Source organism: Medicago truncatula, chromosome 5, assembly GCF_003473485.1.
Source record: "Medicago truncatula cultivar Jemalong A17 chromosome 5, MtrunA17r5.0-ANR, whole genome shotgun sequence".
Classification (NCBI taxonomy): domain Eukaryota; kingdom Viridiplantae; phylum Streptophyta; class Magnoliopsida; order Fabales; family Fabaceae; genus Medicago; species Medicago truncatula.
The window spans coordinates 5,654,767-5,716,915 of record NC_053046.1 but is presented as its reverse complement, the minus strand read 5'-3'; the positions used below and the strand labels follow the sequence as shown (position 1 = coordinate 5,716,915).

Genomic DNA, 62,149 nt, shown 5'->3' with positions numbered 1-62,149 from the left:
GGAATAGATTTTCATAAAAAAATCTGACCTTATGATCGGTTTACATGTGTGCCCATAGTATACTCCCAAATTGGCTTATTTCATATCACCTTGTTTTTTTTAGCATGACAAAATCAGTAGAAATTCACATAAATGTAAGAGCTGAAGTTTGAACTCCAGTCACGACATCTGACCTCACAATTTTGGCTTTCTAGGGCTTGTGGACATATCCTTATTTTCGTAAGACAAATGCTAACCAATGCCCGAAACACTGATTAAGAATGCAAATATAGTATTATTGCATTGAAATTTATGTAATCAATTCCTCAAAAGTGTAAAAAAGTGTTATTTTCTACTTAAAACTTGTTTTTAATCGACTTATGGATACTGATTAGCATGACTCTTTTCGTAATGGTAAAAAATTAAACCAAACCAATCCTAGCTTCTTAACCCCACGCCTCCACTTGTTAATAAAATAAACCCACCGCCTCACACACACTCTCTCTGTATATACTAGTCTTTTCACCGAATAGTTGAGAACACTATTACTTGAAGAAATAAATAATCATCCGCTATTTGAAGTGGTATAGAGATCATCATAAATAAAAATAAGTTGTTTTGCATAAATAAGCTGTTTTGAATAAGCTGTTTTTGAAAATGAGATCATAATAAGCTGTTTTGCATAAATAAGTTGTTTTGAATAAGCTGTTTTTGAAAATGAGATCATAATAAGCTGTTTTGCATAATTAAGTTGTTTTGAATAAGCTGTTTTTGAAAATGAGATATTAATAAGTTGTTTTGCATAAATAAGCTGTTTTTGAAAATGAGATCGTAATAAGTTGTTTTGCATAAATAAGTTGTTTTGAATAAGCTGTTTTTGAAAATGAGATTGTAATAAGCTGTTTTGCATAAATAAGTTGTTTTGCATGAATAAGCTGTTTTTGAAAATGAGATCATAATAAGCTGTATTGCATAATTAAGTTGTTTTGAATAAGCTGTTTTTGAAAATGAGATCATAATAAGCTATTTTGTATAAATAAGCTGTTTTTGAAAATGAGATCGTAATAAGCTGTTTTGCATAATTAAGTTGTTTTGAATAAGTTATTTTTGAAAATGTGATCGTAATAAGTTATCTTGCATAAATAAGTTGTTTTGCATGAATAAGCTGTTTTTGAAATTAAAAAAAGTGGGAGAGAGATGATTTAATTATTAAAAAAAATAGTTTAGTTAAAAAAAAAGGTGATGATCAAAAATATAATTTTTTTAAATAAAAAAGAGTAATGTTTTTTGAAGATATCCACTGGACTTTTTTTTAATTTAAAGAGGTGATCCATTGGATTTTTAAAATAAGGTGGATGGATCAAATCCATCCATAGTTTTTAATGGATGGATCAAATCCAATCCATTAACAAATTTTTTTGTTTGATGGATGGATTGGATGGATTTTGTAGTGGATAGATTGGATGGATATGGATCTCATGGATCATATTGCCACCCCTAGTTGGTACCTTTAAAAAAGAGCGGGTAATCAGGTAGATTTAGAAACAACCATAGAGAAACTACTACGATCAACAATTGATTTGACAATAGTAGTTATTTCTTCTTGTAAGTCTTCAAATTTGCAAGTCGATTCTTATGAATAACATTTACATTAAAATTTGACATGTTGGAGTTCACACCATTTAGAAGTGCCAAAAGCCTCTTAAACTAAAGCTGATTTGACATGCTGCAAGTCACAAACAACCACATTAGGAATATCATTAAAAATCTGGTTGTTATTTAGTAAATAAACAACCTCAACATCTTTCAAATGAAGTGAATCTACTACTACTTTTTGATAACGCTTGTCATGGAAGAAAGTGTCAATTAGGTCAAAATCAAATGTTTCCTTGCGATTCTTATAAGTTTTTATATCTCTTGTATTTTTCTATGCTAAACCACACACGATAACATGACTCTCTCCCTCTCTCCCTCTCTCCCTCTCTCCCTCCCCCCTCTCTCTCCCTCCCCCATTTCTCTATTTGCAAGTTCTCTTCTACCAAACACACCATTATGACTCTCTCTCTCTCTCTCTCTCTCCCTCTCTCCCTCCCCCATTTCTCTATTTGCAAGTTCTCTTCTACCAAACACACCATTATGTATGAATATAATTGTCACGAGATAAGTCAAGCCAATAAAAACATTACAACTGTCTTATGTGTGGGAATATTTCGTTAAGTTTAACATTTTCCTTTGTTTAATCAATACTAATAATCTCTCATTTTTTGTTTCCCATCTAATTCCTAAAATATATAAAAACAATAAATAATTTTAAATATGCCGTTTTTATCTTTAAAACATATGCAAAAAATATATCTTTAATTCCTAACATTTTAATAGAAATAACTGTCTTCACGAGCATTGCTCAATTACCATAGACGATGCATTGTTATATGTAAGAGTCAAAGTTTAAGACCCAGATTCTAAAAGAGAATTTTAATCACTAGGCTCTCCGATAAAAAATATCCTTAAAAAAATAGAAAAAAAACTAAAATATAATTTATTATATATTTTAGAAATTATTTGTTATTGTCTAAAAAAAATTACTTTTTCGTGGAAAAAAAAGAAACTTTGTTATTTTACTTTTGTTTTTAAAAATATTTGTTTATTTATTTGAAGTATCTAAATTAATAGAATTGTTCTCTCAAAAAAAAAAAAAAAATTAATAGAATTGTTATTAAAAAAAATAAAATAATAGCATTGTTATTAAAAATAAATATGAATAGCATTGTCTTTTCTGCTTTTCTCTTTTGACTGAAATTAATAGCCGTGTCTGAACAAAAAACATTGTACGTGCAAAAGTTCAAATCAGCGCGAGCGTGCGTGCAACAAAAAATTTAAGCGGGCACACACAGCGCGAACCAACAAAAATCCGTTACAAAGAGAATCGCCATAATCATCAACTTCTTAAGCTTCATTCAGAGCGCATTTGATTGAAGAAAGAAAAAACCGAAAATCTCTCGGTAGCACAATCCAGATGAAAGCGAAAACGGTTAAAGCAAATTGGAGCTTGAGAACGAAAAAATTCAGTTTACCTTCTGTTTTCCTCTTATGCATCTTCTTCTTTCTCGCTGGTTTCTTCGGTTTCAGTTTCTTCCATCACTCTCAGGTTTTTTCTTCTTCTCAATTTTAATCATATTCTTCTAAATTTTAAGCTTGTTTATCTTTTGATTTTTTGTTTTTGTTTTTGTTTTACTGGAAATTGTTCTAACGGATCGGTGAGTTTTTCAGGAAGATGAATACGGCGTGAGAGTGAGATTGCTGGAAAAGTCGGTGAAGGATGAGACGGAGCATCGTTTGTTGCATGCTGGAAAGTCCGGTGATAATTTCATTACTTCGATTCCCTTTCAGGTTTGTGAATTCTTTCGTCAAGCGTTCATGATTTTTCTGTTTACATGTTGTTCGGTTAGGTTAGTTAAAATCAGCAATTCATCGGTTGAGATGATTGTGGCACTTTAAGCTGTTTGAAGTTGTGAAATGTTAGTGTAATTAATTGGTTGAATCATTTGATTTTGGTGAATTTGACTCTATATTTTGATCAACGTGGCACCGACACTTCTGATTGAAGACGTTCCCGGTGTCCAACACTGGCATACATGATTACATTCAATTATGTCATTTGTTTTCAAATAATCATCGGTGTTGACGAGCCAGTGTTGTGTCCGGTGTCCGCGTGTTGGTGCTTCATAAATATTGATTAGGATTGGTAAATAGCGCCTATAGTGGCGCTACATTGGTATAGCGTAGCAAAATTTGAATAAATTGTTATTATTTTGGGATACACTATTTAGTAACTCTATAGCATTACCACATAGCGGAATTTAGTCAAACCTCTTTTATTTATGCGATCCGCGATTAACATCACAGATTTTGATTTCGTAGATTTTTTATGCAAATGATTATAAATCTCAAATTTATTATTTTCAGTGTTACTTGAATAGGATCGATATTGAGCTCATGATTCTACTTCATGATTGATTTGAGCTTTGAGACTCAAATGTAACTTTGATTTGTGTTCCTCAGGTTTTGAGCTGGAACCCTCGCGCTTTATACTTTCCTAATTTTGCAAGTGCAGAACAATGTGATAGAATAATTGAGATGGCAAAGGCAGAGCTTTCACCATCAAGGTTGATGTTACGCGAGGGAGAAACAGAGGAAGGTACAAAGGGAATCAGAACAAGGTAGTGTGTATGTTATTTGTGAGAAGAATAATTAACTACATGGTTTTGTAACAAATTTAAATGGTTAACTGTGTGATTTAATCACAAATTGGAGAAACAGTCAATAAGACTCGCAGAAATAGAAAATCAGAAGAAATAAGCTATTGTTTGGAATGACTAAGATAATCAACTTATAAATGTATTGTAGCTGGGTTGGATTATGGTGAGTCTGACACAGATTTTCTGTTTATGAGAATTGAGAAATTGAAATGCCATCTACTTTATTCCTTTATGTTTGCTCTTCTATTTCTTGCATCTAACTTGATCAATGAACTTTTTGATGAGAATATCAACACGTCTTGTTTTGATTGACTTCTCCAGTCCTGACTTCTTCTCTACTAGTGAGTGGATGACTTCATGCAGTTCTTGGATCACAGGCTTTGTAAACTTGTTAAGTTTTGAACTGAATTTCGTCAACATAATGTCCTCAAGTGATCCTTTAATGTTTCAATACATGAGGTTTTCCAAAATATATGATTTTTTATTCGCTTTTTTGTGGTCATATACAACCCATGATTCACTTTAAATTGATGATTATGCTTATGAGGAGCGAGGACCTTCTAAAATCCAACATCATTATGTCACAGTGATAGATCCATTAAATCATATCAGGAGCTTATGTATTCATCTTTTTCAACAGCTCTGGTATGTTTATCAGCGCTTCTGAGGACAAGACAGGTCTTTTAGAAGTCATTGACGAGAAAATTGCCAGAGCAGCAAAAATTCCCAAGACTCATGGAGGGGTAACATTTTTATTATGCCCCCCTACTGCTCACTTGCTAATGTAAGAACAGAATAATCAAAAAGCTTGTCAATTTCATTCACTAAAAATATTTCTCACATCACATGCTCTGTAGCTTCACTTAGTTACTTTATGTATTAATGTTGCATGAATGTTAGTTACTTTACTTCCTTCCAACACTGCTTTTCTGTTTCACCATTTCCCCCGAAAACAGAATTAAAATGTTTACTTATTTCCAACCAAGACCAACAACCTGTGAAGGTAGTAAGGAATGTCAAGACTTAATGTGTAAAATATAACACAGACCAACAATACTGCAGTAATCCTGTTGATGCTTTTGCTTGATGCAGAACAAATATATTAACAGTGAACTTAATATTCAACATAACAATAGCATTTCTTCCCAAGTGGTCATTTTTGCAACAAACATAGAATTTCCATTACATGAAAGACATGTTTGTAGATGGAAATGTTGCATTACAATTAAAACATAATGGTATTAATGAGGACTCACCATGTTTACCAGAGAATCAATTCACAAAACTTTTACCATTTCAGACCGTAATTTTTGTTACTCGTGGTCAGAGTAAGAATAGATATCTGCACAAAATCTATATGACAAAATATGATTGGATATTACACCGTCAATGTATACTATTACTAATAATTAAATTCTTGAGTATGAGTATTAGGTTCCTTTTATCTCCAATCAAGTTCTTTTTTATTTTGTTGAAATTGAAAACCTCTTCTTTTCAGGACGATTTCTAAATTATCTGAGGAATCACCATGTTTCAGGCATATAACATCCTCCGCTATAAGGTTGGACAAAAATATAACTCTCACTATGATGCATTCAATCCCGCAGAATATGGCCCACAAGAGAGCCAAAGGGTAAGTTAGAACAAAACTAGTACATTTTCATTTCAATTGTTCCAATTCGCAATTTATGATTATTAGAAATAGACTTAATTACGCTTTTGGTCCCCCTATTTTATCAAACTCATGAAAATAGTCCTTTATTTTTTTAATTGAACTTTTTGATCCTCTATTTTTACATTTGTTGCAATTTTAGTTATAACACATGTTTTTTGCACTAAAAAAGGGTGATTTGTTGCCCCAATGGTGAATCTAAAGACAATATCATTTTTGAGGCCAAAGTTCACCTTTCTTTAGCGTCAAAGTCCCCGTTATAGGCAGACACAAAAAACACGGGTTGGGAGAATAGTTGCAGCAAATATGAAAATAGAGGGACCAAAAAGTTTGATTTTAAATTAGGGGGGCTATTTTTGAGTTTAATAAAATAGGGGGACTAAAAATGCAATTAAACCTTGTAAATAATAATGCCTTTAGAGTTCATCTTCTATAATTGGATTTTCTACCTTTCCTGTCTCTACCTTTGCGTGACTTTAGGCAAAAAAAGGAGATAGAAATTCGAAAAATATGGAGGGAAAAGATGAGAGATAGGAAGAAAGGTAGGTAGGTGTCTTTCCCTCCTTAAAAGTAGACAATCCTTACCCCTCATCGTCTACCCACTGACACAGTGATTTATCAAGTGTGCAGAATTTGATCCATTTATAAATTCCAAGAGAATATCACTAAAAACTAAAAAAAAGTTCAACCAAAAAAAAATTATAAGCGAGTCATCTTTTATAATTTGTTTTTTGAGAGAAGTCATCTTTTATAATATTGATCTAAAAAAAATTATATTGATTCATTTATAAATTCCAAGAGAAACACACTTGATAAGCGAGTCACTCACTGCTTAAATATACATGAATATCACTAAAATCAATATTATTAATCTGTCACTCATAACTTGATTGGTGGGTCACTCATCTTACTAGTTGAATAAAATTATATTGATTTATTTATAAATTCCAAGAGAAATACACTTGATAAGCGAGTCACTCACTCCTTAAATATACATGAATATCACTAAAATCAATATTACTAATCTGTCACTCATAACTTGATTGGTGGGTCACTCATCTTACTAGTTGAATTATTGTATATTAGTAAAAATAAATTATATTGATTCATTTATAAATTCCAAGAGAAACACACTTGATAAACGAGTCATTCATCATCTATTTTTTAGCCACTTGAAAACTTACACACATAGGTTGATGAGTCGGAGTTCGAATCCCGATCATGATGCATGACTTGTGAACTCAAGGCACTCATCTTACTAGATGAATTAATGTAGATTAGATATCTTAGAAAACTCGTAACTTGTAATTTGGATACTTACAAGTAAATTCTAATTGGCAAATGCTAACATGTTTTAGGCATATGGAAATATTCATTTTAAAAGTTAATATAATAATATTTGGCTTAAAAATCGTGCATTAAACTTTGTAAAATTGTTATTTTCAATACAAAATTTCCCTTAAAGCGCAAGTTAGCAAGAATCATTCTAACTATACTAGTTCATACTAAATTCATACAATATTTTGGTAGATACTCATATCTATTTTTAACTTCATGTTTTTCATATAAAATATCATTTTCATTACCAAAATTAATAATCATTAGAATATTTTTTAATACTATATATCGATTCATTTATAAAAATTTTATTGAATAAATTTAGTTGAGAATGGTTTACCAGAGGGCCTTAAAATTTTACATTTACATTCCTCTAAGGACGTTCAGTGAACGAATTTGATGGATTCGATATGATATAAACTGATTTTCACTGGTTCTCATGCATGTTCAATCCATATAGAGGCTTAGACGGATCATATGATTTGTTCCCTATATGACTGGTCTATCCAACTGTTTTTTACTCAGAATGTCGGTTTTGGTTACCATGCAGGTGGCTTCATTTTTGCTGTATTTAACAGATGTTCCAGAAGGTGGGGAGACCATGTTTCCGTTTGAGGTAAAATCTACTTTGTCTCTGCATCTCGACTCACATAATATTTCTCATTTTCTAGCTACGCACTTTACTAATTCGTGCATTATTATTGTGTAGAATGGGTCGAACATGGACAGTAGCTATAATTTTGAGGATTGCATTGGTTTAAAAATCAAGCCACTGAAGGGAGACGGACTTCTATTTTATTCGTTGTTCCCTAATGGTACAATTGATCCGGTTAGTATTTTTATTCTTGTCATGTTCGATACAATCACTTTTTTTACTCGTCTTCTAGGCAGCGCTAATGAGTAATGAAATGAAGACTTGAGAACAACGTTTCTGAGATAATTCATATCGATTTCATATTAGAGCGAGGATCAAAATGATCCATACCACTAATCAAATAATGTTAGGTAAGAGAAAGGGTGAAAAGGATTGTAATTGGCAAGTCGGTTGAACTGTATAATTTGCATATTTAAGGTTTGAATGGGGCTAACAGATTAAGTTACAAGACAACTCAGAATTTCAAGATTTTAGGTGTAAAATTACGTCAAATGATTGAAGACAAATTCTTTTATTTTTGAGTAAATTACACTCCCCTTCCTTGAGAAATACTTAAATTACACTATCCTCCCCTCTTATATTAAAATATACACTTCCCTCCCCTTTTTAGCAAAACATATTAGAAAAAATTACAATCCCCTCCCTTGAGAGAAGCTTGAATTACATTCCCCTCATCTCTAATGTTAAAATCTACATCTCACTCCTTTGATATTTTATATTTTTATTTTTAATAGTATAACAATGAAAATTTAATGCACACATGACAATGAAAAAGAGTGCGGATCCATTTTATTATAATCAAAATTCGAATCATATTTTTCTCTACGTTTGATATACAATATCATTAACATATAGTTTCAAAATTTATTATAAAATATGATACAATACAAAATTAATTAAATTTTAAAATTACCAAACAAATGAGTTATGGGTAATACAAAATGTATTTTATATTCTAAATCATTAAGTTAAGAGTTAATAGACCTTTACCCCCTGCAATATAGGTCACTTTTGATTTTCCCCCCTGTGAAATTTTTTTGTCAGATTCCGTCCTTGTAATTTTTTTTTGTTTTGGAAAACCCCCTAGACCAGCTGACTGCGCATTTTCGCTTATGTGGCACACTGAGTCACCATTTTCTGATGACGTGGCACGCTGACTGTATATATATTTTTTTATTGTGTACATGTGGCATTTGTGATTTTTTTTAAAAAAATAATTAAAATTTAAAAAAAAAACAAAAAAAAAAACAAAATTTCTAGAAAAAAATTTAAAATAAAAAAAAAAACTAGAAAAATAAAAAAAATCTCATAAAATGAAAAAATTATAAAAAAAAAATCTTAATTAAGTTCCTGAAAAATTCTAAAAAAGATCAAGTGCCTGAATTTTTTTTTTATAAAAAGTGTTATTTTTATAATAAGAAAATTTATTTAGAAATTCTAAAAATCTTATTATTTTTTATAAGAAATATTTATAAAAAGTGTTATTTTTAAATAAGAAAATTTATTTAGAAATGCTAAAAATCTTATTATTTTTTATAAGAAATTTTTATAAAAAGAAAATTTATTTAGAAATTTTTTATTTATAATTTTTCAAAAATTTCGATTCGTATTGATTTTTATTTTATGAGATTTTTTTTATTTTTTTCATTTTTATAAATTTTTCTAGATTTTTTTCAGAATTTTTTAATTTTTCCTGTATTTTTTTCGTTTTTTTTTTTTAATTTTTTAAATTATTTTAAAAAAAAATCACAAATGCCATGCGTACACAATAAAAATTATACAGTCAGCGTGCCACATCAGCAAAAATGCACAGTCAGCTGGCCTAGGGGGTTTTTCAAAACAAAAAAATTTTACAAGGACGAGATCTGACAAAAAAAATTTACAGAGGGAAAACCAAAAGTGACCTATATTGCAGGGGGGTAAAAGCCTATTAACCCTTAAGTTAATAATAAAATAATCAAACAGTTTTTAAGATTGATATTGAAATTAAAAAGAAATGAATTACTTTTTATTGAATGATAGATTAAAATTTGTAGAGATCATAAAAAATATTTATTTATGTATATATGGATTGAAATATAGTACTTAAATAATTCTTAGGAGAGTGTATTGTAATCCAAAATCTCTCAGGAGGAGAGTATATATATATATATATTTTTTTGACAAGAGGAGGAGAGTATATTGTAATCCAACATCTCTCAGGGGAGGAGAGTATATTGTAATATTATAACATAAGATGAGAGGGGAGTATAATTCAAGTTTCTCTAAAGGGAGGAGAGTGTAGTTTACTATTTATATTTTTATGAGCTTACAAGTAAATAATCTCTCAACTCCTCAATAAAAAAAAAGTAAATAATCTCTCTAATTATGTTAATATATTTATGATTTATCTACCTAACTGCAAAAGTTATAGAGAAACTGAGTTCAGCTGTCATTTAATTTAATTTCAAAAAGAAAACAATGAGTAGGGAGTAAAGACTTGCGTATAGTTTTTGCTAATTTGAAAAAATAAAGTAGAGAAAACGAGGATTGATATTGGTTTCTGTATTTTTAAATAATCAAACAATATGAGGTGTTTTCAATCTGGAGGTTCTCTAGGATTTCAAACTTGAAAGAAAAGACATAAATAGATGTCTTCAATGAAATACTTTTACTGGGTGGGTGAGAGGAAGGATCACCGCACTTGCACTTGCACCGGTTCTGAATCACAGCATTTAATACTAATTATGCCTGCTAAATTTAAAAAATACTTTTGATCTCATGCACGTTGTTTGACAATCTTTGGCAGACATCACTCCATGGGAGCTGCCCCGTGATTAAAGGGGAGAAGTGGGTAGCTACAAAGTGGATAAGGGAACAACTACATTATGATGTTTAGATGAATGGTACCTGAAATTGGGATTCAGAGTCTTACCGATACTGAGATAGTATTTATGATTTCTATCATATAGTTGATTATCGATAGTCAGATGAATAATAAGGTCTAAAATCTGATTAGACGCTGGAATTGTAAAGCAAGACTGTATATTAAATATATATGATACATGCACCATGAACTTAACTTCCTAATAGATGGTAAATCCAAAGCCCTCTAACTTTTTTGTTGTTGTTATAATTAATCTAGACTCTTGCCCTTTATTTTTGTTTACCCAATTTAGAGTTAAAGTAATCTGGAGTACAGCTAAATATGAAATCCCAAAAAGCCATATCTAGTATCATTTGCCCTTTATTTTTGTTAAAATCACTTGTAAAAGGTGTGATATGTATTGAAGAGTGGGGAGAATAACGGAAAGAGAAATCATATTTGTACAACCATTTTGTAATAACTTTTAGATAACTTTCTTTCTCATACTCACATTATATTTTTACTCTCTCTCATCATTTTTCTCTCTCCATTGTTTTTGACCAATAACAAAAGAGAAAAAGAAGGTTGTCATGAAAGTTGTACCAAATGATTGTTCTAATATCATTGCTCTACCTTAGGTCTTTAATATCTACTTTTTGTATTTGCAGATCAACAAGAAAAAGAAAAACATAAACTTTCAAAGCTAAAATTAAATTGTGATTGTTATGATGAGTTTGGATTAACTTCAAAAGAAATACTTTTTTTTTAAAGAAAAGAAAAGAAATACTTTTATAATGTACAGAAATAACTACTCTTCCTAATAGGTGAAAAAACATTAAACTAACATCTATTTATCAGGAAGTTTTTTTACATTGCTCTTTTTAGTATAATACAAGCACAAATAGAAGAATAAGCATCCTACCTACTTGCTAGATTTGAGTACCCCACATTAATAAAAATCACATTAACACGGTTGCAAGTGTTGACACCATAAAAACTTTTTTTTTTTTGTTGCTCAGAACTTGTTAGCATGCAAGGATTAGTCAGGTGTTATATTATACTAATACTGATACACTAAATTCTCTATAACTAACAATCCCAACTCACATCAGTGACGCTAGCGAAGCCTAAATGATAAGAATCAATTTTCACCTTGTGATCTTCATGTGCATTTCCAGAGAAACTTCCATGTCCCTCCGTTTGCAGATTGTGATAGCGGCTTCAGATGCTTGCTTAGTTGATTATATCCTCCATAAGCAAAGACAAGGAGAAAAGAATGGAAGTTACAATATATCGGCAGAATCATAAACCCATTATTCTTCCATAATTTGAAATGGTAGACATGAAGTAGAAGAGAACTTGGTATCACAGACTGAATTCAAAGAATGAATTAAACTGCGATGTTTCAATGTTCAGTCTCCTTAACAGAAAGTACCCCAATAACAGTCCAGTTCAGCATTCACTAAAAGATGTTGTATTCACTAATAGTTGATGTTGTGTTTCTCTGATTTCCTTTCACTCTTGCCTGCATTTTCAATTTCATCATCTAAGTTATTAATCTTTTTACACCCCGTAGTGTACAACGAGAGAGACTGACATCCACCACTACCAAATCCTGCAAAAGGGGGTGTATATATACATTCACTGTTTATGCCAGTTGTTATAAGGTTGCTTCCCACATTGCTTCAGGGCATGCATGCATCCAGCTGCTAATAACAAACCAAACACACCAAACGCCATTAGAGTTGCATTTCCAACATTTCGATAATAGCCACCCTGCAAAAGTAGAAAGGGAGTTTATATGACAGAAAATACAAATAAAATGATTGAGAAATACTTTTTTTTTCCTTCATAAAATCATTTTTAGACAGATGCATTGAGAATATTGCAAACAAATATTCAAGAGATGGATTACCCTGGTAGCCTTTTTCCAAGTGTAGCAAAAGTGAATGTCAATCAATTATTGCTTGTTGAATATGTTTAATGAAAATTTCCGAACATTTATAATAAAACTAATAATAAGTAATAAATACTAAATAACTTAGGAACATAACCTTGTTCCAGAAAAAACAACTAAGAAACAGAACCCTTGCGGTACCACAACTCCCTTAAGGCTCTGTTTGCGAGTTTGGAGGGGAGGGGAGGAAAGGGATTTGGGAAAAAGGAATGAAGAAGTAAAAGTGATGAAGGGCTTTGGGAGGGGATGACTTTGGGGGGTTTATTATTGTACCGTAGGAGGATTTTGGAGGGTTTATATAATTTCTTCGAATTCAATCTATGTTGTTATAATACTTTCAAAATTAAATATATTAATCATAAACATTAGTTTATCATTCTCTACAAAATCACTATTTCAAAAAAGATGGAAGATCTCTCTATTTTTCATTCTACTGTCTACTCCCCTCCCCCCAATCCCGCAAACAGAGCCTAAAGGTATATTACACCTAAAATATCATTCTATGGATTTAATTTAACCCTTCTTTGTGAACCTAATATGTAGGCAATATCACCCTATAAGCTAATAAACTTCAGGGAAAAGGTGGGGGCAATCAAAAAAGTTATGGCCAATTTCAAAGCAGTGGCAGCCAGCTTGATAAATTATTTCATAGATGACTCTTGATGGCACAATAAGAATTTAAACAAGGACTAGTATCTGCTGCTTTTATTAACAACGGAAGAATTTAAATAGGGCCACTCTTGAATAGCAAATTCTTATGCCATCGAGTCCACAATTATGCCATTCTAACTTCAAAACCTCAAAAAGTTATCTTTACTCATACGATATGGCTCATGTCAACTCATGTTAATAATGCCAAAATGGATAATTAAACATTTCCTACAATTCAGAAGAAGAAAAAAAATTATGCATAAATACACACCTGCACCACAGATAGCAGAATTGCAGCATTTGCAGGGGCAAGAGAGAGCCCCATCATCCCTCCACGCAATTCATTAGGTACATACCTGCAAACAAGGAAATTAAAAATATAAATCCATTATTGAGCAAACAAAGAAGTACAACTCTTTGTAATGAGATTACATGGTCCTCAATCTAGCAAGTGATGGTAAAACGAAGCCAACACAAGCATGAAACAAGCTAAAAAGTGTCACAAGAACTCCAATTTCCTGCACATGAAAAATTGATGAGTCAAATGTAGACTTCAAGATTGAAAATCTGACCAAAAGTATATTTGAGACTTTTTAAAGACAATAACAACTGCACCTGATAGTCATAGGCCACAATAGACAAGAGAACAGCCAATATGATGTATGCAAATACTAGGCAGTCCTCAATTCTAAGTGATGATGGTCCACTAGTGAGACACGGAAAAACAGTGCTTCCTAGCATCCTTGAGCCCAAAAAGCATGTAAAAATCAATCCTAATTGCACTTCTCGCCCGTCAGCCTAAAATCACATGCATTAAGAGTACATAAATATATACTGAAACTGAAAATATAACAGGTTCAATAACATGAAGCGTTTTATTCAAAAAGATTCAATCATGGACACATCTTCCTAAAATAATGAACTGAACAACAAAATCCCTTATTAATTTCTGAATTAAGTTCATTTCTAGGTTCGCCAATACAAAGATCCTGAACAAAAGTAAGCCAGTAAAACATTCATACAATGCAATATGCTCATGTTCAAACTGTTTCAAATATTCTCCAAATAAATTGAAGACACTGTATATCACAAGCTATACTCTAAAATTTTGATATCATACCACCACAGTAGGTGCCCAAAGAATCCAAAAAAGTCCAATGGAGAAGTGAAGGCTAGTCTGTGCCCATGTCAACAGCCATATCCTTTTATCTGTGGATTATAAATCATAATCAGTATGTCACTTAAATTTTACATTGATGGAATGTGTTTCTCTAGTGCCAACTCTTTTCCACATCTAACCTAATAAATTATTATTATTTATTATTATTATTATACCATGTCAGTTTGAACATAGAGATAGACTTTATCATGCACAATTCAGGTCTAATACAGCTTGAAAATGAAACTAAACTAAAAACAAGATCGAACTGTTGACAAGGAAAATTGCATATAAAAAGATCACAAGCAAATGGTTGATCATCAGAAACTTAACAATTGCAAAAGAGCAAAACAAATTCCGAGATACATTTTCATGCTGTCAAAAAGGTTAAATTTCAGCCATTAGATCCAAATTTAATACAGTTGAACTACTACGGGTATATTTCCTGTCTTATGGTATTTCCATTTTCCAGTAGATTCTTGTAGCCGGTTTCTTGCAACACAAGAAAGGAATTAATGGTGAACCATATATTTATGAAACAATATAAAAACGATGCAAAGCAAAAACTGTCAAGGGGAAGTAATTGAGAACCAAATATATCAGGGATAGCAAGGGAAGAGAACAATTAGGAAAAGGAAAGCTTGGGTAAATAGGTAGAAAATAATGAAGGAAAGAAATAGGCTTTTATAACATTGACTCATGGTAAAAGACTATACATGACCTGAAGACAAGGCATCAAAATTCATCTACTAGCGACATAAATCAAATGGACCAGCTTCTTTGTAATTCTAGAATGTTTATGGTTACTAATTGACAAGTTATCTGATTTCCAAAGAAATGTTGGGTACTGAAAATAGTGTAACTTTTTAAAAATAAATAAAATAATGAACCGTTTATTATTATAAAAGAATAAAGAGTAAAGAAGCCTGAGAAAAGCATGCGAGCTCACCACCAAAAATATATGTATAGAAGGACATACTATACTCCTTAAAAGATGTTGTTCCTGGGGTTTCTGTCCATCCTCTGGTGAGCAAAATGAAGCATATGATTGCTAAGAAGATGACAGCAGAGGAAGGAGCAGTGTTTTTCTCCATATTATTATCAATCAGCCAATTTGCAAACATTTGGCTGGCAATAAAACATGCAGACTCAAAGAAAGTCATTAACCAATATGTGTCATTAAGTGAGTCAAGCCTGTGTCCTTGCTGCACACAAAATACAAAAAAATAAGATTGACATTTAGGTGAAAAGAAATAAAATCTGAATCAAGTTATTTAATAAGGAAGAACTGAGCTCTTACTGAAGATAACAGAAGAAAATTACTGATTACCTTCTCATGTTGAATGACCATCCAAGTCTCAAAACTGAATGAGAATATTGTATTGGCCATAGAGAGACATATGCTAGTCATGAAAATGCTTGGTTGCTGCGTAATCTTCTTCCATACACCAACAAATAAGTGTAGGATGCAAAAGATCAAACAAACTTTCTTCTGACCTCTATACATATAGAAAGTGGTAAGTTAGTTTAACATTAACTTCAAAATTTCTTTTGGAAAATGCTTGTCTTGATTGTGCATTGTTTAGGTAGTACTTCTGGAATAACAAAGATGTTTATATCAGTAATAGCAAATCCTGCTTCAAGTTCAAATCACATAGAATCATCCTTAAAATTTGGAAATGTACAGTTCTTGGAAGGTTGCATTTTCAAAATAAAAAGTACTCCATAATAATCATCTCAAATATCCACCAAAATCAACATAAAATACATCAGCGAATTGAGAAATATCAACAATCAGTGTTAGTAATTCTTCCACAAGGAAGGAACTTCATACTATAATTTGGCTGATAAATATCACTACAACATAAAATAATTAAACAAATCTTATTTACTGCAACAAAATTTTCTTATATTTACAAATACTGAATTACAAAAACATAATTAGGGTTTCTAATTGATCTAGTAATGACAGCGCGTAAAACTAGAGACTCACATCAAATCTGAAAGCATGCCAAGGAAAGGAGCGGCAAAGAGAGCAGTTGTATAACCATAACAGAGAGACATGATCATCTTCTCCCTGTCAAATCCATGTGAAGCTAACTCAAACTCCCCAAACACTGACCATAGACCTTCCACAACTGAGAAAACAGAAATTTGCAACAAATGAAATGATCATTCATAATTTCAGACCTCCAATCTATAAAACTTAACTGAGTAACTATCATTACAAACAAAATTGAATTCACTATTCAGTTTCCAAAACATAACCGCTTTAGAAAAACAATATACAAATAAAATTTCTTAACAAAAATTAAGAAAACAATGAATATTATTCAGCTTAGTTACGCGGAGATTCTACAAGCAAACAATGAATATTCATTATTCATAATTTCACACCTCCGATCTAAAACTCAATTGAGAATCATTACAAACAAAATCAAATTCAACATTCAGTTTCCAAATCATAACAGATTTAGAAATAATAATATACAAATAAAATTTCATTACAAAAATTAAGAAAACAATGAATATTCATCTGCAGAGATTCAAATTCCACCTCCAAGAACAAAAGAAATTCAAAATATCAAAATCAGATTTATCACATTTTCTACGAAACCTATCAGTATTAAATTGAAGAAGAAAATGAACAAAATCGAACTCAATATTCAATTTCCAAAACATAACAGATTTAAAAATAAAAATATACAAATAAAACTTCATAACAAAAACTAAGAATATAATGAATGTTCTACCTAAGTTACACAGATTCTAATTTCAACCTCTATAAACTATTAAACTCAAAATTTCCTCTCACATTTTCGATTAAACCTAACAGTGCTGTTAAATTGAAGAAGAAAATGAACCTAAAATGATTAAAAGATTCCGATCTATCACATTTTCTAGAAAACCTAACAATTTCAAATTGAGAAAGAAAACAAACCTGAAGCGAGAGAATAAATGACGAGGAAGTTGCGTTGGAAACGAAGAAATGATGAAGAGATTCCATGATCGAAGATTGTGGAAGTTCGGTTAGAAGCATGAGGATAAAGAAAGATCGAGAAGATGCAACAAACGAAGATGAAGATGAAAATTGATGGATTCAGTTCCCAAATGGAGCTTTCAATAACCACTCCCATTGGCGTTTTATATAGTATTGATTTGAAAACGCGCGAAGAGAGAATGTAATAATGTATTATTTATATTCAGTTCGGATCCGAGATAGATTTGATTGATGAGAAAAGGTTCAGAGAGTACAGTAACTTCTCGTTGCAATGGAGATGCAAAACTGTTTTAAAATGATGAATATGATGACGACGTTTTTACCTCAAATCTCTTTGGTTCTCTTTGTGAAAAATGATTTTCAAATAAATGATTTGGTAAAATTAATTTTGGTTTTTTGACAATTAAATTAATTTTGGTTATAATAGTTTAAACGGATTTGTAAAATTGAGTTCCACGGTAATTAATTTTAAATCTGAACTATTTTCTCACTCTCCTTGTTAACAAGTTGGTTTTAATTTTGTCCATCTAAATCTTCTCTTATTTTCTTTATTGAAGGGGTGATTAAAATAAAAAAAATATCCGAATCATTCCTCTTTTTCTTTTTCTCTATGTTTTTATTTAGATGAGTGATTTTCACATAAATTTAAGTTTTTTTTTCGTGATTCATCGTTTAAGTATTGTTCTATGTTGTCTGTGGTTTTGAGATATGCTTAATTTTAGAAATTGTTATTGTTCTGTTCTCAAAACTAATGAAATTTCAAATTTATCTCTAAATTGGAAAATTACTAACCACGTGAGCTACTTGCAGACAATTTAAGCAGAAAATGTCTTACCGGTTCAAACTCACTTTTTGGTCAAAAAAGAAAAGTTCAAACTCGCTCTAAATTTTTGATAATATAGGCTAAATATTTTATGTTAGGAGCCTTAATTAAGAAATGCATTCATTGTAATTGTGTTTACTGGGATTATAGTACTCCTTTGCTGAAGAGATAACATAGAAAATTGTAAAGGCACTGCAAAACTAAAATCTATGTTTGTTTAGTAAAGGCTATTCGATTCAGTTGGACTGGGAAGTATAGACCCTTTTACAATTTCATTGGCGATTTAAGAATTATACATGATCTTACATTAGCATAATCAAAAGGTATTGTTGAAGTAGACATCATCACATTGTTGAAGAATGAGAGGTTACATGTGGATTATAGTTTGAGGTATGTTAAATAAAGTGGGCAATCTTGTGGGTGGGTGGTTGTGTTGTTGAGATTGAAAGAAACTCCTGGTAAATGAGGTGATTGTGTTGGTGTTATTTTTGGCGAATTGAGTGGTGGCTTGGGTGTGTATGAGAATGAGAACAAAGGGGTGAAGTGATGGTGGTTCTAGGCCTAGCAAGAAAGTTCACAGACAGGTACAGAGATTATAGGCTTCAAATATTGCTCTCACGAGTTAATCATCTTATGGTGAATACACATGTGTTCCTCATGTATGTAGTCTCAAGTTCAAATATTATTTCCTAAATGAGTATTGTTAATGAATGCTCTAAGGACTCTCTTTAAAGATTCATTGTTAATAAAATGTTAAATAGTTTAATTTCCCTTCGTAAATAGCTTCAAATAAAGTTCTATAGTAGCGAAAATACAATTTAGTTCGATTTCTAATACATTGAGTTCATCGGTTTCTATAAAAACTTATTATTTAAGACTGTTAAAAAATGCTTGTAATTCAACCTTAAATTCGCTTAAAATGCTTGAAGGAGTTACTCTATACAGTTATCCCTGAAGAATAAAAATAAAGAAATAAAATCACAAACAGAATGATGATAAAAGCTCTGTTTAATCATCAAGTAGTCTCTCTCTAACACCTATCTCTCCTCTTTTTCACCTCTGTTTTAATTTGAATGGATGATAGATGCTTGTAATTCAACCTTAAATTCGCTTAAAATGCTTGAAGGAATTACTCTATACAGTTATCCTCTTTTTCACAAGGGCACGCTTTAAATCAGCACATTAATTGAAGCAATCTGATTCAATGAAAATCTTTTTTGCCAATGGACATCGCAATAAACACAACCTTTTCAACCAAAACATGTAGAATTGCTTGTCAGCCAAAAATGGTAGACATTTCTGTTTCTTAAACACTACTTCAAAATGATACAAGTTAAGGCTACACTTAGTTTTCTCATTTATTCATTAAAAATCCCAAATTGAATTTTCAAATAATCATACAGCACATTTTTGTAATCATGTTTTTGCTCCATGATATGAGCCATGGAGAGTAGAACAAGCAGTCACATATGTATCCTCATCTCTGTTCCGGTTATCTAAGGCGCCCAGTTCTAACAAGTAGAGTACAATGAATATATACAAGAGCAACTTTCAAAGAAGAATTTGTAAATAACCTAATAACTAAGTGGATCAAATCATGGTATGGAAAAGCAAGGGGATGGAAAAATAAAATGTGAAAAAGAAAACCGAGAGTACTCTATTGCCATGTCATTCTTGTCTCATATTTAGACCTCTTTAGGCTGAATCTGCTCAAAGTCAAAATACTCAAACATCAGACGTCTCACATCGCGTTTCCCATAAACAAGATACGAGAGTCCATGAATAGCTTGATTAACAGCTGTTGTGGCTGGGTTTCTCCGTCTCCGGTTGCGCTCATAAGCGTTTTGAACATTATCATCATATATAATAAAACGGTGAAGCTGTTTGGCCCTCAAGTATCTTCCACAAAATTTGTTCAGAAGAATGCGGCGATGTTTCTCTTGCAGCCACAACCCAGGAGCATCTAAATGCTTCATCAACAATCTTTCAGCCATCACCAAATCCTTAAGAAAATAAAAACGTTGTAATTCATGAAGTATTCAATGAAGGAGAAAACTATATATAAAATATAGAAGTAGATAGTAAATATTAACAAAATTGTCTGTCCCCTTTTCCTGTCTCGTTAGTAATAATGTGACACATCAATTAAATATTTAAAAAATTTGTGCTTCCACCGGCTCACATAAGGTTTCTCCTTCCACAAGCTCGGGAGACACTCAGTTCACCATTTCTGTTTCAAACTCTCTCCCCCTCAGCATCTGTCCCAACACCTTGTTAGGATCATCTTTTTTGTTCGTCTTTCAAAATCACACACACATATTAGGCTCCTGTGTCTCACTCTGCATCAAGCCTCAAAAACATGGTCACCCACCTCTCTTGTTTCTATTTCAGAATCTCATGCTTTGTAACTCTAAACATATGCCACTGCTCAAAGTCTCAAACCAATACCTCAAGCCTCGTCTTCAGTAACTTTCAAACAATTATATTGAATCATAAACACAAACCAAACATCCCTTCCTGTAATTGTACTGCAGCTATTCTTCTGAGCTAAAAACATCTCAGTTTTTTCATGCCCACATCTGAGTGGAAATTCCGCATAATTCCTCCCCCATCTTTCTCTTAGGGTGTGTTTGGATTGAGGGTTTAGGAGGGGAAGGGAAGGGAGGAGAGGGCTCATTTTTCTTTTTTAGAAAATTGAATTAACAACATGATTGATGATGATATAATACTTCAAAAACACTTAATCTATTTTAAAAAAACATTTTACATTGTTCGTAATTTAAAAAATAAAAGTGAACCCTCCCCTCCTCAATCCAAACACACCCTTAGGTATTTCATGGATTATTTTTTTTTACTGATTTTTCATGAAAACTTTTCACATCTAAGATCAGGGTCAGGAAATAAAGGAAACTTAGTTAACTTGTAATGCTTGCAACATAACATGGTTTTCATGTTACAGGTAATACATGTTGCAATCTATTTTTCAGAATAATGAAATAAATTACCATGAGTCCCAGACCCCGTCTCCGCACCTCACTTTTTTCTATTCAAGATTCGTGTAAAGTTTAGCAGAGCTATTTATCGTATTTCTGATAATAGAACAAATGAAATCTAAATTATATAAATCTTGATGGAGGCAGGAGACGGTAAAGCTGTTAAGAAATGATAGAGAGTAGTTTGTCAACTGGTGAGCAGTGTTGCATCAATAAAGACTGCATTGGAAATATCAAGAGTAAACTCAAATTTTCGAGAGGGGGTGATGATTTGTGAGTCAACTGTTTTTTGTTGTATGTCACAGTGTAGTTAGTATCCCACGTATGCCCGCGATACAATACGAAAACAGCCATGGGGGATACGTATCAGGGTCTGTATCCCAAATGATGTTGTATTGCAGGCGTATCCCATGTATCCCGATTCAATATGGTATCCTATGATACTATGACATTTACGTTTCAGTTGCAGAAACCAGGTCGAGTTGCACGACCCGGAAAAAATTCAAAAAAAAAATCCCGTTTATTTTATGGATCAGTTCTGGAGCTGGGTCAGGTTTTACATGACCCGCCAGAAAGCTCAAAATTACCCGCTTTTCTGGGGTTGGGTTTATGTGACCCAACAGATATTGCAGGTGAACCCTTTTGTATTCAAGAGTTTTGTTTTGTAAACTACCAATTAATTTGGAGCTATTCCCAAAAGCCACTCACCTTCTCTTTCTTTACGGCTTCCAACACATACAAGCGCTGTTTCTCAACACTATACACTATATGTTTGATTTTGATTGAATTAAGGATGTTTTATGTTATTCACTTTTGTTTATGACATGAGTTTTGAAGTATCTTGAAGTTTATATATGATATTTGAAGTATTTTGGAGTTTATATATGATATTTGAAGTCTTTTTTTTTGTTTATGTATCTTACCATACAAAATATGATACATGATTCAAAAAAGTGGTCGAACAATACACGATACGTATCTCGATTTCACTACTATGTCGTATTGAAAAGGAAAAACTATATTGGGGAAATAGGGAAAGGGGACAGAAGATGATATATTTCATTAATGAAATTAGAGTCTTCCAGAAGACTTTCCACAAATGATGTGGAATTGTCCTATAGACAGTAGAAAGAACAATACCTGTATTGTTTTTCCAACATATTCTAATCTCTCAAAGCAAAATCGAGGATGCTCAAATTTGTACTTTGATGGATGCAGAAAACAAAGCTGCAAGTGGACAAGACATTCAACATCAGCAAAGGGAGCAAACTTTTAAACTTATAACTAGATAGAGCAGCCCTACTCTAGCAAGAGAGGCCAGATTTGTGCTTTAAATAGCAAGAAAGGGAAAATGGGAAAGTAGAATGAGAGGGCAATAGTAGAGCTACCTGCAATCCAAGTCCAAGCTCTATATTCCTGGCTTCAGTAATTTCTGGAATTCTGTCTGTCATTTCTAATGGATATCCAAGTGCTCTCATAACTTGGGGTCTGCTATCATAATCCCATATATTTCCTCTGAATCGATGCATGCCAGGGGGAACACATGCTCTAAACAGCCTTGGATGAGTAAACAGAGCATCTGCAGGAGGCTGAATGAAGAACAGTGAACATCATTTATGCCTCAATATAAGAACATTCGATTGTAGGAAAGTAATATTGCATCAGAATTTAGTAATCGTGCAGAAAGCGCAGTTGAATTAGCTACGTAATCAGATTAAACAAGTCTGAGCTATGTGCAGTTGCTCATAATAAATGGATCTTGATGTGCTAACATTTTAAAAATAAATAACACTCTTAACAGAAGATATGTATAGCTTGCCTTATAAGCAACAATATCTTGCCAGTTTAGCTTGTTTTCAAACTCAGCAGATACATAATCCACATCTTCAAGTTGTCTGCGCTCCCTAGGCTGGCAATCCTCATCATCTGGATCCATTCCGAAGACTTCAAAAAGAACACGGTAGACTTCTGGAAGACCAAAACAAAGATAGATTGCCCCAAACAAAGCCCAAAATACCGACCTACAATAGAATAACAAATGTGAAAATGCAGCAAACAATTCAATTAAGAAATATATTATGTGCAAAGACCAACTCAATCATATAAGATGGTTCTGCTACAAATTGATTACCCTAAATAACAACATATGGGAAGTTAAGAATTCAACATTTTTGTCTTTCTTTCCTATGTCCTGTTTAGACAGTAAGCTAGCTATGCAGCTTATTTTGAATTCATTATCAGCAAATAATTTCAGCCTGAAAATGAGATAGCAACAAATATTTTTTACTAAAAAAAAAAGAATACAACAGATATAAAGGTCATCGCTCATATAAGTATTTATTTAAACCTATAGTTTATAACACTATAACTCATGATTTACATTATGTGGGACAATCAGACACAGTACGAAACATAAACTTAAAAGTGCACAAGGATTTATGTCCAAATATCATTCATTATGTCCGAATATCACTCATGATATACATTCTGTGGGACAATCAGACACAGTACGAAACATAAACTTAAAAGTGCACAAGGACTTATGTCCAAATATCATTCATTATGTGAAGCCAATACAAATATTAACATAATTTCAAATCTGAACTCTCCAATCTTCAACTTCCTGAGCACATATCACACATTATATTTTTAATATCATTCCAAATACCAAGAGACATAGACATAAAACTATATTATGCAAATGAATAATGAGATATCGATGCAAGCTTAATTCATGAGAATAAATGCTTATATTTAATCCTTATCCTAACAAATCAATTCAGTTTGGCTAGTGACATCAAATGATCATAGACCGGTCACATGATATCTAACTAACCCCGTCAAATAAATTACGCAATGTGAGAAGAATATAGCTAACTCGGTAAAGTGATATCGTTTATTAAAATATCTCAACAAATACCTACATAGTAAAATTTGATTGAACGGCGGTGTAAGTGCATAGTTATCAAAATCTATTGTAATTTGTAAGTACATGAAATTTTACATTACATGCAATAAGAACTTACACCAACATAATATCAAAATTATAACCTACGCGAACATTGAAGTAAAATTATAACTTACTTGACAGGTCCTTCTCTATCCCTCCTCACAATCTTATCCATATTATCATAAGGAAATATCAAATTCTGTAAACTGGCAGCTTTAATCCATTTAGGCAAATTCTCCTTCCCAATCAACCCATAAACTCTCTCCCTCATCGGACCAGGCAATTCCCTCGGATACCTCTGCAAAAAGAATTCAGCCAATGCCAATTCCAGCACATATTGCCCTAAGAAAAACAACCTGGAATGCCCAGACCTAACATGCTTCTGCTTCGTTCTCTCACACGAAGGATGCTGAAAAGCCAAATACAACAAAGTATCAAACTGTTTAGCAGGATTATCATCCTCTAATGTCTCTGATGGTTCAAGTGAGTATCCAAGGGCTTGTTTCGCTTCGAGTAAATACTCATCGATCCATAATTTATCGGCATTGTTAAGGCGCAATGAAGGTAGACAAGAACTTAACAATGGGAATGATTTTAGTGAAAGTTGTGGACTGTTGAGAAATCTTTCTGCGAGTTTTTTATCGTCTAGTGGGGGTTTTAAAATGTAACGTCTTGGTGGTGATTTTGATTTTGGGTTAGTGATTTTTTTGCGTTCTGCTAGTTCTTTTAGAAGTCGTTGAGGATTGTTATTTCTAGGGAAGTCTTTTGTTGGGTCTATTGCAACTGCGAGAACGTGAAGAGGGTAGTTTCGGGATTTGGTGTTTTTGATTAGGATTTGGATGGGGAAAGGAGAGAATGAGGATGAGAATGAGAAGTTAGTTGGTTTTGGGGAGAGTGAAAAAGAGGATGAGAGTTCCATTGTTGTTGTTTGAAGGGGATTGAATTGTGATGGGAAATGTAGATAGTGGAAAATTGGAGGGTTTGTGAAGATTAATGGGATTGATTTGTGGATTTTTGTATTGGTTTTGACATTGTAGATGAAGGGGGTTTGTGTTGCTGGGTTTTGGACAGGGTTGGATAAGGTGTGCAGATTCTCTGCTGTTAATAAAATGCCGCCGCAGTCACATATTCAAAGAAAACCTCAGCCATCCGATCAATCCTGCGGTTCAGATCTAACTTTTCAATTTTCCCGCGAACACTTTCAAGATAGTAGAAATTGAAGTTTCAATCTTCCCTTATCTCCCTTTGTCGATACCTCAGGCGTGATTCAGGCGATAATTTCGCCGTATTTGAGAGAGTATCGTGATGTATCCAAATACGTAGATTAGTGCAAAACAAACAAATCCTGCACTCAAAATATCAAAAAATTTAAATCCTGAGAGGGAATAAAATCTTAGATTCACAAACAAACATAAAAAAAAAAAATTGTTATGTTCAACTACTGACATCTACTCTAGCAAAAAATGAATGAAAATGATAAGATTACCCAGAAGCTAAAAAGTGAAGAGTAGAGTAAAGGTGAGAGCTTTATACCAATGGAGAGAAGACGGGATGAAGAGGGAGAAGAGTGAATGGTGGAAGAAGGAGAAGAATAGCCATGAGTGTGATCCCTTCTCCTTAAACAATGAGTCAGTAATAATAATCTATAGGTTTTGTTGCTTTGTTGTGCAATGATTCCTTCTCAAAGCTTTTCACTCTCAAAAGTCATTTTCGCAATTTGTGTTAATAGTAGTATTTAATTTAGAGAAATGCTAATTTGTGTCTTTAAAACACGTTAATGAGTCAAATGTATAATTTTTGTGTTGGAATTCGTGTATTGAGTTTAATATTTTAATATTTTAACTTTTAATTAATTAAATGCATAAATATTAAGAGAATATTTCTATCTTTAGATTGCTTAATATGTACCCTTAAGACATAAGTTAAAATCACCTTTTAATTTATACTAGTACTTTACTTTAATCAAATTAATTATTATTTTAGACAAATCGTAGGTATCATTTATCAAATGACTCTTTTTTGAGACTTGTCTTAGGTATCAATTTGAGAGTTAAATTGTTCATCCCTATTCTTTCTTCTTCAAAATAATGTTGACCTTTTGGGCTTAGTAAGTAGTAAATAAATAGATGTTGAACAACAAACAAGTGAAAAACTCGTATATTTAAAGCTTAAAATTTTGGATGAAAATGTGATATATTTTTGCTCTTTCTCCAACAAATGTATGATATCATATCCGATTCAACATTGTGAGGGGAGTGGGAGTAGGAATGCTTTTTTGGCAGTGGATCGTGAATACGGAGAGACTAACACTTAGAGAGACATTAATGTACCAAATGTGAGTTAAAATTTCTTACTGTATTAAAGAGTAGATGTTGAGCAACATATAATTGAGATAACACATATACCTAATGCCTTAATATGCTCAAGTGAGATGACAAAATACATGTTTATTATGTGTAAAAAAAAATAAAAAAATACATGCTCGTTAGACATTTTAAATTGACAAGACTTTTTTTAATGAGTCTAGTATTTTGATGGCATAATTCCTACTAATATCTGACTCCTTCAACAAATCCATAAAATTACTTGCAACTCACTCTATTTTTTAACGATCCAACCAATTGCAGACTCCCTAGAATTAGGAACATTATGATTAACTTTTTTTTTTTTTGGATGTGGTTTGCTTTTTTGCAAATTTTTTAATCTAACCTCAATTATTTTAAATTCCTTCACTTTTGATATTTGGTGGAATCTAACAACAAAATACACACAAAAAAAAAAAATTCACATTATTTTTTTAAGGGATATTATTACAATTTATATTAGTATAATTAAAGAGAAACGCTAAAAAGTGTCCTTGAAACACTTGTTTAAAAATTCAAAAAAGAAACTTTTTATTGAGAATTGTATAGTCAACACATTGAAACTTAAAAATAGAACTTTTTCCACATAAAATTTATAAATAATTTACTCTTTTGAATCTTTAACAAGTGTCGTAAGCCCTTAGAGCACTTGTTAGCATAACCCATGATTAAATTATATGATAATTTTTCTTTGATAGAATTATATGATTAGCGAATAATACATACTGCATACATAAATTCACCTTGAGGGGATTGAACTTGCCCACTACTATTTAAACGACTCTTGATTTGAATCAGAAAGTGTCATTTGCATATTAGTCTGTTGTGAACAAAAAACCCATTGACAAGCCAACCCTAAGAATCTAAGCATCTAAACCCTTCAAGTCTCAAACTTGCTCCTTCTAGCAACAATTCTAATGAATTTAAAAGTTTTAACACGTGACCGACTTTCATATATTCTCAAGGCTGAATTCGAATCTAGAATCTTGATTTAGTTAAAAGAGACTTGTGTTATCTAATCTAAACGTTATTAGGCGTCTTTTAACAGTCTTGCTTCTAGTTCAATAATTTTGGATATAATAAATGTTTTTATTAAACATTTTTGATACTCAATAATCTATTTTTTTAAAAACAAACTCAACAATCCGTTAATCTACGCATCTCTCATGTTGTCCAACTTAACTTTTGCATCACTTTGCCAGGACCAAAGGAAATGGAATAAATATGTTTGAACATTCAAATCGATATCACGACATTTTATCTTTTGCATTTTGTCACAATTTGCCCACATACCATGTGGCATGGGGACGGTTTCTAATACTCTCCATAACCATTTTCACATATACATATGACACATCATTTGGAGATTTTCATGCACTGTCCACGAGAGAGCACGTTAATAATAGAGCACCTCAAAAGAATTAGGATCAAAATACTTTACAAACTAATTAGCTTAACCGTGTTTTTGTTCTTGCGAATACATAGCAAGTTTTAACTAGTTTTATTTCGGTAATTATTTTTTCTTTACCTACTTCCTAAGTTTTTTAGAAATCTACATCCGAAGTTAGATTTTACCACATAAATTTTCTGTCTCCTTATTAGCAATTTAAATTGAACATAAATTTTAAAAAATAAAAACTTAAAAATGTTTTCAATAAATAATCGGAGCCTAACTTTTGTTACAAAAATTCTAACATGGCTAACCCAACTCTATGTGACACCTTTAAATTGACATTTTTATGAAACAAAATACATATAAACCAGACAAATTTGGATCCTTCTAACATAACTGGTATGTAATATGATAATCATCATGGTCATTTTTAGCCAGGCATTTTAGATCATACGAGAATAAATGATTTCATAATTGTGATTTGTTGGGAAGTGGTTGACACAACACAACGTACTAAGCGGGCATGGATGGATTAAAAACGAAGTAGCAGCAATGTTGATATGGGGTAGCCTTTTATTAATGGATTTTGACTAATTTATATGTAAGAACAATTTATACGTACCGCATAATTTGGATTTTGAAATATCCAATTTAGACAATGTAACTATCAGACAGGAAAATCCTACTTATATGAATCGATGTAAGCCATATCTATGATTAGTCTGCACTAAGGTGATTCAGATTTTGAAATATCCAATCAGAGTATTAAATGATCAGACAGAAAAATCCATGATTAGTCATTCAATAAGGGACCCTTATCATGCATGATGTGAAAACACGAACCTAAACCATGTCTCTGATGTGTACTAGAGCAAGGTTTTCATTATTATGGGAGCACCAATTATTGCAGATGGCATCTACCATTCTTACACACAGCAACTATGGAAATTAACGCATACTGTATGAAGTATATATATATAATCAGCAGAAAAATAATAGCCAACACTGTTACTTAGTATGACAAAAGAAGCATTGTTGATGCTGGGACCCAACAATCTTTCTAGTAATTTGTTACTTGATGAGTGAGACCTTAAAAGAAATTGAGTTGTATTATTTAGACATATAAAAATTGATATAATATATTGACGTCGTTGTAAATACAACTTTAATCAATGTTGGTGTCGGAACCAATGAGAAAAAAAAAAACAATAGAAAAGTTGGAACTAAAGTGTGTTTTTAAAGAACTTTCGAAACAAATTTTGAGATAAAACTTTTTATTTTGACTACTAGAGTAATTTTTTTTAGGGGACTACTAGTGTAATTTTAGCATGTTTGCCTATGTGTGTGACATTATTTTTATTTTCTTATTTTACTACTAGAGTAATTTTAGAATGTTTACCAACATTTGTGACATTATTTTTTTTTCTTCCTTATTTGATGGAATGTGTGACTTTATCTTCACCGTACGATATATTGGCAGACCTAAATCTAGTGATTTTGTGGCCTTGTTGTTGAGCCAGTCCAGATTTCTGTGTGGGTAGATTTTTTATGTCCCACCACATAAATCTTCTGTTTTATTTTGACCCAAAAAACTTCTGAAATAATTATCATGTAGTATAGCATTTAGTGGCTCTTAGCATTTAGTATCTCAATTTCTACTGTTAGTTATTACTCTTATTCATAATGTATTTTTTGCGGTAGTTTTATATGATTTAATGTAAAAAAATTAAAGACATTTATAAGAAAGAAGTGCGAATGCTATATGCAAGTTGAGTAAAATTATGGATAATTTTAACATGTGATTTAGCATTTGCAAAAATGAAATATAAAAAAAAGATTATCTAGATTATTTAAAAAAAGTATAAAATTAGAATTTCTTTTAATAAAATATGACATTTATTATTGGATCGTATAAAGTTTCATTAATGATGTCTTAGTCGTTGTTCAACACGATCTCCAAATAACTTATATTAAATGACATTGTACCAAAAAAAAACTTATATTAAATAAATGACATCATTTGAGATGTGTTGATTGAATTGGTTTTGAGCTTTGTAATAAAAAAAAAAAAAAGGTTAAGTACCAAAAAGAATGGTTTTGAGCTTTTTTCTTTTGTTTTAATACAAAGCAGCACCAAGGATGGTTTTTTTAAAGTAATTCTTTATCTTAATAGGTAAACTTGTTTTGTAAAATTAAAATTAAAAATAAAAATAAACTTGTAAAACAATACCAATTATCAACAAATATTAATACAACAATCAACTTTTTTAAATCAAATGATTTAGTAAAACAATATCAATTGTCAACATGTATTAATACTACACCCTAAAAAAAGTATTAATACAACAATCAACTTTCTTAATTCAAATGATTTACTCAATACATCTATAATTAAGGAGAGGTTAGTATAAGGGCATTATTTAGGATAAGATAAGATTATATTTGTTTTAAGAATTTTCTATTTTTAGACTAGAGAGGGAGTAGTAAGAAAGAAACTCAACTTTCCATGTGGTAAGTGGAAACAAGTGACATTAGACGCCAATCAACATCCAACAATCTCATCCTCTCCACTCAAATTCCCTAAGCACACACCACACACAACAAAGTACATCTCCATTCTTGTATATTGCCCTTCCTTTCATTTCATAATGTCTATAATACCACTCATATTCCTTCCTCTACCCTCCAGAGAATTACCTTTCTTCTAGATAAGAAGACCTTGTTTGGGAAATTCACAAGGTCAAATATTTCTTGGATTAACATTGCATACAAATTTATTTGATTTGAGGTTCAAATTCTAAGTACTCTATCCTCATTATTCCCTAAAACTTTTCAACTCAACTAGCATTTAAGACTTGATGTTCTTATTTCAAAATAAATAAAAACTTAAGAAAATGTTAAAGGAGTCTTCAAATATAAAAAGGTCCTTGAGCCTATACTATAACTGACTCATTAATCTTTTTCTGCTTCATTTATAGTGAGGTAGAAATCTTTCTGTACTTGCCATGGTGGATCGTGGTCTAGACAAAACTACAACATCTGCTAGTGACTTGTCTGTGAAGAAGCAAGAGCTTCTATCTAGTGCCATGAAAAGAACAAGTGACTGGTATATTTTTTTTTATGTTTATGTATATATATGTCAAATGTACTTGACACTTTTCTTGTGCATGTTCTTGTTTGCTAACTTTTGTTGGATTTTAGTAACTGAAACCAATGAGTTGTATTGCTTAATTATAGGATTTTTTCTCAGGAGATTCCAAGTGATGTCAATGTCCAAATTGGTGAATCTTCCTTTACTTTACATAAGGTAGTGACTCTTTGCTGCATAGATATAATATATATCAAACTTATTTGCTTTGAATCATTCAAGTGAAGAGTAATGATTTCTTAATCTTGTAAGATGTCACTTGTCAATCAATTGTTAATGTTTATTTGTTACAAAACATGTCATGTTTTTTTCTTTCTGTCTCAATATATAACTTGAATTTGAAAGCAAGATGTTACATATGTTTTTATGACTGATTAAAAGTGCAAAAAAACTTTATATGACAGTGTGTATGAATTAAATTCGTTGCAGTATCCATTAGTCTCCAAGTGTGGATACATTCGGAAACTCGTCTCAGAATCTAATGACTCGGACGTGTCCTTTGTTGAACTCTCCGATGTTCCTGGTGGAGCAGAAGCATTTGAACTAGCAGCAAAATTCTGCTACGGTATAAATTTCGAGATAAATGTGGAAAACATCGCTATGCTTCGATGTGTGGCCGAATATCTTGAGATGACAGAAGATTATTCAGTTGGGAACTTGGTGGCAAGAACTGATGCATATTTGAATGATGTAGCACTAAAAACCATTGCAGGTTCTGTTTCAATCTTACATATTTCAGAAAGCCTTCTTCCAATAGCAGAGAAAACAAAATTGGTGAGCAAATGCATAGATGCAATTGCTTATATTGCTTGCAACGAAAGTCAATTGTGTACATCTGTAAGAAGTGAAAGTGGCTCCGACGGAGTGATGTCGTCTTCTGTATCATCTCAACAGAGACCAGTTGTTGATTGGTGGGCTGAAGATCTAACTGTTCTTAGAATTGACCTTTTTCAAAGAGTTCTAATAGCAATGATGGCTAGAGGGTTTAAACAGTTTGCTATTGGTCCTATTCTAATGCTCTATGCACAGAAATCTCTACGAGGTTTGGTGAGATCCCTCTCTAAAAAAGGATAGAAAAGTTAAAAATAAATATGCTTTTATAGAGTAGAGATCTATGTAGCACCGACACAAGTTGTGTCTGTTTCCCGCACTGACACATATAATTACATTTAACGAGTGTCTATGTGTTAGTGTTGTGATGATTTTCATATTTGTGTCGGTGCTCCATAGGTAGAAATCTCCTGTTTGCAAAAGAAAAGAAGAACACAATTACTATGATTGCAGTATATAAGATACATGTTTTGAAAAATGCGAACATTAATTAGACCTTTATACACTCAAAAGCATTGTAACTTAGCTTTTCTTTTCTTGAGATTCAATCCTTAATTCTTAATAATTTTTTCTTTCTTTCGAGCAGGATATATTTGGAAAGGGAAGGAAGAAGATTGAACCAAGACAAGAGCATGAAAAGAGGGTTATTTTAGAGACAATAGTGAGCCTATTACCAAAAGAGAAGAATGCAATGTCAGTAAGCTTTCTATCTATGCTGCTACGTGCAGCGATATATCTTGATACAACAGTTGCTTGCAGGCTTGATTTGGAGAAAAGAATGGCAATGCAATTAGGACAAGCTGTTCTGGATGATCTTCTCATTCCTTCATATTCATTTACCGGGGACACGTTATTCGATGTGGACACGGTTCAAAGGATCATGAATAATTACCAAGAATCTCAAATTGGAAACCACTTTGTCTATAATGGTGATGATGAATATTTTTCTCCTCCACAAAGTGATATTGAACGGGTTGGAAAGCTAATGGAAAACTATCTTGCTGAAATAGCAACTGACAGGAATTTATCAGTTGCAAAGTTCATCAGTCTAGCTGAGTTGATTCCTGAACAATCAAAACCTACAGAAGATGGGATGTATAGAGCCTTAGACATCTATTTAAAGGTAAAATTGTAGTCATTTGATAAAGTTTTTGCCATTTAAAAAAATCTATTTAAAGGTAAAAATTGCAGTCATTTCTAGAGCTAGATTTCGCTTGTGTTGGTATCACGGTGAGTATGTTGGAACCAAGATGACCCTACCATGACTTTCCAAAAGCTACACAGATCTCAGTCGGATGAAAATTGGATGACTCATATTTTGATTTCACCAAATCCGTTTTAAAACTACTACTTAGAATATGAATTATCTCACAATCATCTAATTCTACATCCTATCTCTCTATGGAAATAGATTATCTGTGATTGCGAGTTACAACAATTGTGAATCTTGACCATTGAATGAAGATCGGACCGCTTGTGTTTTCCTATCATTAAATTGATTATGAATACAACACAAAGTACGAGCTAAAAATCTTTATCCAATGGTCGAGATTCATAAGTGCAGTGACTATGAGAGTATTCGGATACCTCACGTGGGAACAATAAAACAAGTCTTCACATTCTATTGATCAAGATAATATAATAACTACCTAAAATAATTCTCTTGAGCTTCATCTTTGTCATAGTTTATTCGTTACATCAAATAATTGTATTGTATGTTTGGATTGTAAGTGAGTTTAACAAAATCAAAAAATCATGGTGGCATTGTAATTTTGTGAAGTTTGTGTTGTTTTTGGCAAAATTATGGTGACTCATTGTGATTCTGCTTGTCTAATCCAAACATGTGTTACTATACAAACATGCGTTGCTGTCCATTCCAAACATGTATTATTGTAGTGTATGTAATCAAAATGAATTATTTAACTGTGTTACTATTTTGATTTTAATGTCGAATTTTTTACTTGCTTTCTAATAAAGTTAAAATTTGACAATTTTCAGGCTCATCCCAATTTAAGTGACATGGAGAGAAAGAAAGTTTGCAGCATAATGGACTGTCAAAGATTATCACGAGAAGCATGTGCACATGCAGCTCAAAACGACCGGTTACCAGTCCAAACTGTTGTCCAAGTTCTCTATTACGAACAGCAAAGACTTCGCGATGCAATGAATGGAAGTGAAACTGCAGAATCACCTTCTATTCACACCAAACTAAATGTATATTCAGGTGATATTCAAGTTTCAAATGAACTTACAAGCTTGCGAAGAGAAAATGAAGACCTCAAATTAGAGGTAGTGAAGTTGAAAATGAAACTAAAAGAGATCGAGATTTCCACGCTTAAATCAACTGTTAAATCAACAGTAAAATCAACGGTTAACAGTCCTATTGCAAATGCTTCACCTTCTCATTCTCATTCTGCTGATAAGCCTCCACTACCTCGTAAATCGTTTATAAGTTCGGTTTCAAAGAAACTTGGGAAGCTTTCTCCTTTTCCACGTTTGGATGGTATTGTATCTGCTAAAGGTAAAATAAAACCAAACAAGAATCGACGACACTCTATTTCCTGAGGTCATGAAAATAAATACAGGAGTACTATGTTTTCTAGTTTTGTTTTTGCTTCATTTGTGTGATTCTGTGTAAATTATGTCATCACGATGTTAAAGTGGGAACCATATTGTAAAGGGTGGTGGTGAAAAATAAAATATAATTCTTGAGTTGGATTGCATTGCAACCTTGTTGGTGTACTACTCTCATATATTGTGATAAGTACAAGTGGTAATTACACCCACAGAAAAAATAGATGAACATGATTTTCTCCTATCTAAGCATACTCTCAATAAGGTGAATAAATTTGTCGAAAAAACCATCGACGCACCAATCCATTTTAAGATTTTGTACCAAATTTGACTTGCAAATCTACACAAAATGAATGCATGTGTCTCTGTTTCTGACCAATTCAGGCACCATGGACGACGCACCCCGGCTCCCCCATTTGATAATACTCTTTTCCACACCAAATTTTCTCTAGTTGGCAACGATGGCGAAACATTTACATGAAGACAATAACTTTTGATGGCGTGAGACTTTCCCAAAGCCTTCCCAACAATTTCCTTCCTTCGGATCCCACACTAGAAAGCAGAGAAAACTTGGACGAAAGGAATTGATAAACAAAGTTTACCGAAAATCAAACTTTCAACATTTGATGTACTCTCCTACCAGTCTTCATTTTGGCCAAGAAGCGTCGGTTGAAATACCGGCAATAACTCATCAACAAGAGCCTCTTCCCATTGGAACAACGGTCTTCACCATACTATGCCAATTGCTCAAGACCAACCAAAGGCCCAATCCGCTTGATAACAATCGATTCACAAGGTAAGGCGCCAAGCCCTTATAGGGGTAACACACCACCATCAATCAAGGTGTCTTCGTCCATTCATTAAAAACCTCTCACCCGCCACCCACCCATAAATTCGAAGATAAAGCAATTTCTTCCATTGATCCACCTTCACAGCGAGATTTTTTTATCTTTCTCGAGATTTTGGTTCTCCCAAACATAAAACCGATAAATTAAAATCATTTGATTAGGTTTCTAGTTCCCACTTAAAATTCCGCTTTTAAGAAAACGATTTTGGATACTATTAATCTTTTTCATGTGACAAAAGTATTTTATCCTTAATAATTAGTTAGGTCTATGTGTTAGGCGTTTCTCATAGTGTCTCAATCAAATATTTATTTTCCACCCATTATTATTCATGAACCAACCAGCGATCAAATCAAAAGAAGTTTGAAGTTTTGGTTGCATAGTCCATCCGACAGCTGATTCTATTACAAATTTAAACATCTTTTTAAGGTCTGTCCCAAAACATGTAGAAAATTTGCTACATTTACATACCTTAAGAATATTCATGAATTGAAACCAAAACATTATCTCCTTTCTTTTCATTGATGATTAGCCTTTAGACATCAACACCGACATTGCAAGGCTGTCTTTGAGCTATTATTACATTTCCTTGAACTTTTTATCACAAAGGACTTCATAATTTATACATGGATCCCACCATTCAATATATAATGAAATTTTTTTAAAAATAATTTCAATTATAGCATTATAATTAAGGGTCTTCATTGAATAAAATGATAATTATAATTAATCAAAATATCTTTCAGGTTAATTGTCATGCAAATTTGGTTATTAGATTATCTTAATCTTCATTTTAAATTGATCATAAAGTTAACTAATTAGGTAAATAATTTGCTAAAAAATGAAGGACAAGACATAACAACTCTAGTTGTTTGATGTTTGATTTGTTCAGGTACACGATAAACTGGAGGCAAGGGACAAGTCAAAAACTCATATTTTTGTCCCTCACCAAACCACAACACAACTTTTTGTCCCACGTACGTCTAAAATATCAAAATAACATTTTGTCCCCCAAAAATCGTATAAAACAAAAAATTACTCATTGCCATAAAATATTTGTCCTTTGATGTTATGCCTTGTGTTGTGCTGTTATATCTTGTACTGTTCTGTCAAGTACTTACTGTTTTGTAAACCAAACACATTTGATGGTTTTGTTTACTAGAAGAAAAAATTGTATTGCATTCGTACAACTACTCATTCTAATTAATAATATTAAATTTCACCCAAAAAAATTTGTGTTTTTTTTTTTTGAAAAAAGTTAGTTGTTCATATATTTATTGGGCTTTTCTAAGGTTTTAGGCAAGTTGTCTCATCAGTATGAAGATTGTTATTTACACTAAAAGATTTGTTATCACATATCTGAAAATGACCAAAATACTTCCAACAGCAGTTAATTGTCGTTCACGTCAAATGAAAAATGATATAGTAAATGGAAGATAACTGCTCTTGTAAGGATTGAAGGTCATTTCCAAGTGTCTGATAACAATCTTTAAAGTCTAAAGAGCAATATTCCATCATCATATCATTGTCTGGGCCGCCCCTGGATCCTCCAACCACTGTTACCATATTTTGGATTCTTCTGGTGATCATTTTATAATGGTTGCTTTATAGACTTGGGTATTGCGTTGCTCAAAAGTCTTTCAAATTCATCAGACCGTAACTTTCAATCGCACATAATTTATTATAGGCTAAAACCTTAGGGTGTGTTTGTTTCATGGAATGAAAATGTATTCCTAGGAATCTAAGGCTGGAATTGAATATTTCTTTATTTGGTAGATGGGAACCACACAAAAATGCTCAGGAATACATTTTTTCCAGGAAAGTAGTAAACCCACGTTCTCCCCCATTTTCCCCCCACGTTCAACCCTTTTTCCATCCATTCTATTCCCATGAAATAGCTTGGGAAAGTTTCATTCCCAGGAATTGAAACCCATGATCTTCAATAAAAAACCATTTTTGCCCTTGTCATTCCCGCTATTCTTTCTCTGATTCCCGCTAAACATTTTCACCCATGTTTTTCTATATAAAAGATAACCCATGATCTTTGTGTGTTCATCAACTGCTTGCTGATTGAGTTTTTGATTTCACTCTTCTCTTCAAGGTACCATCTAATTTTATCTCAATTCTTCCATTACTCAACATAGATTTGGTGATTGGTAAAATTTCTCTTCTTTTTTTCTGTTGTTGTTGCTTATTGCTTTTTCTCTAATTTCTCTAATTTTTTCTGCTGATTGAGCTTATTGCTTTTTCTCAATTCTTCCATTGCTTATTGCTTTTTCTGCTTATTGCTTAGATGCCTGAATAATTTTTAGCGAAAATGGTTTGTTTGACCTTGTTGATGATTTTGATCCTGTGGAAGAAATGTGGGTGTCATTATTATCATGGTTATTGTGTTTGTGATTTTCCTATATTTGTAGTTTTGTAATAATAATTCAACATTAAGTGCAATGATGATTAGGTTTTTTGGCTAAAGCTAAATCCAAAAGCATAATACATGACAAACAATCCTGTTTTTTTTTTTTTATTTCTTGGAATTGTCTTCAAATGCATCAATCTACTAGGTTATTGTTCTATGGTTTTTATATTTTAATGTTTGGTGTGTGTAATTGTGTATGAAATTGTAACTATGTATGAAACTGTGGATACTATAGAGGCATGCTTTTATAGTCTTGTGTGTTTTTTTAGCCCCTCTTTTATTTTCTGAAGACATTCATGAGTTATTTTTCCCTGGTTATATGGTTTATGTGAGTAAGTAACGAGTACTGTTAAACAAAATATCTTTGGCCTATGAGTAGGATTTATAGATCTTTCCTGCAACCCTGCAATTTTTTTCCATTTAAAATAACAAATTGAAATAGAAGATAAGCATTTACTATATCATACTATGTTAATTTGACATGTTAAATAGTTACAAAACCTTCTACCTTATCTAATCTTAGAACTGTCTTGTTCTTGTTTATGGAAAATGAGTTGTTTTTTATATCTTTATGTTTGAATCATCTTATATCATGACACATTTAATGGAAAATGAGTTGTTTTCTAATAAAGTATTATGACCTGCAGCAATTTTTCTTTTTATCATGACACATTTGATGGAAATGCGTGACAGGAAGAAAAAAATTATAGCAATGTTTATGATATATATGGAGATGTTGAATTACTTTATGTTGATGACAATTGTGTTATGCTACCTTGAGTTAAGTAAGCGTTTGAAAAAGCGAAAAAGGTCATGGAATTTTTATGAAAGAAGTTTAGTTAGAGAAGTCCATTTTCGTAGAATTATTTACATGAGTGATTTGGCTTGCCTTGAAAATACAAGGATGGATAGAGCTGCTTTCCACAAACTATGTGACATGTTGCAAGTTATTGGTGGTTTGCTTCCTACTCGACACATGTGTGTGGAGGAGTTGGTGGCTATGTTTTTACATATATTGGCACACCATGTTAAGAATAGAATGATTAGAAGACAATTTGTTAGGTCTGGTGAAACAATTAGTAGGCATTTCAGTAATGTATTATTGGCAGTTTTGAAGTGTCATAAAGAATTGTTAAAACAACCTAAACCAATTTTGGAGGGCAACACAGACGAACGATGGAAATACTTTAAAAATTGTTTAGGAGCTCTTGATGGCACCTACATCAAGGTCAATGTGCCTGAAGCTGACAAAAGTAGATATAGGACAAGGAAGGGTGAGATAGCTACAAATATGTTAGGTATATGCTCGCCAGATTTACAATTCATATATGTTTTGCCTGGTTGGGAGGGATCAGCTGCTGACTCTAGAGTCCTTAGAGATGCTATTTCTCGACCAAATGGTTTAAAGGTTCCTCAAGGTACAATAGCATAGATTAATATTAAAATAAAACATGTCTTGCATAGTTTATAGATTTTAACTATTGTTTTATTTATGATAGGGTATTATTATTTATGTGATGCTGGATACATGAATGGAGAAGGATTTCTTACTCCTTATAGAGGTCAAAGGTATCACCTTAGTGAGTGGAGGAATGGATTACAACCATCTACCCCTAAAGAATTTTTCAATATGAAACATTCTTCAGCTAGGAATGTAATAGAAAGATGTTTTGGACTTTTGAAAGGACGTTGGGCTATATTGAGAGAGAAGTCATTTTATCCTGTAAAAACTCAAGGAAGAATAATAGCAGCTTGTTGTCTTTTACATAATCATATTCGCAAAGAAATGACATTGGATCCTTTGGAATTGAATTTAGGAGATGATGAGTTCTCTAATGAAGTCATGTCCGGTGACATGATAACTATTGTGGAGCCAAGTACGACATGGAGTCAATGGAGAGATAGTTTTTCATTAGATATATTTAATAGGTGGAGAGGTGAAAATCATTGAAAATTTTCATGTTTTTTATTTGACATTTCAATTTGATTGCAATTTTTATTTTCAGTGTACTGTTGACTTTGATTTAAAAGTTTTATTAATCAAATCTGTTTCTTTTTATGATCTTTTATTTGTAAAATATGTAATTGTAATATTGTTTTATTTATTGTTTCTTCTTATATATTTTGACATGCACGCACTTGTTAAGTTGTTGAATAGATGGACGGGTCGGCTGAAAATCAAAATGTTAGAATCACAAAGCGACAATGGACTCCTGAAGAAGATGGAGTATTAGTGGAAGGTTTGTTGAAAATAGTGGACGAGGGTTGGAAGGCTGATGCAAACTCATTTAAACCTGGGTATACTAAAGCGTTGGAGAAATATATTCACAGCAAGTTCCCAGGTTGCACACTAAAAGCTACCCCGCATATTGAATCAAGAGTGAAACTGCTTAAAAGACAATATTCTGCAATCAAAGATATGTTGGGTCCAGGTGCAAGTGGTTTTGGGTGGAATGATGCTGAAAAGATGATTATAGTAGAGAAGGAGATTTATCGTCAATGGTGCAAGGTAATATAAGATATACTATTCCACAATTGATAAATTCATGATAATTTTTATTGCATTAAATTTATATTTCTAAACACTTTTTCCTTTAACGCAGTCTCACCCTACCGCAGTTGGCTTGTATAAAAAACCATTTCCACACTATGATAGCTTGGATACTGTATTTGGAAAAGATAAAGCAGATGGTAGTGTAACAGAAGATATCATTGATATGACCATTGAGATGGAGAAGGAAAATGTTCAATCAACACAAGAGGGCGGATCAAGAATTAATTTGAATTATGATGATGAGAATTTTGAGTCGCAGGTGCCAGAAACACCCGCAGCTAACACTACTGCTCCGGGATCAAATCTAACAAACCAACCTCCACGTGATTCTACTAATCATAGGACCGGAAAGCGTGGGGGAAAAAGGGTGAAGTATAATGATGATGCTTCTGATAGCATGTCAAATTCATTGAACAAATTGGGTGAGATTTATGCTAATGGTGTTGAGAATATGAAACAAGTCTTTACTTCTTGTTTTGTGCACGAAAAACACACAGCTGATAGGAGGAACCAAATTGTCTCTATTTTAAAAGAAATTGAAGGATTGTCTGATGCAGAAGTGGTAATGGCTGGTATGCTTATCACCAAAGACAATAATCTTTGCGACTATTTTTTCACAATGGATACTCCTGGATTGAGGAAGCGGTTTGTGGACATTGTTTTGAGTAACAATGGTTCTAGGTAGAATTTAGAATGTTCTACGCTTTTTGAATTTGGTAAAAAAAACTCAGTAGCCACTGTCTTTAATTCCTTTTATTATTTAGTTGTATTCGTATTATGGTCTTTAGTAGTTGTGTAATGACCTTAATTATCCTTTGAATTTATTTATAAGAAAGCGTAATTTCTTTAATTTATTTAAAGACATTGTCTTTAATTTCTTGTTTATGATTTTTGTTCTCACTTTTTGTCTTTAACATTGTTGTGTTGTGGTTTTTGTTGATGTTTTTTTGCTGCAGAGAGTTTTCTGATGTGCTAGTGTCTGTTGACGTCTTGTGTTATTCTGATGTTTGTTTGCTGCAGAGTGTTTTTTTTATTACAGCTTAAATGTCAGAGTTTCGATGATTTTGCAGTGTGCAGGTGTCTTGGTTCACACTATCTAATTGATGCCATGTTATTTCTAGTATTTTTTCCTTCTGGACAGTGGCAATTATTAGCAGCTTCTGCTGATAGAATTCGCTAGATTTTTGATATTATGTAGCTCAGATTTGTGGTCGATATTTTGGTGGTTTCTAAATTGAGGTGGAGGGCTTGTCTTGTTTGTTTTCGTTTCGCCTAGGAGTAATTCAAGTGCAGCAAGCCATTTGAGGATAAGTTCATTGTGTGCTATTTTGGTTGTATCTCAAAATCCTTGTCTAATTGTCGCCAGACTTTTAGAAGATGTTTGATTTTGCTTTTTCTAATCGTGGCCGGTTGCTCGTTAGTGACTTAGAGTGAGATCCTAAGATGCATATTGTCCTTCCTCAATATCCTTGGTAATCTCTGATATTTTTTCTGGTAACTGCTTTTTCTGTTAGATGCATATTGTCCTTCCTCAATATCTTAAGTATATTGGATTTCTAGTAGCTGCTTTTTCTGTTATCTGCTTTTTCAGTCTAACTGATTTCCTGTTACGAGCTGGAAGAAGCCCAAATGCTCCTATAGTTGCAAAAAAAGTTGAATCATTCCTTTGAGACACTTCATTTAGATAACTCTGTCTCTTGATATTTCTCCTTTGTGAAGTTGTTAAGAACGTTGCACTCACTTTCTTTAAAGTTTTTACCTATGGGAAGGCTAAAATCATCATCCCTTTCTCCAACCAACTGTTCAAGCTGTTCCCGAATTCTAAGTCGCTGAGAGCTGCCATCACTTTCATAACCTAGAAACCAGAAATGCTCCCATATCAGTCTGTGCGATATCATATCAGTAGTGACACATGAACATAGAGATCAGGGTATGGAAGAAATAGGAAATTAACTATTTGATACGAACAACGTGTCTATATTTCTCTTCATAGGCATTAATTTTGGGCTATAACACATGCCAATTTCATGTGAAGGTAATGTAAAGTTTTGAAACCAGGGATTCATTCTCTGGTATATATATATTATCATACCATGTTTCTTATATCACTTAAATTTTCAATGATATGAATCACTTTGCATCACTTTGGAGATTTGCAAAACCATTGAACAATTTGTTTTTCTCTACTAAACATTTTCATTGATTCTGATTTAAAGATTGCATACCAGTGACTGATGAGCTTGTAGATGTAAATTGCTCCAAAAGATCGAGCTGTGCACGAGAAGAAGATAAAGATCCTAACAATAAAAGTCATAAAAAACAAGTTAGTCATTTCTCTTTTATTGACATGAACTAGAACATTGTATCAAGTTTTGCTAGCATAACTACAACGTGCAGCAGCTTTGTTCAATCCACAACTTATTCAAATAATTCAAGAACTCAACAATGAAATTGGTTCAAATGTATTCATGGGAGCCAACACAAGGCAAATGGCCCTTGACTTCGTCAATAATCCTCAAGCATATGGTAACTATACTAATCATATTCATATGATATAGAGTAATTTAATATACAATATAATGGTAGCATAACTATTAAATTTATGGTAATATTACCTTCTTATAAAAAAAGTATTGGTTATATATGCAGGATTTGTTACATCACAGATAGCATGTTGTGGTCAAGGACCCTACAATGGACTTGGGCTGCACACCACTCTCTATATACTGTGATGTTTATTCATCATAGTAGTGGATGGATGAGGGATGAACACTATCTTTATTGAGTCATTGCAAAAGTAATTGCATATATAATAATTGAGTCATTTTTGTTGTTTCCAATAGTTTCTTTTTCCTTACCACTCTTTTTTATTTTACTATGTATAAATAAGTTCCACTGGCATTGAACTTGAAGATCCAATATTTTTTTGTTTTGAAACCTCGATGTTCGGTCTAGGATGGACGACTAATATGAGATGTTCAATCCAACCATCCACTTGCGGGATTCTATTTAAGCAATTTCTAAACAACCTCAATCAATTTTACTTCAACGGTGATTAACAATAAGCAACTCTATACTTGATCCCACAAATTTGTATTTTCTTATCTTCACTTAATTTTGATTCAAATTCAAATTTTAATTTACTTACTTTTCTATTTAAAATTTTGAACATTTTTTGTGTCTACACATGAACAATAATCAATTTATTAAAAAATAATGGTTTAGAAGTGAAGGAGAGCATGGTACACACGTTAGATTTATGGTTTATATAATAAGGGCATTTGTGTAATTATAATGTTTATTCCAAGGTTTTCTACCTTGCAGCCAAACATATTTTTTCTATTCCTTGGAATTATTTTAAAAGAAGTTCCCAGGAATTACACAATTAACCAAACACTTTTTTCTGTATTTTCCTGGGAATAAAAATTTCCCCTTTACATTCCTGGGTAAGTTAATTCCTGGGAATAAATTTTGTAACCCTCAAAAAAACACCCCCTTATTGTTGTTTTTTTAATCGGTATGTATCCAACAATCAATTTATTTCATAGGTTAAGCGATCCGAATGGTTTACAAGCAATCACCTCATTTTAAAATTTAAATATATCTATCTTTAGGAAGATGTAATATCCCTTGACTACTTGACCCACTTAAGTTTTATGATCTCATGTGTGCACCTGGTCATATTCACACTATCACTCATTGTTTCATTAAATTTTGTTTAGCTATTTTTGCTGTTTTTTTTTTTTTTTTTACAAATAGTTACTTTTTGCTGATTATCCCTAGTCATTGTTATGATCGTTTTAAATGCAGGTCACATATATAAGGGGCATATAATTGTATAAAATGAATTATAGCAACATGCCATGACATAATATGTGAAAGAATAAATGAAATTCTCTTTCTACCAAAAACCTAGATAGAAAAGTAGAAATCTCAATCATTGTCCAGTATATAGTTTCATTTCTAGATTATAACTTACTTTAGAACAATGTTTTATTTGGTTAACGGTTGTGCAGAAAAAAATGCATAAAAAATGTTTAAGTGGGAATGGTAATTTTACATACATGAATGAGTTAAATATAAGATGGAAATTTTTTGATGGAAAACGAAGGAAACATTGTCAACGAATAGTTTGTCAAAAAAAAAATTGTCAACGAATAGTTTTTTTTTTCTTGAGGATTACAATTAATGGTTTTTGTCAATCATAAAAGCATGTACATTATACAAGATATAATCATCGAAACCCATCACGATTAAACTAGGAATAAAAATTTACAGCAACATCCACAAAACATCTTCAAGCACCTATAGACTTATATGGGTGCAATTGTATTCAAGCTTTTAAATACAATGACAATAATATTGAGGGCTTCCCTGTATCATATTCTCTCCTCCTACAATAAATTAATTACCAATGTGTGCCTTCTTGTCCAATGCCACATACCACTCTACAACTTGCTTCCACACTATATATTTTCTAACAGTTCTATCAGAGCCATGTTCGGTTATTCACTAGCGTAGCAAAATATGACCTCGTGTCACCAACTATATATTCTGCAATATGAATTTTACTATCCTACTAAACTAGAAAATTCAGTCTACGACTCAGACAAAAGTAATATAGGTAGCCACAGGTTCCTACTTTGTTTGAGTTCAAACCCAAAACTAAGAATGCAATAGAGGAGTTCAGGTGTTTAAGAGTTTGATCCTCTTAAATTCAAGTTAAACTAATGTCCCAAACCTATGGCAAAAAAGACTCAATTTCAAATAGAGTACAAGCCCGGTCAATAAATAAAAATGGAGACATGCAGCCTCTGATGCTTAACTTGAGTACAAGTCTAGGAAGAAAAATGTAAGCAAGAGTGAGTTCCTAACAAGATTCTTCAACAAAAGTGACAAGGAGACTCGCAAGGAAAATTACTAGAGCAACTAATGAGCAAGAATGACCATTATTGGAAGTCTTCAACAAGATTGGAAAGGAGACCGATAACAAATATTATGACAAGAAGTGACACAAATTTACTATCACGGTGGAGGTAACACTTGTCAAATTGATCAACCATAAAAAGCAATGCATGACAAGATGATATCAAAAATCTATGATTGAGCAACTACATACTACATTAATTTGGAGTTTTTGAAATGTGCATCAAGGATGAGTTTTGAAATTGATACATATTTTTAGAATATTCTAGTTAAAAAATGACAATGTCTGATCAGAGAAACTAGAGTAGCTTAAAGTTGCTACATGTTTTAGATTGTTCTATTAATGTCTAAATTAAATTGTAGCCTAGAAACATCTATAATAATCTAATGTAGAAACGGAAAACAAAGGCCTAGACTCTTCTAGTTTTAGAAACATCTTCAATCACTTATAAATAGAATTATATGGGTGCGATTGTATTTAAACATTTAAATACAATTACAATATATTAAGGGCTTCCATATACTATATTCTCTCCTTCTACAATGAGCTATTTATCAATGTGTGTCTTCTTGTCCAATGCTACTAACCATTGTACCACTAGCACCCACAATATATATTTTCTAACAATATACTCGTAAGTTATGAAGGGTGCCACTCCTATGATGAATCATCTTAAGACAAGCAATGTTGTGAATTAGAACTAGTTAGTGGTGTCTCAACTCTGATGCAATTGTAACCTGATGCAATTGATTCTGTGGACTTTTATGATGACAATTTTAATTAACCAATCACATTCCATAAGTTCCTTCCTAGCTGATTTACTTTCTTCCATATTTATGATTGATATCTTCTGAACTTGTACAAACGATGAAGTTCGTATACCTATAATTTTTTTGTCAGAATACTTAGATAATACAATTAAATTGTAGTCTGCAAATGCAATTGCGGCTGCAATATAAAATTCCTAGAGGTATCTGCAGTGGTAATTTCAACCGCATCTTCTTCATGTTTTTGCATGGCCATCCTCGTGTACTCTTTTTCACATAGCCTAATAGGCTTCTCCATGGAGATCTGTTTTACCTTCTATGATAAAGTTAAACTCCTTTGTTGGAAATTTGTATTCAATCTATCTCTATGGTATCACTCACCCCATCTTCATACAAGTTATCTCCGTGTTGAGCTTAAACGAGGAAGGAGACAATCAAAATATGACCTCGTGTCACCAACTATATATTCTGCAATATGAATTTTACTATCCTACTAAACTAGAAAATCCAGTCTACGACTCAGACAAAAGTAGTATAGGTAGCCACAAATCCCTACTTTGTTTGAGTTCAAACCCAAAACTAAGAATGCAATAGAGGAGTTCATGTGTTTAAGAGTTTGATCCTCTTAAATTCAAGTTAAACTAATGTCGCAAACCTATGGCAAAAAATACTCAATTTCAGATAGAGTTCAAGCCCAGTCAATAAATAAAAATGGAGACATGCAGCATGAAAAAATTTCTGTATAAAGTAGGTTGGTACGAGGAAAGTCTAAAGTATTGAAGCTTAATACAAAATAATGACATCAAATTTGTCTGTTCCATTGATTCCAAAATTTTGGACCACAACTGAATGGACTTTGCTTCCAAAATTTTGGACCACAACTGAATGCTATCTTCGGAAACCTTTGTGTTGAATTTTCCTACCCTAATAGTTTCCATTTATAGATGTATAGTGTCATGAATCACATGATGTCGTATATTTCCTACCAAAGCAATTCTTTTCATATACCAATTGCAAATGTTTAGTATAATTTCACTAGAGTTAGGACCAAAGTGGAACATAATACTTCCTCTTTTACCACAGTAACGGTCACATTCAGGGACAAATCCAAAGTATGATAACATGATATCAACAAATACCGACGTTGATGCATATTCTATGAACCATGTCCATGATCTCCTTCTTATTTATTAAACCTAAATAAGAGTTAACTATTGATATTTATTATTCATTCCATCACAAAAATATTATTACCCTTTATAGAGTGTTTGGTATGGCGTTGTCTTAAGCAAAATAGCGGTAGAAAACCGCACAGTTACCGTGGATGTCATGTTTTTCAGCTTCTGCTTTTGCACGGCTAGTGGTCTTTGAGACACACGTTTAGGCCATAGAACGCTAAACCAAACAGACAATTAATCTCTGCACATTAAAGACACAACTCTATTAGATACTCCAAAGACCAAATTGATCAAATCTTATTAAATCACTTTTAAATTAAGCTTAATTTAAGTGACAATCTTATTAAAAATAATAAAAATATAATGTCAATATTGAATTTAGGGTTAATGGTGCTTTACCCCCTGTAATATAGATCATTTTTTGTTTTCCCCTGTAAAATATTTTTTTTTATTTACCCCTGTAAAATATATTTTTTTTGGAATACCCCCCTAATAGATCATAAAAAAATGAAAAAATTCTTCAAAAAAAAAGAATAAAGTCGTTTTTTTATGACCTATTAGGAAGGTATTCCAAAAAAAAAAAAATTTACAGGGGGGAAAACAAAAAATGACCTATATTACAGAGGGTAAAATATCATTAACCCTTGAATTTATGATCAAGATAATGATCCGATAATTAAAAAAAGAGAATGATTCAATGGTTTTCATGAGATCATATATTAATTAAAACCTTATTGAAAAATTATAATATTAATAAACAATATGACTATTTGTTCATAATTTTGTTGTTAGATTATACTTATCTCACATACCAATTCTAAATTATCGGGACATCTTTCCCTAAATCAGGAGGGTTAACACAAAAAAAATATGATTGTTTGTTCTGCTAAAAATTGATGGCATTTTGTAACCCAGAGGAGTTACTTGTTTTTTTTGGTTACATGATGAATTACTTGTTAACACAAGGCAACAACTGTTTTTTAAATTATAAAAGATTAAAGCAATCGCAATAGGTTCTAGGAAACACAAAAGTGAGATCTCTTAGCAATAAAGGTAGCCCCACACACTGGATAAGAGCTAGCTACACAACAAATGACTCCACTCACCAGGGAAAAGGATGATGAGTGGAAAAGTCATAGATTAAGAATATTAGGTTAATTAACAACCAATAATCATATAGATAGGTGCCCGATTGAGCCATGATGTTATTAGAATTGTGATTTGCAAAATGAATCGCATTAACCAAATAAACAAGACAAATTAGGGAATATGATAGGCAAATTAGTTTGTCTGTATCGAATCAGCATCCTGACATTTCGTTTTCAATTTACTTCAAATTTCATAAAATCTCTACAGATTTTTGTTAGTACTTTTTGCTTTATAGTGAGATCTCCATGTGCAATGTTATGGGCTCACAATCGCCATCAGTTTCAAGACATTATTAGTCTAGTAATCTAATCATGCCCGTATGAAACGCCCAAACGGTTAAAAAGAATAGACACCATCTACAAATGATTTTTTGTTGGACTAACCTGCAAATGGTTTATGATGATAAGAATCACACTTCAACCTTTGTTATTCACGGTTTTATCGATAGTTTAAAGAATTTAAAATAAAATCTTTTTTCTTGAAAATACAAATAAAATATTTGTCAAAGAAAGAAACACGCAATTTTTTTATACAAAGTATACCTCTTTTAATTTCTTAAATAACCCCCTAAGGACACTTATCATTTTTCTTACTCTCTGAACATATAGTATTATATGTTTATAAATAGACGCAATTTGTATTGTTCTTTGTATCCAAAGAAATAATACATTACACATTTAAATTCAAAAAAGAAGAAATTATTATTATTATTACCCATCATTATTATAGTATTGATGATCATTATTAAGTTCGGGGAAACCGTCCACATTTGAGGCTAGAACAACCACACAAACAAGAAAAACACCATACTTTTATCCAAAACCATACTATTTTATTCGATGTGGAACATATAACTCACATTTGCAAACCAACATAGGTGAGATTTGAACTATATTCCTTAAAATTACAAATAATGATGGGTTATACACTATATAACATCATCTCCAACATATTGTTCATGGGTGCCTTTTGAGAATAAGAACATATTCTAATTTTTCACACCATTGAAGATGTATATGGAGGACATAGTGGACAACAACCCTACTTAATTTTAACTAAATTGAAAATCCTTTCTACGGAAATGAAATGTTAAAATCGTTTGATTATATTCCAACCCAACAACACTAGAAGATTTTGTTTGAAACAACTGAAGTTAATATATTGTTAGTATTATATTGACGATAAAAATGAAACTCTGAATTTTTTTATCACTCCATTTCTCAACTCTCAAGGTCACGTTTAGTCATCAAATAAACATTATATCGTTTTCAAAAACTAAAAGATTAATATCAGAATTGATTTTGTTTGTGTGTCTATATATATATATATGCTAATGCACACTCACTCAAAAATTAGATTGTACTTCCTCCGTCCTAAATTATAAGTAAACAAAACACATTTTCTTTATCCTAAATTATAAGCAAAAAAAGATCAACTTTTATCATATTTAATTATATATTTTTTTAAAAAGTTATCTTCTCCAAAGGAAAATTAAATGTAAAGTGCATTCAATTTGCTTTCTTTTTTCATTTTTTCTATAATCAACTACCAATAAAAATTGTTTTTACATCTTCCTATAAGTGTGATTTTTTTCTTTTGCTTATAATATGGGATGGAGGGAGTACACCTTTATGTTTTGGACTAAAAACCCAAATAACCCTTTTGAAAAACCACTTAATTTAATTGGCAGTAATGTAATTTTGTTTTATTTATTTTCTCTCTCCTTAATTACAATAAATGAATCATCCCTGTCAAAACAAACATCTCACCATCGGCTTCTTCGTCAGTTCTTGTAATTTGTATGTTGATGAATTATTTAACTGTGCAAAAGCATGAAGTAGCACAACAAAAAAGGAACTATTTCACAAGGCAAAGATTGAACGCATGTCAAGACTGGAAGATAACACATGCTTCATTTTTCAAAGTTTAAGTGAATAGAAATCATAGTTTTGTTACTCTTAGAGTGTGTTTGGATAGGGAAATGTTTTGAGGGAATTCAACTACTTTAAGGTGAATTCTATTGTTTGAATTCAACTCAAAGTAGTTGAATTCCCTCAAAACATTACATTCCCTCAAAACATTTCTCCATCCAAACACACTCTTAGGGTTTGTTCAAAATTAGATTAATTAGAGTTTAAGAAAAGATGAAGAAAGAGCAGATAACAACAGTAACTTTTTTATTTCATCAGAATTTGATAAATTAAAATATGTAAATGAGAAAGAAAGCCATAACAAGAGAAAGAAAAAAAAATATGCTTTAAACTGACAAAGACATGGTCGAGAGGAAGAACCGAAGAAGGAGAAGGTGTGCTTTTTCTTTTTCTTGTCCTTCACTCCAATTAACGGAGAGAGAGAGAAACGAGGCACCACAGTTAATAAGGATGAAGAATTACATTACTGCCCATTAAATTAAGTGGTTTTTTAAAAGGGTTATTTGGGATTTTAGTCCAAAACATAAAAGTGTACAATGCTAATACACACCTTTTAATTTTTGAGTGGGTGTGCATTAGCATTCCCTAGAGTTACTAGAAGAGAGTTAAAAAAATATAAAATTTGTTCTACTTCTATCATTGAAGTTGCTCCAATAATCATCTTTTTGTATGTCTAGATCAGTTAGATATGAGATTAAATTTTGAACTTCTAACAGACAACTTATAATCCTTGTCAAAAAAAAAAAGATAACTTATAATTTAAATTTCTATTGACTAAAATAAACGTGTTTTTTAACCATTTTTCTGCAATAGCTTATATATTTTTTCAACTAGCTTATAATGTTTTTTTGTTGAACTATTTTCATGTGATGCGGGAAGGTAACAGTGTTGCTGATGCTTTTGCAAAAAATGGCCGAGGGCTCGCCACTTTTTCCTCGCAGTACTGGGATGCTCCCCCTCTTTTTGTTTTATCTTTACTCCATAGGGATAGTATAGGCCTTTCTTCTTCCGGATTAAACATGTAATATTGTGTACTTTTTGGTTCAAGCTATCGATGACAATGGATATCGATGGTTGGGTACTACAGTACATTTCCCTATACACGTGTGTGTAAAAAATACTCGTACTCAAGCCTGTACCTTCGTGGGTAATAACTTTAGTGTTTTTTTCCATTATCCGCACTTTAATTATAAAAAGACAATAAAAAAACATCACTATTGAAATAAAACTATGATCCAATTTTTTTTAAAGCAACTCATAAAATAGTAGAAATCGTAGTATTTAACCAAAGAAAAAAAAACATCCAAAATGTTCCTCGAAAATTAAAATAAAAACATTCAAAATACATATATAAAAAAGTGCATGCTAAAATAAACATCAAATTGATTTAAATCATAAATTTTTAGCCTGTGAGCTTATGAAGATAAGGATGAAACGATTACCGTATTAGTTTTTAGGTTTATGTTTAAATAGCTAAATAAATTAAATAATTTTTTTGGTCAAAAATAAATTAAATAATTGTACCCAAAACTAAATAAAATATTTACTATATTATATAAATATGTATAAGCGGGTTGCGGGGCTGGGTAGTATAGTGCCCTTACCCGCACTCATACCCATCTAAATTTGCGGGTAATTACACGGATCCAAGCCCATACCCATAAAAGTGGGATTTTACCATACCCATTGCAGGTAATTTTTTTGCGGGTGCCTATCGGATCTGGGTCCAATTGCAATCCCTAGTTGAAGCCTCTCCTGGGTTTATTAATTTCTTTGCTTGATAAAAAAATAAATAAAAATTTAAGTGACTTATAAATTGTAGGTTATCATTTTTTATCTCAATTTTACCATTGTTATCTTAATTGAACAAAAAATGTAAATAATTTTTTTTATATATAATTTCATATTTATTAAATAATTTTAGAGAAACTACAGTTCAAATATGTTAATTAGTTAATACACTATAATTTATAAGCAATTAGCTATCCGTTATCATTTATAAGTTAATTAGGGGTGGATATCGTGTTTACAGTTCTTCTTTTTATGAAGGAGTCAGTTTTAGGTGGTGGCGTGTTTTGGTGGATTTATCTTAAGGTGTGTTTTTAGGTGGTTATCATGTACCGTCTATATGCGGCATCATTTGTATCTTATTTCGTTCATACCTTGCGTCTTGCGGTGATGGCGTTTAATAATATTTTACCGATTCAAAAAAAACAAAAAAACTAATTTATCAACTTTTTTTTTTTAGGAAACAAAGTCTTAATCGAAGAGAAAAATAGAAAAACTTCTAAAATGAGTTTGTTAAACGTCTTCCTTTGTGATCACATGCTTCCGATTCCCTACTGATATGAATGAATGTTAGGGCAGCACACACAGCCTCAGGACTCTTACAATTATCATATCATATATAGTAAAGGAAACTAAAAACTAAAAATAGAAGTACCCTATAGTCCCTAATTAACCAAACTATGAGTATGATATTGCAGTTCATAGAATATGTACGCTTGTCACATCAGACTTCAGACACAACCAAACTTAACTTGTGCCAGCGACTAAAGCAACTTCCAGATATGGACAACAGTAAATCCTGACGCATGTGAGTCCTGATTCCTTCATGTATTATTATTTACACGTGGATGGTTGCTCTGCTTGCTAAAAAGAACTTTCATATTTTCTTATGGGAAATGTTTAATGCGTTTGTGAAATGTTTAGAGTGGATATGATCTTCAATTTCTCATTCTGTTCCTTAACTCTCAGTTCTTACAATCAACTCTAGAAATATTGGGTATCAATCAAATAATTTTTTTGACATATAAGTTTGTTAGCTCCGTTTTAAATGTGTTTTTAAACCGCAATTTACCATAGCACTGTGAAGAGAAGAGACACAAAACGAGAAATATGCTATATGATAGATACGTGACCATAAAAGAGATAAAAAACAAAAGATGTGTAAGAAATAAGAGAAATTGTCTAGCGACCAAACTACCTACCTAGGGAGGTCAGGAAATTAAAGTAGGCTTAACGTGCATGCTACTACACATTCCTGTTGTGCTAATTTAGATGTTAGTTTTCGTATTTTATTATCTTGGTCCACAAACTTTTGGAAATTGAGAAATCTGGAATCATAATAGGCCCCTCCTTGACCCAGATGCAAACATTTTGATCACAGCAGTGATCAGAATGTTGGCGTTGGTTTAGCAGCAATCATCGAGACGCGAGTTAAGGTATTTATAAATACTTTAATGCTTAGGTCAATATGAAAGTAGAAGCTAAAAGATTGAAGGATACACTATTTGTACCTTGAGTTGCGATCAAAACACCTTTTTATACAACAAGTAGAATGACTACCGAAACAACCGTTTGTAGGCCATTGCAAACAACGGACTTAGATAATCGTTGAATGTTGGGTAACTTTGATGGTCGGAAGCGTTATGGATTATGAGGAATCCTATAAGCTTCTCATCTTGAATTATGCTCTTCTCCCATAAAAAATTACTCGCTCTCAATCAAACTTCCGAAAATATCCCTATGTGACTTAAGTCACATAGGGTTTTATAACCTACATGAGTTAACTCGCGCAGAATTTATAACCTATGTGAGTTAACTCGCACAGCGTGACTTAAGTCACACAGGAATATTTTCGGAAGTTTGGTTGGAAGCGAACAATTTTTTATGGGAGAAGAGCAGAATTCACTCATCTTGATGGGCATGAAATCTCCTTTGTTAAGATGTGTTGTATGCGGTGTTTGAGCCTTCTCGCAATTGAACTTTTGCTTGATAGATACTTATTTGGGCCAAATTTGGGCCTTGTAAGCGTCGAGCACGAGCCTTTGGCCAGTCAACCATGAAAATTGTTGTATACACATCCAATAGGGCTGAAACACACCAGTAAAATATCAAAATATCCCTTCGACAGTTAACTACCGTCGATTGACTTCCGCGACAGTTAACTGTCGAAGGGATATTTTAGTATTTTACTAGTGTGTTTTAGCCCTATTAGATGTGTATACAACAAATTTCGTCAACCAATGAGGTGCAAGGGTTGGAATTCATTCTATTTTTTAAGAAATAAAGGGCAGAAAAAAGACCAAGAGAATTTTTAAAATACAAATTAAAAAAGTTAAATTATAAAAAATTGATATACTTTATGGCCAACCTCACTAACTAAGGACTCCCTTTATAACCATCAATTAATCGTGTCCCTTTCAAAACATGCATTATCATTCTTGTATTATTACTCAAAATTCACTTTCTTGCTGTAAAAATAGTTGAAAAGATTCTAATCCAACTGGCTCGTGACCCCGACAATTTCACATTCCATATGGTAAAATTTTGACTCATCTTCTCACACCTTTTCCAATTAAAGCATATATAATCCACTCACACACTACATTTTATACACTCCTTTACTTTACCTCTGCAAAAAAACATCAAATGGCTCAGCTTAATCTTATACTTGTCTCGTTACTCTTCTTAACTCTCTTTCTTCATTCACGTCCTACTCATGCCCAATTAAGTAGACACCACTACAAGAATTCTTGTCCCAATGTTGAAAACATTGTCAGAGAAGCTGTCAAAAAGAAATTTCATCAAACATTTACAACAGTTCCTGCCACTCTACGTCTCTTCTTCCATGACTGCTTTGTTCAGGTAATTAATTTCAATTACATGCATTTTATTTGGTTCACCATAAATAAATGTTACCTTTTCTAATTTATGTTGTGCATGTCTATCATATTGCAATTACCACAGGGTTGTGATGGTTCTATTCTTGTATCTTCAACGCCACATAATAGAGCAGAGAGGGATCACCCTGATAATCTTTCATTGGCTGGAGATGGATTTGACACAGTTATACAAGCCAAAGCAGCTGTGGACGCTGTTCCTCTTTGCCAGAATAAAGTTTCTTGTGCTGATATTCTTGCTATGGCAACTCGTGATGTTATTGCGTTGGTTTGTTTGTTTCTAAATTTATTCTAGAATTAATCTATTTTTTCTCTAAACTAATTTTGTTCTAAATATATAAAATTCGTCAATTTAATCTCAACTATTAAGATGTTAGAGACTACTGCAACACATTTTCAAATATTTTAAAAGCTACATCGACGGGTTTTATATACTTTAATTATTATTAGAATATAAAAGATTTATTGTATAAATTATTAGACTTGGTATTATTTATGACGACTGACTAGGAGGTTAATGTAAAATTTGAATTTTCAGGCAGGAGGACCTTACTATGAGGTAGAATTGGGAAGATTTGATGGGCTAAGATCTAAAGATTCTGATGTTAATGGAAAACTTCCTGAGCCTGGATTCAACTTGAACCAGCTTAATACATTGTTTAAACACCACGGGCTTACACAAACAGAAATGATTGCACTTTCAGGTAATGCGCCGCGTGGTTTACAGTTTTTACACTTTCCAATTAAAGGGTGCCAGTCAAATAATTTTAAACAGGTGCCATGCCAACATGAGACATATTGATCCATGTTCGGATGTTCCTATGTGATTGTCATTATACTGTTTGAGGGTACGAGGGTATTGGATAGAATAAAATACCAAATTCGTCCATAACTTTGATGTTCACAAATAGGTCTAACATATTGTGAACATTAATAAAAAAATATCAGACTTTATTGAAGTTTTTTCTTATTAAACCTTCTTTGAGCATGGTAGCTACTAAATTGATATTAAGTCAAAATATTGGAAGTGGATTATAAATATAAAAAGTAGATTGATAGTAAGTTGTTAAAATGTAGAGATTTAATTGATAGTTAATAATTAAATATAATGAGCAACTTGTCATTTTATATATTTATTTTTAGTGTCATACAAAATCTTAGACTAATTAAATGATTTAGTGGGAGGAATATACAATGCAAAATAATCTTTGAAAAGTATCCTTGAGTCTTTGTGGAATTCAAATGAGCGGTAAATTCTCCTTAAAAAGTTTCATGATGCTGCATGCATAAAACTGATTTCGAACCAATGACTTTGGTTAAGTTAAAAGAAATGTGTATCATCTCATCTAAACGCTCTTGAATTGACTAAAAATGCACTATATAAACTCGATTATTAGCCTATATATACTACAAATTAAAGTAATTATACTCAAGTATCTGAGTTAGATCTTATGAGTTTTTTCAACTTAATCAATGTAGAAAAATAAAGATATCGAAGGAGATAGTATTTCTAGTGATTGTCGGCAACATATCCAATTTATAAATGTAAAATAATAAAAAGTAATCATCTTTGAAAAGTTGAAAAGGATCATTGAATAAAATTAATAAATAAAACTTTGGATCCTTGTGTTGATTGACATGATTCATTCCCTCTGTAGGTGCTCACACTGTTGGATTCTCACATTGCAACAAATTCACCAATAGAGTGTATAATTTCAAGACAACGAGTCGAGTAGACCCTACATTAGACTTAAAATACGCAGCACAGTTAAAATCAATGTGCCCAAGGAATGTGGATCCAAGGGTTGCAGTTGATATGGACCCAGTTACTCCACATGCTTTCGATAATGTCTATTTCAAGAATCTACAAAAGGGGAAGGGTTTATTCACCTCAGACCAAGTCCTCTTCACGGATTCAAGATCCAAAGCTGCAGTAAATGCTTTTGCTAGTAGTAACAAAATATTTCATGCTAATTTTGTTGCTGCCATGACCAAATTGGGTCGAGTTGGTGTCAAGAATTCACACAATGGGAACATTCGTACGGATTGTTCTGTGATTTAATTCATATCAAATTGGAATGTTGTGGTCCTTGTGGATGACAAATTATCTTATTGGAATGCATTTCATGTATATTTATCTCCTGTTTTGCATAAAATAATAAGAACATTATGTTCCAAAAGTACATCTAAAAGACTACAATAACATTTGATACGCTGCTGATACACGAGTTGAAGAATACAATTTCTAACATTTTAAAACTTAACGTGTGTGAGCTTTTCCGCTAATCTCTTTAAAGTGAAAAAAAACACGATTTTTTTTTCACTTTAAGTCGTGAGTCAGTACATAAGACGTATATAATAAGGGAAAATTGTTGAAAATAAAGTGGGGGCACTTGCACCTATAGCTACAATATTTCTTATAGGTTTGTCCCTGGGCACAACTGACCCAAGACTTGGAACACTGCTGTCTAGCAACATTTATTGGGTGAGCAACATTCTATTTTTGGCGCCAATTCTATTTTTATCAAAGATCATCTTTTACTTGTAAATTTTGACCCGAACTTTTGTGCATGTGATGTGATTCAACTCATCCCCACTAAACATTTTCCCACATGATTATGCTATAATATTGAAGAAGGAGACTTCATGCCCTCATTTATTCTTGCAAGTCTTTCTTTAAAATTTCCATCTTTTGAATTTTTTTGTTCAATAGAATTTTAGAAAAACTTGTTTTATCTTTCATTTAATTAATTCATTTCTCTCTCCCCATGTTTTGCTGTTTGCGCATGATTTTCATTATTTACGGTCGTTGGCTTTTGTCTCGTGCTATATAGCACTTCTGTTACTTATGAAACGCAATTACTTGGTCAAGCATATTATTAGTTTTTTAAAGTAGCTAATTAACAAGCTCTGGAGTCAAATGATGGGTGGTTCCAATGTTCCGCAAATCGAGTGTTAACACTTCGAGTTTATCGATTTTACGTGTTTAGGTACCAAAATCGTGTTAACTCGGAGGTAAACTCGATTTCTGGTGAAATTGAAAAGTTTGACGAGTTTGACCGAGTTAACACTCAGTAAACTCGTGTAAAATCGGCCGAGTTTACGAGTTTACTCCTCAAAAATAAAATAAAAAATTGGCCCTTTTTTTCGGCCCATTATTTTCAAGCCCAAATGAAAAATTTCTACTTTCTAGCTTTACAATAACGGACATTTCAGCTTTGAAGTGAAACGTTTCATTTTCTAGGAGTTCTCAAGAATAAGGGAGCACATTCACAAATGAAATGTTAGGTTCCGAGTTCCGACGGTGGAAAATTGGAAATTCCGTTTCCGACGGTTGAAATTTCGATTACGATTCCGACGTTAGGGTTGTGGTGGTGGTGTTTGTATGTTGTTAGTTGTGTTTGTTGTTGTTTTTCAAGCTTCATACAAAAAAAAAAATAATAATAAATAACCGATTACGCCAACAGAAAATGAATGATTTGGTTTATGTGATGCCCAATATGAGGTTAACAAGGAAAGAAACAAGAAAGAGGGAACCATTTGAATTTGTTGATATTGAATCTGATGATGAGTTTCTAACTAGCACTGCTGGTCTTGATCATAATGATGTTGGTGAGAATGTGCAGCTGCCTATTGATGTTGAAGTGAGTGCAAGACATGTGTTTGGTTCTAATATTGAAGACCCTTTATCATTTGGAGAAGAATTTGATTTAGATGGAGATGAAGACATAGATGAGAATGATGTTATGGAACTTTAGAAGATTGACCTTTTGAAGAAATTACCTAATTTGTTTTTTTGATAGTTTTATTCTCAAGTTTAGAAACTTGTGAAACTTGCTTTTTGGGATGGGTTGTTAGAGACTTATGAAACTTATGCTTTTGTGAGTTAATTTTTCTATTTTGATACTAAGTTAAGCATACCACTTTTTTATGGTGGTTTGGTATGCTTTGCATTTATAATTAAGTCTATATTTTTTATTATTGATCTTTTTACAATATTATATTAGCTTACATATGTCATTCATATAATAAATTGTATACAATTTCAATTTTAGGTAAACTCGTACGAGTTTATGAGTCGAGTTTACCTAGGTAAAACGAGTTGAGGTAAACTCTTGAGTAGTAAAACCTTGGATGGTTTTAATAAAAGGGGAGAATTAAAAGTTTCCAATGCCATTGGAGAACTTTATGAACAAGATGTCATATTCTTTGCAATTTTATGAGATAAAAAAACATGTTGATATTCCTATGAGGATGACCACAGAAAATGAATGTACCCTTAGAGGAGAAGGTGGATGGAGCTAAAAATCACAAGGTGCCCTTACCAAAAATTTAAGAGCTTGATGATGTTCCTCATCGACAAACATTAAGGTCTGTTCTTATATATGTTGTTTGACTACTCTATCCCATAATTTTTAAGTACTTGAAACATAATTGTATGTGTTAAACTGTTAATTACTCATTTTCCTTTGTAACAATGAAACTCTTTAGTTTGTGTGTAGCCTTTTTTGAGTTATGGAATAGAAACAAAAATTATGTGTGTCATTAGTATGTTTATCTTAAAATGGTCAATGGTTTGAAAATGTTTTTTTTTTGTGTCTGTTTGTATGATGCAGTTTTTTATGTCAAACCCAATCCGATTTTGATTTTTTTATTCTTTTTGATCAATTTTTTTAATCAAATTATTAGAAAAATAAAATAATATTGATTTTGTAGATGGAAAATACATCACACAAACAACAAAAAATGCCTTAAAGAAATCATTGACCATAAAATAAACAAGTAATGACACGTAATAATAGTCTTTATTTTAGTATCAATTCCATAACTTAAAAAAGGGCTACACACACAAACTACAAAATTCCAATATTACAAAGGGAAATGAATAGTCCAAACAAAGTTAATGATCTTATTTTCCAAGTACTTGAAAATGTTGGGACAAAGTAGTCAAACAATATAAGAATAAACCTTAAAATTATCGATGAGCAACATCTAGTTCTTAAATTATTCTTAAGGCCACCTTATGATTTTGAGCTCCCTGCACCTTATCATCAAAAGGGTCAACCCAACATTCATTTTATCAACCATCATCGTTATATATAGGAACATCAAAATGTTTGTTTATGCAAAACAGATGACTTGCATCTTTCCTAAAGCTCTTCAATGACATTGACAACTCTTGATTCTCTCATTCATCTTCTTTTCTTAGTATTGATTTTCATTTTAAATAAATTATTATCTGTGTTATCATGGTTTTTGGGTGCCAAGCCATTAATTGGACTTGAACCTTTTGACCGTTGATATCTCTCTTTTTTCTTGGGAAGGGAAAAATTGAGAAAAAACCCTTAGATTCTAAGTTCGGGGGTCGGTTTTACTACGGGAAGGTGTTAGGCACCCGGAGTAACTATAGTCCTCTATAGGAGCCGTTTTCCTAAGTTGATTTCTACGCTTATTTTTACTTACTTTTGAAAATGGGAGGTTTATTTAGTTAAGAATAGGGGGAGAGAAGAAGTAGAATTTAGTTTTATTTCGGCTTGGATGAGTTTTGACTCATTGCCTACGTACCCTTTTAAGGGATCAAAACCGTTCGTAGTTCTTGCTAGAAAAACTTGTTTTTTGTTTTAATTGTTTGATTTTAAGTTTTGAAAAAAAGATTTGGAAGAATAGAGATGAGAGGCCTCAAGGGCATTAGATTTAGCAAAAAAGTGAGGTTTGATTAGTGATTTAAAAAGAAAGTCTAAATGATTAAGATGAATTGAATTTTTCTTAAGAAAAAAGAAAGGAAAAAGGAATGAAGTGTTGACTTCATACTTATTATGAAAATTTTTGAAGTGAAGTTCAATTGTTTTTTTTTTGAAAGAAAAGATGGATTTTCTCTAAGTGTTTAAAACCTAAGCGCTTATCTAACCATACAATCCTATGCATGCATCTAAGGTGAGTGTGTGCGTGTCGGTGCTCCATAGTGTCCATAGTCCATATTACAACATTTCCTAAATACATTCTATGGCCTCTTTGCCAAGCTACAAACCAATGGTAAAATATTACATCACCAAATGAATTACAATTTGTAAAAGAGAAAACTAAGCTAAAGAAGACAATGGTGAAGATAATGAAGTGCTATGAAGTGATCAACATGAAAGGAAATGTTAGTAGAAAATGGTAAAAGAAGAGTATGACATAAAGTGATAGAAGAAAGTATGGCATAAGACGATAGAGTGACGATGAAAATAAGCCGGAAACGTGTGGTGAATAATGCGCATGATGCAAGAATAAAACCCAACACATCAAAACAGTGACATATGCATAGCAAACAGTAGCAAAATTCATATGAAATAGTATGCAAATCAAACATGACGAATACGAACATTATGCACACGAAGTAACGGGTAAACATGTGAGAAAAAAGACTCAAAATTGTAAAAACCCTTGACAAAACAACACTAAAATTTTTATCAACTTTTCCAAGTAAAATACCACTGAAAATTAACAAGAAAAATAGTAAAATGACATAGTAAATTTCTTGGAATTTATTGATAAAAATTAACATGAACAGAGGTGCAAACAGCAGGCAAGTATGGTGCAAGTAGCAAAAAAGCAAAAAACGTGAAAGAAAACTAAGCCCAAACCCAAAGCCCAAAGCTACAAGGTCCGGATGCACAGGGGGCGTACGATTGATCCAGGGTTCTGAAACCCTAGATCAAACGGCCAGGAACAAAAGGGACTGGACCGGTCTTGGACCGGTCCGGTTCACTGGCTTATAAAAGTGGCAGAGCTCCGGTTTGTTTCATTTTGCTGCTCTCATTCTCTCTCTAACTCTTCTCTCTTCTCTCACCTCTCACTAACCTCGCCGCCGGCGAGGATGAAGCTACGGCGGAGACCTTGAAGGTCCGCCGGAAACTTCATCTTCTCCGGCGAGTTCATGCAGTTTCCGGTGACCTAAATTTCCAGATTTCAAAGATTCTTACTTCATTTGATTCGTCCTTTAACCCTAAACACGAATCCAGCAGCTGTTTTTTCAAATACGGTTTGAAACGTTGTAGATCTAAAAAGTTCCGTACGGTTTTGAAACTGATTTTTTGGTTTTTTGAAAAGAAATGTTTAGATCG

General features: G+C 32.3%; 7 protein-coding genes and 1 pseudogene across 11 annotated transcripts; 5 read left to right on the top strand and 3 right to left on the bottom strand.

Moving 5' to 3' along the window:
• Positions 1–2,802: 2,802 nt before the first annotated feature.
• On the top strand, positions 2,803–11,014 carry LOC11408557 (probable prolyl 4-hydroxylase 9). Of its 2 annotated transcripts, XM_003611580.4 has the most exons (8): positions 2,806–3,127; positions 3,250–3,369; positions 4,042–4,199; positions 4,879–4,981; positions 5,776–5,871; positions 7,799–7,864; positions 7,958–8,077; positions 10,692–11,014. In XM_003611580.4, the coding sequence occupies exons 1-8, from the start codon at positions 2,996–2,998 to the stop codon at positions 10,779–10,781; spliced, it is 885 nt and encodes a 294-aa protein (XP_003611628.1). In that variant the 5' UTR covers positions 2,806–2,995; the 3' UTR covers positions 10,782–11,014. The 2 variants fall into 2 exon arrangements, with proteins under 2 accessions (XP_024639601.1, XP_003611628.1); XM_024783833.2 differs by lacking the exon at positions 10,692–11,014 and having other exon boundaries at positions 2,803–3,127; positions 4,879–5,022; positions 5,737–5,871.
• A 555-nt stretch (positions 11,015–11,569) lies between these two features.
• On the bottom strand, positions 11,570–17,831 carry LOC11407025 (molybdate-anion transporter). 2 transcript variants are annotated; one of them, XM_024783206.2, is made up of 10 exons: positions 17,457–17,831; positions 16,509–16,653; positions 15,846–16,014; positions 15,465–15,720; positions 14,477–14,565; positions 13,972–14,154; positions 13,789–13,874; positions 13,628–13,712; positions 12,388–12,524; positions 11,570–12,273 (listed from the first exon to the last, which is right to left on the bottom strand). In XM_024783206.2, exons 1-9 carry the CDS (start codon positions 17,650–17,652, stop codon positions 12,390–12,392), a joined length of 1,344 nt encoding a protein of 447 aa, XP_024638974.1. In that variant the 5' UTR covers positions 17,653–17,831; the 3' UTR covers positions 11,570–12,273; positions 12,388–12,389. The 2 variants fall into 2 exon arrangements, with proteins under 2 accessions (XP_024638974.1, XP_003611627.1); XM_003611579.4 differs by having other exon boundaries at positions 11,570–12,524; positions 17,457–17,830.
• A 1,835-nt stretch (positions 17,832–19,666) lies between these two features.
• On the bottom strand, positions 19,667–25,928 carry LOC11415499 (ribonuclease III domain-containing protein RNC1, chloroplastic). Of its 2 annotated transcripts, XM_003611578.4 has the most exons (6): positions 25,816–25,928; positions 24,417–25,627; positions 23,152–23,353; positions 22,721–22,921; positions 22,473–22,559; positions 19,667–20,342 (listed from the first exon to the last, which is right to left on the bottom strand). In XM_003611578.4, exons 2-6 carry the CDS (start codon positions 25,199–25,201, stop codon positions 20,025–20,027), a joined length of 1,593 nt encoding a protein of 530 aa, XP_003611626.2. In that variant the 5' UTR covers positions 25,202–25,627; positions 25,816–25,928; the 3' UTR covers positions 19,667–20,024. The 2 variants fall into 2 exon arrangements, with proteins under 2 accessions (XP_003611626.2, XP_024640915.1); XM_024785147.2 differs by lacking the exons at positions 24,417–25,627; positions 25,816–25,928 and having other exon boundaries at positions 22,721–22,911; positions 23,152–23,286.
• Positions 25,929–30,564: 4,636 nt separating this feature from the next.
• On the top strand, positions 30,565–34,746 carry LOC11429412 (BTB/POZ domain-containing protein SR1IP1). 2 transcript variants are annotated; one of them, XM_024783650.2, is made up of 6 exons: positions 30,565–30,777; positions 31,017–31,144; positions 31,276–31,345; positions 31,616–32,233; positions 32,604–33,140; positions 34,016–34,746. In XM_024783650.2, exons 2-6 carry the CDS (start codon positions 31,044–31,046, stop codon positions 34,580–34,582), a joined length of 1,893 nt encoding a protein of 630 aa, XP_024639418.1. In that variant the 5' UTR covers positions 30,565–30,777; positions 31,017–31,043; the 3' UTR covers positions 34,583–34,746. The 2 variants fall into 2 exon arrangements, with proteins under 2 accessions (XP_024639418.1, XP_024639417.1); XM_024783649.2 differs by having other exon boundaries at positions 30,565–30,826.
• A 3,774-nt stretch (positions 34,747–38,520) lies between these two features.
• On the top strand, positions 38,521–39,914 carry LOC112421898 (protein ANTAGONIST OF LIKE HETEROCHROMATIN PROTEIN 1-like). The gene is made up of 2 exons (XM_024784001.2): positions 38,521–39,270; positions 39,352–39,914. The coding sequence occupies exons 1-2, from the start codon at positions 38,529–38,531 to the stop codon at positions 39,801–39,803; spliced, it is 1,194 nt and encodes a 397-aa protein (XP_024639769.1). The 5' UTR covers positions 38,521–38,528; the 3' UTR covers positions 39,804–39,914.
• Positions 39,915–39,976: 62 nt separating this feature from the next.
• On the top strand, positions 39,977–41,236 carry LOC112421899 (uncharacterized). Its single transcript, XM_024784002.2, has 2 exons — positions 39,977–40,361; positions 40,456–41,236. The coding sequence occupies exons 1-2, from the start codon at positions 40,011–40,013 to the stop codon at positions 41,089–41,091; spliced, it is 987 nt and encodes a 328-aa protein (XP_024639770.1). The 5' UTR covers positions 39,977–40,010; the 3' UTR covers positions 41,092–41,236.
• A 701-nt stretch (positions 41,237–41,937) lies between these two features.
• LOC11428472 (uncharacterized) lies at positions 41,938–42,713 on the bottom strand (annotated as a pseudogene).
• A 12,026-nt stretch (positions 42,714–54,739) lies between these two features.
• On the top strand, positions 54,740–57,228 carry LOC11424137 (peroxidase 51). Its single transcript, XM_003611573.4, has 4 exons — positions 54,740–55,008; positions 55,111–55,311; positions 55,582–55,747; positions 56,702–57,228. The coding sequence occupies exons 1-4, from the start codon at positions 54,793–54,795 to the stop codon at positions 57,103–57,105; spliced, it is 987 nt and encodes a 328-aa protein (XP_003611621.1). The 5' UTR covers positions 54,740–54,792; the 3' UTR covers positions 57,106–57,228.
• Positions 57,229–62,149: the final 4,921 nt, after the last annotated feature.

Coding starts and splice junctions, on each gene's coding strand:
- LOC11407025 (XM_024783206.2), bottom strand. CDS start 17,652: ATGGGAGTGGTTATTGAAAGCTCCATTTGGGAACTGAATCCATCAATT. Junction 16,654..17,456: donor CATTTATTCTCTCGCTTCAG/GTTTGTTTTCTT, acceptor CTGTTTTCTCAG/TTGTGGAAGGTCTATGGTCA. Junction 16,015..16,508: donor GGCATGCTTTCAGATTTGAT/GTGAGTCTCTAG, acceptor CTATATGTATAG/AGGTCAGAAGAAAGTTTGTT.
- LOC11408557 (XM_003611580.4), top strand. CDS start 2,996: ATGAAAGCGAAAACGGTTAAAGCAAATTGGAGCTTGAGAACGAAAAAA. Junction 4,982..5,775: donor TTCCCAAGACTCATGGAGGG/GTAACATTTTTA, acceptor ACCATGTTTCAG/GCATATAACATCCTCCGCTA. Junction 7,865..7,957: donor AGACCATGTTTCCGTTTGAG/GTAAAATCTACT, acceptor ATTATTGTGTAG/AATGGGTCGAACATGGACAG.
- LOC11424137 (XM_003611573.4), top strand. CDS start 54,793: ATGGCTCAGCTTAATCTTATACTTGTCTCGTTACTCTTCTTAACTCTC. Junction 55,009..55,110: donor TCCATGACTGCTTTGTTCAG/GTAATTAATTTC, acceptor CAATTACCACAG/GGTTGTGATGGTTCTATTCT. Junction 55,312..55,581: donor CTCGTGATGTTATTGCGTTG/GTTTGTTTGTTT, acceptor TTGAATTTTCAG/GCAGGAGGACCTTACTATGA.
- LOC11415499 (XM_003611578.4), bottom strand. CDS start 25,201: ATGGAACTCTCATCCTCTTTTTCACTCTCCCCAAAACCAACTAACTTC. Junction 22,922..23,151: donor AAGATATTGTTGCTTATAAG/GCAAGCTATACA, acceptor TTCTTCATTCAG/CCTCCTGCAGATGCTCTGTT. Junction 22,560..22,720: donor AGCTTGGACTTGGATTGCAG/GTAGCTCTACTA, acceptor GTCCACTTGCAG/CTTTGTTTTCTGCATCCATC.
- LOC112421899 (XM_024784002.2), top strand. CDS start 40,011: ATGGACGGGTCGGCTGAAAATCAAAATGTTAGAATCACAAAGCGACAA. Junction 40,362..40,455: donor TTTATCGTCAATGGTGCAAG/GTAATATAAGAT, acceptor CCTTTAACGCAG/TCTCACCCTACCGCAGTTGG.
- LOC11429412 (XM_024783650.2), top strand. CDS start 31,044: ATGGTGGATCGTGGTCTAGACAAAACTACAACATCTGCTAGTGACTTG. Junction 31,145..31,275: donor ATGAAAAGAACAAGTGACTG/GTATATTTTTTT, acceptor GCTTAATTATAG/GATTTTTTCTCAGGAGATTC. Junction 32,234..32,603: donor AGAAATCTCTACGAGGTTTG/GTGAGATCCCTC, acceptor TCTTTCGAGCAG/GATATATTTGGAAAGGGAAG.
- LOC112421898 (XM_024784001.2), top strand. CDS start 38,529: ATGGAAATGCGTGACAGGAAGAAAAAAATTATAGCAATGTTTATGATA. Junction 39,271..39,351: donor TGGTTTAAAGGTTCCTCAAG/GTACAATAGCAT, acceptor TATTTATGATAG/GGTATTATTATTTATGTGAT.